At 59.3% G+C, this 68,956-nt stretch overlaps 1 protein-coding gene across 1 annotated transcript; it reads left to right on the top strand.

Moving 5' to 3' along the window:
• Positions 1-32,747: 32,747 nt before the first annotated feature.
• Shisal1 (shisa like 1) lies at positions 32,748-67,618 on the top strand. Its single transcript, XM_090358378.1, has 5 exons — positions 32,748-32,820; positions 51,644-51,739; positions 53,820-54,033; positions 57,221-57,535; positions 67,197-67,618. Coding segments are annotated over exons 2-5 (594 nt in total). The 5' UTR covers positions 32,748-32,820; positions 51,644-51,675; the 3' UTR covers positions 67,198-67,618.
• Positions 67,619-68,956: the final 1,338 nt, after the last annotated feature.

Genomic DNA, 68,956 nt, shown 5'->3' with positions numbered 1-68,956 from the left:
CCAGCCTCTGAACACCCCAGAAAGCCCATCCCAGATCCTCCGCCTCCCGCTGGCTCCAGGTGTCCTTGGCTTGTGGCTGCATCCTCCCTCTCCATGTCATTCCAGGGGCTTCTGCGCCTGTCTCCTCTGTGGGCCTCTGCAATGACACGCGTCATGGCATTTAGAGCCTACCCAGGTGATGCAGGGTGAGCTTAGCTTGCTGTGCTCAGTCCACCCACAAGGCTGCTCTCTAACCAAACTCCACAACACAGGTTCCATTTGGTCCGTGGCAAGCGTCCACTTGACAGCCTCCTTTGTGACCTCCGGTGTTGAATTTCTCTCTCCGTTCCCAAGGGAACTGACCAGTGAAGAGCGGGCCCATTCCCAGGCCCTTGCCTGTCCTGCTGGCTTTGGGAGGTCTTGGCCTTTCTGGGGCTGGATCCAGATTTGAATGAGAAGATTATTTTAGATTCTTGGAAAGGTGGGGTGCAGCCTGTGATCTGATGGCACTCCTTCAAGCTGAGAATTCTCAGCACTGACCCTGGCTCTGTCCCCGCAAGCCTGCACAGCCTGCAATGAGAGCAGGCCCGTGGCCTGTGCCCCACGCACCGGACCAGCTCCAGTGGAATTATAATCATCCCATTCTCCCATAATGAAAGCCACCAAGTGAGAAAAAGGGGGTTCTTCTCTGAAATTGCTTTTTGGTGTTCCTTGACAACCCGTGGCATCTGTGGGTAATTAATTCAGAGCTTGTGAATGCTAGGGCAGGCGCACGGGCTGGAGAGAATGCTCCGGAGAGAGACGGAGATGCAGCTCCGGCTGGAAATGCAATTGCTCGCTCTCAACCAGAATTAATGCATTCAAATCTGGGCCGAGGAAGGAGAGGCCCCTAGGACTGCCCCCACACCGAGCCCCAGGAAGCCAGGCCCAAGGAACCTGTTAAGTCTGCTGGCGATTTCTCACAAGGAGAGGGGGACTGGGAGTCTTTGCTAGTGGTGGCAGAGAAATGGCTGAGCTCGCTGGAAAATGGGGCACCGCCTCCTAAATGGGAAATCAGATATATAGATTAAAGATATGCTTTGAAAATCTGATTATCTCTTTCCGGAAATGGCCTTAGGGGACTTTATCTTGAAGAATCATTGGTGACAGAGCCATTAAAACACAGAATCTAGGAAGTTGCAAGCAAGCTGACGAGCCCACTAAGAGAGGCTTGTTTAAAAACAAAACAAATCACAGACGATGGCCCACCCAATAAGTCTTCTTGCACAAAAGATGATTGTTATGAGAAAAGTAATGGCCAAGCATTGGTGGCTCATACCTGTCATCCTATCTTCCTGGGGGGCTGAGATCTGGAGGGCTGCAACTTGAGGCTAGCCTGGGCAGAAAAGCCTGTGAGACTCTTACCTCCAATTAGCCAGCAAAAAGCCAGACTGGAGGCATGACTCAAGGGGTAGAGTGCCAGCTTAACAAGCTTAACAAGGGCCTGAGTTCTAATCCTTGCGTCAGCAAAACGAACAAACTAGACAGTGAACATACCGGTCAGGAGGTATCCCTGAGGGGTCTGCCCCTCCCCCCGAACCTGCAGCCCTTGGGCAATCCCACCCCATGCCAGTCTGAGAATGATGCCAAGGCTTCATCAGTGTCCAGACCACGGTAGATGAGGGCGAGGGGACAAAACAAGGTTTCCATTTTAGAATAGCTGCTGTGGGCTCCCCTCCAGGGCGGTGGGTGCCCATTCGTGAGCACTCCCCGGAGGCAGGGCAACGTCATCCCTCCTATAGAGGGGAAACTGAGGCACGGGACCCCCCATGGCTCAGGTGGCAGAGCTGGGCTGACCCAAGCCATCTGTCTCCTTGCTGTGCCTCAAAAGCCACCAGAGCTCATGGTGAAGAACCAAGGGATTGAGGAGGGTTAGCAGAGGCTGAGTGGTAGCGGTCAGCCCTGGAGAGAGGCCACCCTGCCGCCCGCCCTCCCCGTACTGCAGTGGCATGAGCCACTGCTGTCCAGCCAGATTCTCACGTCGTTTATGCAGATTCCGATTTTGACACCAGCGGGTCAGCGTGGGAAGGCAGCGGAGGCTCCTTTCAAAGAGTGCGAGGAGAGGAGAAGCACCCAGGGAGAAGATACCACCTTAGCCATGTGCTGGAGGCGTGCTGGACAGGAGGTGTCCTGGGGTCACACGTGCCCTGCCTGTGCTGGCACCCGGACCAACAGCCACAAAGTAGGAGAAAAATCCCTTTAAAATGCTGGATTGAAAGCTGGGTGCCGGTGGCTCATGCCTGTTAGCCGAACTACTTAGGAGGCTGAGGGCAGGAGGGCCAAACTTTGAGGCCAGCCAGAGTTCTCAAGAGCTTTTCTCAGTCCATAGCTGGGCACAGCATTGCAAGTCTTCAGGCCCAGCCACACCAGAAAGCCTAAAGTAGGAGGATGGCAGGTAGATCAGGCTGAGGCCTGAGTGGGAAGCACGACCCTCGCTGAAAAATAAGCAGTACCAACCAGGGCTGGGGGCGTGGTTCAAGTCCTAGAGTTCCTGGCTCGCAAGTGTGAGGCCCTGAGTTTACATTCCAGGGCCATCAGAAAACAATTCCAATTAAGGAGTGTTTTGCACAATACCTGAGCAGTCAAGCTTAAAACTGTCAAAGTATCCAAAACAAAGGAAGTCAAGAAAACTCACACGAACCAGAAAGGCCTCCAGAAAACATGACAGCTCATTACGTGGCGGTCTCCTGGAAAATCCTCTGATAGAAAAGCAAACCTTGTTCACTGCACCCACTGTACTTAACAGTAAAAAGGTGCTCATTAACCAGAATGGGGCCCTGCACTGACGCCCCAGGGGTACCAGAGGGTGTGGGCCAGGCGCACCTCTGCAGTCGTTGGACAAGCTGGAACCACAGGAAAAAATGAGACAAAGGTAGAGAGCTCAGGTACCATTGCCTATGCACGGAATCCCAGATATTTGAGAGTTAGAGATCATGAGGTCCATGATTTAAGGCCAGCAATGGCAAATAAATAAAATGATGATGATGATATAGTAGCAGTGATAATAATAATGATATCAGTGAGACCCTATTTCAACTAATGAAAGCTGGGCTGGGTGGTGCATCTCTGCCACCTCTGCCCTTAGGAAGTGTAAATGGGAAGATCAGATCCATCATGGCTTAGTGAAAAAGCAAAATGGCTGTGAGCCTGGCTCAAGTTGTAGAGCATCTGCTGTGCAAGCATGAAGTCCTGAGTTTCTAGCAAGCATGAGAGAGAGAGAGAGGGAGAGAGGGAGGGAGGGAGGGAGGGAGGGAGAGGGAGAGGGAGAGAGAGAGGGAGAGAGAGAGGGAGAGAGAGAGGGAGGGAGAGAGAGGGGGGAGAGGGAGAGAGAGAGGGAGGGAGAGAGAGAGGGGGAGAGAGAGAGAGAGAGAGAGAGAGAGAGAGAGAGAGAGAGAGAGAGAGAGAGAGAGAGAGAGAGAGACTGTGATAAATAGCCTGACAAATAGAAATCATCAAGACTTAGGTTGGAGAGAAGTCTTTCCAGGTTCCTTCGGGCATTGGTTAGGTGGAAGCTGGGGCAGGACTGTAAACGCGAGCGGATGAATGAAAGAAAGCCACAGCCAGCCATGCTGTCCACATTCAGGCGGATGGAAACCAAGATTAAGAGAAAATCTCAGCACACTGGAGGAAGCCCACCATGGAAAGAATGTGAACGAAGCCCACAGAAACCCCACAGCACTTGAAACTTTCCTTTTTGAGGAGCAGGAACAGTTCTGGGCCTTGAACTCAGGTTCTGGGGTCTGTTGACGAGTTTGTTTTGCTTTTACTCAAGGCTGGTCCTCTACACTTGAGCCATAGCTCCACTTCTGGCTTTTTGGTAGTTGATGAGAGGTAAGAGTCTCACAGACTTTCCTTTCCAGGATGGCTTTGAACCAGGAACCTCGGATCTCATTCTCCTGGGTAGCTAGGGCAGCAGACATGAGCCCCAGATTCCCATTCACCAGCCTGGAAGTCCACGATCCAGAGTTCATCCGTGGACCAATCAACAGGAGATGGAGTGCAGGCAGGAAGCAAACCATCATACGTGTGTGGCTGAAATACCACGACTGGCACAGTGAACACACAGAAGAAAGGCAGGCGAGAAGTAGCTCAGGCTCCCCTGCAGCCTGGGGGGTGTGGGGGGTAACAGAGGGCGGGGCATGGAGACCGATAGGGCGGAAGCCCGTGGTTTGCACGTATGAAAGGAGCATGTGGAGACCTGTTGGCACTGTGTTAAGGAAGCAGGAGGAGGCCAGGTGCTGGTGGCACATACCTGTAAGCCAAGATCAGAAGAATAGAGGTTTAATGCCAACGTGGGCAAAACGTTGGACCCAAGACCCCGTCTCAAGCAATATATCCCAGGGTGGTGGTTTGTGCCAGTCATCTAATCTATATTGGACTGTTGAAGTCTGAGGCTGGTCATAGGCTTAAATGCAAGATCCTATCCAAAAATTAACAACTGTGCAAATGACCTGGACCATGAAACCAACTTTGACAAATAACAAAGGTATGAAATTATCATGAATGTTCTCAGCACAAGAGAATTAAATTAGAAATAAAAATAACAGATAATGAGGTAATAGCAAGATAGTATCTGAACAAAATGTTATTTGAAAAGGAGATGACATATCTAGCTGAATGCTGAGAAAACATGAGCCATAAAACAAGAGAGTGGCATTCGTGACTTAATTGCCTGCATTTGCAGAGGACAGGAGGAAATCTTTACCTTTAGAGGCCCGGGGTTCCTTGCACTGGGGAGACAGCTGGTGCTGGTGTAAAACTGTCACTCATAACTGTCCTAAAGGCTGTTGGCAAAAGAAATGCAAAGTTTCTGCCCTTCGTTAAGTCATTTCTCAAAACCTTCACAATGACTTTTCTAAGTTTTTGTCATAACCTTCCGGATCCTTCGCTAAAGCATTTATGATCAAACTCATGGAATTTAGCAAGTGATTGTTTTTCAACCACTAGAATCGTGCCTCTGTGCTCACAGGAGAAAACATTAAATCAGATGCTAAAAATAGCCAGAGGAAAGAAAGAGCACTTGCTTGGTCCAGCTCAGTCTGAGGTTTCAGATCCTACACTGGCTCCAGCCCCCCACCCCTAAGGGGTAAAACTCACCCTGACAAGAGAGCTCAGGCCCTTAGCTTTATACAGAGGAGCAGTGCAGGATTGTCCTTCACTTCTGGTCGTCCGCAGAGTGCTGGGTCCCCATAACTTTGGATACCCAAAGTTATCTGAGCCACACTGGAGTCCATATTTTAATTGTTAACCCAGAAAAGGAAAGAGAGGGGGGAGGGAAAGCTTCTTAAGCTTAACTGGACCCCCAAAGAAAGAGCTGGAGAAACCTGCCTGGAACTGTCTGGGTTCAATAGGATGGGGGTAGACACAAAAAGCCCCATTTGTGCAGCACCCCAGGTCCTGACTTTAAACACCTGGAGCAGCTAGGAAGCAATAAAGAGCCCTCACACATGAGGGTTTTCTGGCAACCTCCATGGCCCTGGGAAGTCAGATTCTGTGCGCAGCTGCGCGGCGTGTGCAGAGCCTGGCCTGGGAACCCCTTGTGCAGGGGGCGCTTGTTTTCCCATTAGATGTCCTTGCCTCTGGATTTACAGTTCAAAAAGGAACTCTATTCCTCCTAACTTCTTACAACAGCAACGGAAATATTTCAACCCATCAAGGAGAGAAATATCTTATTCTTAGGATTCATAGAAAGATTTCAAGTCAGACCCTTTCCACGGAGGCACTCAGTATAACTAGCCATGTGGGAAACACCCTTTACCCTCCCTCCCTCCCTTCCTTCCTTCCTTCCTTCCTCCCTTCCTTTTTCTGTGCTGGTCTAAGGCTTCAACTCAGGCCTGGGGCTGTTCCTGAGGGGTATCTTTGTTTTGTTTTTGCTCAAGGCTGGCATCTTACCACAGTCACAGCTACACCTTCCTCCTCTTCTTCTATATCCTTTTCGTCTCCTCCTCCTCCTCCTGCTCCTCCTCCTCCTGCTCCTCCTCCTCCTCCTGCTCCTCCTCCTCCTCCTCTTTCCTTTTCTTTGTATAGTTTATTGGGGATAGCAATCTCCTGGATGTTCCTGCCCAGGCTGGCTTTGAACTGTGATCCTCAGCTCTCAGCCTCCTGACTGTCTAGGATTAGAGACAACACTGTTTCCTTGTAAAGAATGGTTTCTCCTAATGGATCTTTGATTTGTCTTTTACTTAAAAGGATCATTTGATGTCTTCTGATCTCCGCCTTCTTCCAGTCCTGACTGTGTGGGCTGTCAGGTCCTGCCGGCTGTACTTCCCAGATTGGCTCCGGAGTCAGGTCAGGAGAGGTCTCTGGAAGCCCCCAGAAGGGAGTGGGTGCCTCACACAGGGACCCCAAGAGGGCGGGCCACTGACCGTCCTCTCGAAGATGGAAAGGGACCCCAGTCATTCAGGGGGAAGCCAGGGAGGGGAGCTAGATAAGACAGAGGGATTACATTATTTTTTAACAAATGCCACACGGTCAGACTCAGAAGTTAAAGCCAGGAAACAAACTGAAGAAGCATAAAAGCTTCTCCCTTTTCATGTTCTCTTATAAGACCAGGCGCTACCAGGGGTCATCTAAATCTGTTTCCTTTGAGGTGGTCCAGTCTGGGTGATCTTCACAAAGAAGCCAGGTCTCAGTTCACCTAGGTTGGGTTTTACTCCACTCACCGCTTTTGCCCGCCCCAAACCATTGCCCAAGGATTGGTAATTGCTAAATCAGGTGGATTTGTGGGCGTTGGAAGTATAAAAGCTATAGACCCAAAGCCAGTATGGTGATGCAGGTGTCCTGGGGTGGACAGAGAGGTCACAGCGTCTGCCACTCAAGCTTCCCTCTGCTTCTGCCCTCCAGGCGGGCCCCAGGGGTCTGACCCCTCTTTGGACAGTTAAGGAAACTGAGTCTGGAGTGGGGGGAGGGAGCTGGCTGTGTCACCCAGCAGCTCATGGACCCTGCCAGGCCTGCCCTGATCCAGGGCTGGCTCCGTCTGCCATTCACCCTCCCTCTTTCCTCTTCCACGCAGCAAGCTGTGGCCTGCCTCCCCTATAGCCGGCCAGCTGCCCCTAGGGACTGTGCTTTTCTTGGCACTTCAAAGGGATCAAACCACATTGCTGGCAGCAGAGCCCAGCAGCCCCTGGCGTCCAGCAGCCTGTGCCTCTCGGGCCCCGGGGCCAGAATCCCCTGGGTTCTCAGGGGTTTCCCAGAACTCTTCTTTCCCCACCACCCCAGCCAGGCCTGGCCCCATGGGGCACGGTGTCCTCCACTGGTCGCGGGGTCTCAGGATGTGAGCTGAGCCTCCCGAGGGGAAGAGGTCACTGTGGTCACCCTGGTCACCATCCCTGTCCCATGGCAGACCCCATGCAGCAGAGGGGAGTGGGGTGGGGTGGGGGGCCGGGCACGGGCCACGAGAGGCGGCAGCAGATGCTTCCTTTACAAGTGTTCAGTCACGTTCTGAATTCTTTAACTTTTCCCCCCTGAACTAGTGGGATTTCTGCTTCCTGTGGTTCAGAATTAGGAACACACAGCCACAGGCACAGCCACAGGCGCGCGCACGCGCACACACACACACACACACACGCACGCATGCGCGCACCCCCCCCATACCATACATGTAACCACATACACAACACACACACACACCTCAGACTACACATATACACACATGCACACATGTATACACACACAGGAGGGTTCTGCCTGGCCCCAGGGCCTCAGCATGAGGCCCAGGCCTTTCAAGTGGCGCTGGAGCCACCAGAAGACACTGGCAGGGACTCTGGGAGGACCTGGGGAGGGGGATTTTAAGGGGCCGTGGGCAGCCAGAGGGGACTATGCAGGGGGAATGGCTGAGACCGGACTCCTCCCCTCCTGTCCCCTGGCACGTAGAAGAGCATCCATCACAGACAAGCCGAGTCTTGCTATATTTATCGTCTACAGTCTACTGTACTCACTCGGCATATTTTCCAGGAATCTTCATTTTTTTGAGAAAACACTTTGGAATAACTTCACAGTGGGACATCACTCTGTGGCCATGTTCCCCTGCCTCCTCTGGGAGATGAGGCCTTTGGCCACTCAATAGAGACCACAAGCCTGTGGAGTCCTGTGGTTCTGTTGGGGGGGGGGGCTTCCCCACACAGGAATGTATGTGTCCTGAAGAGTCAGAGGTGGGGGAGGGCTGGGGAGGGAGGGACCTTCTTGGGGACAGGGCCTCTGCTGTCCTGGGCTGTCTGAAATGGTCGTTGCCATGACACAGCCTCCTACACTCCAAGAGTGGAGCCCAGGATGGTGATACCCAGTCCCCAGTCTGCTCTGCCTGTCAGGGGCCAGCCAGCCTGGACCCAGAGCACAGACGAGGCTTCAGGGCCTCACCCCAGGCAGAGAAGGAGGCAGATGGTGTGTAGGCCTGGACCAGCCCCTGCCCAGCTGCGCAGTGGGCAGAGGAGCCCAGAATGCCCTTCATAGAATCAACCTGGGCCCCACACTTTCTGCATGGAAGCCAGCCCTGGGCCGGCTTCTTTCATTAAGGCTCATTAAGTTTACACTGCCAAGATTAACCGAACCAGAGACAAGCCGACACAGCCACACTTGGCCTGCACAGCCTCAGGATGGAACGTGGTTTTAGAGAAGGGGAGAGCAAAGTCCTGCAGGGTCCAGAGAGAGGGAAGTGGCCTGAGCCAGGGCAGAGCTGCCTCCTGCAGCAGCACCCATCCTTGGAGAAGGCCCAGGTCTCGGGCACCGAGGACCCGACCCCAGGGCCAGCGGGGGAACTGTGGGGCAGCTGTAACTGTGGTGTGGGGCTCCGGGAGCAGCCCCAAAGCAGAGGGGGAACGTGCCAGGGCCCCCTACCTACACAGGGGGGTGGGCAGAGAGATGCCAGCAGACCACCCTCCAGAGTCTGCTGCTGATGAGACTGGCAGGCCCTGGCATCCTCTCCTGCCTGCTGGCCATCAGGACCCCCATCAGGCGGTGGCCACTGTCTCCTGACCCCTAAGTAGCTATCCAGAATCTGCTGTGGAGAAGACAGGGGGCTGTGACAGGACCCCATGCCACCCTGCAGGGAGAGGCACGAAGTGGGCAGGGAAACTTTCTCTTCATTCCGGATCACTCTTTCTGGGCCACTCCGTCTGTCCTCCATCATCATCCTGAAGCTGAGGGCTGGGGGTGGGGGGCCCTGTCCTGCTGAGCCCTGGGAGGAGATCTGTCCAGGCGCAGGTGTGACCCTGGGGGCGGAGTCCTTTAAGGGTTTCTTTCTCAGTAAGTGACAAGTCCGCCCAGAATGGGCTGCTTTGAGCTTCTGGAAATCTCAGCTGGGATCCTGGCGTCTGGGGAAGGGCCGGACTCTAAAAATAAACCACTGGCTTCAGCCGGAGAGCCAGAGCGGCTGGCGCACAGCCTGCGCCCGCGCGCCTGCAGAGGACAGCGGCCGGCCGGCCAGCGGAGGCGCCGCCATCCCGGGCAGCTGGCCCTGGGCTGGGCCGGCCGAGGCAGGTGGCCGCAGAAATACTCCACCCAGCTCTCTGAGGCCAGCACTCACTCGGCTTCCAGGCTCCGACCTCCCGCAGGGTGTGCGGGGAGAGGGGGCGCTGCTTGGGGGACAAGGACGTGGCTTGGGACCCCAAGAACAGCTTCTGCTGGCCCGCCTCCCGTGGGACACAGAGTGGCCTCGGCATAGACACAGGTAGGGGACCCCAGCACGGCTCTCCTGGGGCCTGGGGTGGCAGGTGCACTTTCTTAATTTGTGTTCTTCATGGGACCCATGCTGGGGGGACACAGTGTCTCTGCAGTGACTCATAGTGTGATGTCTACCTCCCTCTCACAGCCTGGCCCGATGGACTCAGATGCCCAGTCCACTTTCTGGGCTCCTGGTCACCACCAAAATGCCAAAGTCCTGTCTGTTTGGTTTAATCGAATGCTGTGCTGCATGGCTGGCTTTTCAGAAAAGTTTTGGAAGTGGTGCTTTTGCTTGGTGCCTCTGGGCAAGAAGGGTGGCTCTGCCCTACTCTGAGGGCCAGGATGGGCAGTGAGGGGCTGGGGCGGGGTGTGTGGGGAACAGCGAGGGGACTGGGGGTCCAGGGTGGGTGTAGAGTCGGACCCACTGGGGCCCAGCTGGAGGGCGAGGACGAGTTGTGATATTGGGGCTGCTCAGAAGGGCTGTGTGTGGCTCCCTTGCTGCCCCTGACTCAGGTTGGCACAGCGGTGGGACCCAGTGGGGCCTGCTGACACAGCGGTGCAATCTCCTGGGACCTGTGGGACCACCCCCCCATGGGGCCTGCTGACATAGCAGGGGGACCCCGTGGGGCCTGGTGGCTGCCCCCCTCCACAGAGAGCAGGGGCTGTGGGCAGAGGGAAGAGCCACCAAGGGCACAGGGTGGACTGTCTCAAAGCCCAAAGCCCTGGCACTCCACCCAGGTCTTTCCTGGCTGAGATGGGCTTTGTGGACTGGGCCGACCTTGAACTCCTATCTTCCCAAGTTCTCTGTACCAACCGGGATTGCGCATGACCTGCCATGCCAATGTCACCTGAAAAGATTCTTACGCAGGCACTGACTCCTCGAAGCCAACCCCACCTTACCAGGGCAGAGGATGCCAGGCCCTGGTCAGGACCACGGAGGAGGGGTGGTGGCCCAGGACAGGGGAGCCACCTCTTCCTCCTTATTGGAGATGTCAGGAGCGGCCAGGCTTTTACTGGACTGGACTCCCATGGAGACCTGCGCCTCCTGCTCTCTCTTGGTGGCCGTAAAGCAAGTCAGGTGACTCCTCCGCTTGTCTCCCAGCTGTCATCTCATTGACAAAGCAGCCACAGGGCCACACCCCGGGGCCACAGAGAGGGCGTGGCGCACACTGGCTCCCCTTGTACCCCAGAGACCTCTGCAGCCATGACTCTGAGCCCCCCCTGCTCCCCAGAGCCGGGATGAGCCTCCCTGAGCCCCGACGGGCACCCCACCCCCCTCCCCAAGCCAGGGTGAGCTTCCACAGCAGATCTACTCACAGCTGCGTGGTGTCTTTGAACTTTGAACGGAGGACTGCTGTCTGGCTGTCGTGTTGTGTGCTCATGGGCTCCCGAGAGTCCCCCACGCAGCTGCCTCCACCGAGGCCCTGCGGCCACCTAAGGGTCACACAAACTCTTGGTTTGCATTAATTCACAGTTAAGTCTGCAGCAGTGCTCTTAAGCTGTGCACGAAACCCTGGAGGCAGCGCGATGACTTCCTGGCTGAATAGTCCCAGGTCTCCCCAGAATTGAGAGTGCTGAAGTGAATCCTGAGCAGGAGGTGGGGGACGTCCCTCTGGAGATGATGCCGCCGCCGCCGCCGCCGCCACCTCCTCCTCCTCCTCCTCCTCCTCCTCCTCCTCCTCCTCCTCCTCCTCCTCCTCCCATGGACAAGGAAGAAGCCGAGCTGGCCCAGCCGCCAGGTCTCGTAGCTCTAGGCCCTGACACGGCCCGCAGCCTCAATTTATCCATCTGGGAAATGGGCTGAGGTCCCCTGTGTGGGATTGGAGGGCTGGGAGAGGTGGGGAGAGGGGGCAGAGGGGGGGGGAGCCAGCAGAGCACATGGAGGAAGGGCGTGGGGAGGAGGTGAGGGAAGCCAGGAGGGTCTCTGGGTGCAGACGGCTGGAAGGAGTGGGCACGTGTGGTCAGTTTCTTGACAGGAGGTCATAACTCTAGAGACAGAGGGGACCCACCTGCAAAGAGGCTACCAATCCCTCCCGAAGGGTGGCTCTGTTTCCTGGAGTACCGTCGGGGGTTAAGTGCTCTCTGGGCAGTACCCCTGTCTCGCTGGGGACCTGGGGAGCCTCTGCCAGCACTGGGCACTAGTGCACACTCGGCAGCTTTTGGGGATGCCCCTGGCCTGGGAACCTGGAGTCTGTGGGGCCAGGCCCGGGGTGGTGTCTTGCTTTTGGAGCGTCCTCAAAGGGCTTCGGAGGGCTGGGCTCTGTGTAGGAGAATGGGCCGCTGGCTCCTGGGGGTAGGGGCACCTGGCTGGGTCCTAGGGGTGAGGGGGCACCTGGCTGGCTCCTGGGGGTAGGGGGGCACTGGCTGGCTTCTGGGGGTGAGGGGGGCACCTGGATGAGTCTCTTGCTACCACGAAGCCCACCTGGTCTGGGCAGATAGATTTGTCACCAGTTCTGGCCACGCCTGGAGGGCCCCAAATGTAGCTGTGGGGCAGTGTGGCCAGGACAGCGTTCGCCTGGATGGTGGGCACAGGTGGAGTCTCCTGGGGGTCTTCTTGGGGTCCCCTCAGCGTCCCTGGGGACCACAGGAGCCTTATCCCTCCCCCAGTGGAGGGCCTCCCCCCCTCTCCCTCCCCCTTTCAGGCATGAGTGGCCAGGACACCAGCTCCAGTGGCCTTGAGCGATTCTAATGCATTAGATGTGTTCGCTGAAAGCATGGCTGAGTGGAATCTCTCCCTCAAATGTACAATAAAAGCCAGCCGCCAGCTTGAGTTAATTGGCTCCTCTTTCCAGCTGCGCTCCCTTTCCTGAACAAACCTCCCCCCACCCCAGTCCTGGCCACCTTTCACCCCACTCTGCGGACTCCCACCAGGCAGGAGCCCCTGGGGTGTGCAGAGGGAGGGGGGATGCCCCTCAGAGTCAGGGAGACTGGAGTCCCTGGGAGGAGGAGGGCAGGGGCAGGAGGAGATGCGATAGGCTGAGAAAAGGGAATTTGGGGGTCCCGCAGGGAAGCAGGTATGCAGCGAGCGCCCCTCTTGGTCACTGCCCTGTGCTTCTGCAAACGTGGCTCTGCAGACTAGGCCACGCGTGGCTGGAGAGCGCCAGGGTTTCACTGTGTATGTGTAGGAGCCCGCGTGCGTGGGGCGCCCGTGGCTCACCCGTGTGGTCCTGGCTACTCAGGAGGCTGAGATCTGAGGGCCAGGGTCTGCAGGCAGCCTGGGCACAAAAGTCTCTAAGACTTTTTTCTCCACTAAACCCGCAAAACACTGGAGAAGTGGAGCCGTGGCTCAAGTGGTAGAGCTCTACACGTGAGCATAAAAGCTCGGGGACAGCGCTCAGGTCCTGAGTTCAAACCTTAGCACACACGGGCGCGCGCGCACACACACAGTCTGCATGGTCCCTCTCAGCCCACAGTGAGCACTGTGCAAATGAGTCCCATGCCAGGCTGGGAATCGTCCACTGGATTGCAGCCGGTGGTGAACAAGCCCCATCAGGTGGCCCACTCACCTCCTGAGCTCCGTGGATCGCCTGGACTCCATAAACGCCAGAAGCAGTTAGGGCCCTGTGTCCCCCGCCTCCCCCATGAGCCCATCCTGGGAGGGCTGTCCTCGGCCTCTCTGGAACTCTCTGCACTTTCAAGACTCTCGATGTTCCAGCCTTGGGTCCAGAGCCAAGGACTGGGGTGACCAGAGGGTGGCAGGCCGGAGGGCCGAAGGGCCCAGCATCAGAGGCTTTAGCCGAGTATGCGGCGCTGTGGGTGACGGATGTGAGCTCCACTCGGGACGCGAGACCGTGGCTGAGTGACTCTGGCTGCTCAAGCAGCCTGGAGGGGAGGGGAAGTGGCTCTTCCCAGGGCCCCCACTGGCTGCCACATTGGGGAGATCGTGAGAGCTGCCCCCTAGCTCCCTGTGCAGGCTGGCGCCTGGCGCCTCTGCGCTCTCAGCCCTCCAGGACAGTGTCTGGGGCTCCTCCCTGGGCCCTGAAAGCCAGACTGGATTTGAACAAAGTGGGGTGTGGGGAGGGAGAGAGGAGAGGACCCCAGGGAGAGGCTCCACAAGAAAGAAGAGCCGGAATGACAGTGAGGCTTGAGGGAGACAGGGATTGGAGGAACAGCATTTGGGGAGGGGAACAGCCAGCGTTTGGTGCCGTGGGACCTGAGGACAGCCTACTCCCCACCCCCGCCAAGGCCCAGCCGTGTCCTCCAGCTCCTCCACCTCCATTCCCTCTTCCTGTGTGCAAATCTTCCAGAAAACCTTAACGGGAAGAGTAAACGCCACCTCCGCCAGGGGTCACTGCCTTGAGCTTTACCCCTGGCTTCCAAAGTGCCATGTGGCCTTCAGGACCTCTCTGAGCCTCAGCTTTTGCTGTCCCCAAAATGCAAAAAGTGCTCCCCGCTTGCCACAAGCTGGCAATGTAGGCCCAGAGGTGACAAGGGGACCGTCCAGAGCAAAAGAGAGGGGCTGAGCTCACCCATTACCATAGGGCTCAGTGCTGGGGGCCTCCGGGCCCCCCTCAGGCCCCTCCATCCACCCGGCTTGGGTTCCGACCTGCAGCATTCCGATGTGGCCTCCAGCATTCCCAGGTGCTCCGTGGATTTGATTAATGCGAGCCTGCTCCCAATCTGCCCCACCAGAAGCCAGGCTGGAGAGTAATTATAATCAAGTTTGAAGATGGCGTTAATGAAAATCGTTAGGTGCTTGGCAGCTAATCCCGCAGAGGCAGAGCCCGCTGCCTCCATTTCTCCTTGGAAAGCTGTTTTCCATCAGGAACGTTCTCAGCCAGGGGAGGGGCTCTGCTCCCAAGGTGGCTTTGCCCTGTGGGCACAGAGATGGAGCAGGGAGTCCAGGAAGGCTGAGCACAGCCCGCTGGTAACACAGGCTGGCCCTCCAGCAGAGGCTCTCTATAGTTTCCCATTATCCGTGGATGGAAACCCTAGCCGAGGGGCCCTGGGACCTCTCAGCCCTGGCCAAATAGGACCGAGTCTCCGTAGGCCACCCCCATACACTCCCCCACCATGCGCTTTGACACTTATCTCCTGCCTCAGTTTCCACAAGAAGTCCCACGCTGGTGCCTTACCCTGCCACTGGTGTCCCCAGAGTCTCTCCTCTACCACTCATGATGAAATGGCCTCTTCAGGGTTTTGGCAGACACCAGGAAATGGGCCATCTATCAACACCAGGAATGAGGGCATGGGGGAGGGGAGGTTCCCTCCCCATCAATCCAAGTTGATTCCCCTGTGTGGTTCCCCTGGTGACTGGCAAACCCACCGCCACAGGGGCTGCGTGGGGAGGGGCCGAGGGAACTGGGTGGGGGTTGTTCCTGCAGAGCTGAGGACAGACCCTGGTCCTCTTTTCCACTGTGTGAGCCAGTGCCCAATACCAGGCAGCCTTGGGCGGGGAGTGGGGGTCTTGCCTGCCCTGTGCCCTGGGCCACTGGCGGTTTAGCACCTGTGCCTGGGGCTGGAGTGGGGTTCTCAAGGAACAAAGGAAGGGGAGCTGAACAGGAGCAGGGACTCAGGAGTTCCTGGGAGGGGTCTGGTGCTCAGGGGTGGGAGATGGGGATCCTGAGGAGGCAGAACTGGGGGTGTCTTCTGTGTGGGAGCTGTGTGGGGTACTGTGCCCCAGTTTTAGGCCCTGCCTACAGGAACACAGGAGAATGATACCAAGTGTCAGCCCCATGGGTGCCATTGTGTGCCGAGAAAACTGAGGCTGCTGTGGGTAATCTGGGAGGGCTTCCTGGAAGAGATGCCCACATGTACCGTGCTCGTTTTCATCCTCAGAGGCTACTCCGTCAGCGCTAGGCCAGTCCAGAGAGGCCAGGTCACTTCCAAGTTCCAGAAAGAGCAACGGGGAAGTCCTTCGAGCTACTGGGGTGCTGTGTGCCCCCCCACCTCCCCCAGGGTGCTACCTGGGGTCTGGCTGCCTCCATGCCCTGAGGCCTGGCCCACACCTGAGCTGGGCAGGCAGAGTGCCCCCCCACTCACAGCAGGGGCGCCCAACAATGAGGCGATTACATCCTGAGCTTTGCTTTAAAAACCTTAATGGATTTTTTCCACTCCATAAAGCTGCCCTGTGGTCCAGAAATGGTAATTGAGATCCGGATCCAGACTAAAGCAACCTCTCCCCCTCCCGCCCCTGCCCTGAGGGGCAGAGCTGCACTGAGTCCAGAGCAGGGAGGAGCCAGACACAGCCCCAGGGCCTGGCCCTGCCCACCAGACCCTCCCAATGTGTCCTGTCCATCTGCACTCTGCCCAGGCACAGCAAATGTGATCAACGGAGGCCCTGATGTCTGGGTGCTCACTGGGGGAGCGGAGCCCCTGGCTCAGGGTGGGAGGCCTGGCCAGTTGGTGTGTGGGGGGTGGTTGTCAGGCTTGAGCCGTGCACTGCTCTGTGGGGCCTTCCCTGTGTTCCACAGCGGCAGGTTTGTTCTTAATTTTAGCTCTTGCTCTGGTTGTGTGCCCACAGGGACAGGCAGCAGGGCCAGTCAGGATGGCCCAGGCCCCAACTAGCCTGAGGAGAGCTGAGCTGGCTGGGTGGGTGTGAAGGATGAGATCTCCTTTTCATGGTCAGCCTGGGCCCAGCTCAGCCCAGGAGCTACTGTGAGCCTTCTGCTGTGTGGGGCTGCCACAGGCCCCGCCCTCCCTGCAGGCCCCACCCTCCCCAGCAGGCCCCACCCTCCCCAGCAGGCCCCGCCCCGAGGAGGGGCGTCTGCCCTGAGGCCCCGCCCACCCATTCCTGGCCTGGGGTGAAGCCCTGGGTCCGTGTGACTTTCCATCCTGTGTGGCTCTGGACCATGGCGGACCCTCCCTGAGCCTGTGTCCTAGCCTGGGCTAGTCTCACACTCGAAGAGCACTGACACAGGAGCCCTTCCCAGCCCTGGAGCTTGGGTGAGGGGCTTGGAGCATCTTCTCCTCCTGTCCCCAGATGGACCCACCGGTTCCGGAGGGTAATTTGGGTAAACTGGGGAGAACCAAGCTCTAGGTCTCACCTGGACCTTCCTGCCCCCCCCCCCTCAGGGCCTTGCTGTGGCCCTGGGCGTTGGTTTACTCTGCTGCATGGAGGCCTTTGTGGTTTTGAAGCTATTTGGTTTTTGTTTTTGATTGTTTGTTTGCTTCCAGTCCTGGGCCTGAGCTCAGGGCCTGAGCACTGTCCTTGGACTTTCTCAAGGCTAGAGCTCTACCACTTGAGCCTCAGCACCACTTCCGGCTTTTTTCTATGTATCTGGTACCGAGGAATTGAACCCGGGTCTTTGTGCATGCTAGGCAAGCACTCTACCACTAGGCCACACTCCCGCCCCTGTTTGTTTTTTAAACTCTTATTTCCTAAGTACTTGTGAGCTGATTTGGGCATCTTGACACTATCTAGTGAACTTGCTACATTTATTTTGTCTAGTAGACTATAAACATGCATTTTTTTTCCTCTTGATGGTATCTGGGTCTTGCCCTTGCTAGGCAGGCACTATCCGAGAGCCTTGCCTTCAGCCCCTCTGTTTTAGGTTGTGTTTAAGGTCATATCTTCCTGTCTATGCCTCCACCAGCCTGGATGGTGATCGTCCTATTTCCATGTCCTCCATGGCTGGGGTAAAACCAGGCATGCTTCTGTGACCAGCTTGTTTGTTGAGCAGGGGTTTTGCTGACCTTTTCTGCCCAGGCTGGCCTCAAGTCATAATCCTCCTGTACTCTGCCTCATATGTAGCCGGGATCACAGGTATAAGCACTGCTCCTGGCTAGAATCATGCTTTTGAATCATGTGTGATAATGAATATTGTAATATACACACAGGTGCTCTTATTTCTTTCTCCCCTGGTCTCACACTTTCTCATTTTCTTGCCTTCTTAATATTGACTAACACATTTATGTGGAACACACATGAAGACTAGCTACCCCTGGCTTGTCAGCTCTCCAGTCTCTTACCATCACATATTCTGTTCACTACTGTTGGCTGAAGGCCATTTCTTCTATCCCTAGATTGCTAAACACCGACCAAGCCATAAATACATGTCCAGTCTTACTCAAGGCTATACTGCTTTCGTGGAGACAGACATTATCTCTCGTGTTTGCCTAGAGCACTGCCTTGCATTGATTGGCTGTCCGAGATGAAATCAGATCTATAGACTCCGTTGGTGATGGTGTCTATATAGCTATTGGCCAGTAGTTTATGGATGATTTTAAGTGCTTAGCTTGGATGTTTAGTTGGTTCTTAAATTCTCTTACCTATTAATGACTCGTTACTGTTGCTGAAAGCAGCCATGCGGCTTCCGTGCCCCGAGCAGCGGGGCTCCATGTGCCAATGAAAGTGGTGACTATGAAGGCAGGCCTTGGTGGGGTCTCTTCTCCCATTCACCCGCCTCCTCCAGCTGCTGCAGGGTTATTGATGTTGTTGTTGTTTTTTTTAATGGGGTTTAATTTCCCCATTTGCCCAATCCACTGGTGTGTGAGTTCCACAATTTTAAATCTCTGTGTGAGTGGTTAGTGTTTTTCATTTACTATCATCTAATTGAAATCAGTATGAGGGGAGTGAAGGGACCCCTTTCCTGACTTCCCCTAAAACCCATCCCCTATAGGCATTTTCCATCTTCATGACAAAGGAGTACTTGACCCAAGGCGGGGGCTAAATTCCCTCCCTTTGTCGTCAGAGCAGTGCGCCAGAAGCCCACGGAGATGATAGGTCCGTTCAGACAGCAAAGGTGTCAGTGGTTGCCCCAGCCATCAATCAACCATGCTGAGTCCCATTGGCCAGCTGTGTATGGCCAGCCCAACCCCGTGGCTGGCGGTCTTTTAAAAGTAGCCTGGGAGATCAAGCGGGGTCGCTCTCACTCCCATCCTAGAGGCGGCCCTGACCGGTCAGTATGATTCTCCATGCTAGGCGCGGAATAGAACTCTGTTTAACTTCCGCTTTTGTGTCAGACTCATTCCTTTGATCACGGACCCTAATATTGGGGGACTGGACCCTAACAGGGAGAGCAGGCCAGAGGTTGAGCTGATGTAAACACTGTGACTGCACGTGTGCCCTGCCCGTGTGAAACCGCTCTGAGCAGTTCGTACACACCCATAACAGGAGTGGCCAGGGTGGGAATCAGGCCCTGGCTGGGAGGGGGTGGAGGGAACATCCCGCACTGGTGGAAGTGGCACAGCAAAGCTGGTGGGGACAGGGAGAGGAGGGGGGTCGAGGTGTGGGGTCCATCAGGGCTCACTGTATGCACAGAGGGACAGGGAGCATGAAGACCCTTCACAGCACAGAATCAGGACTAAAAAGTCTGTGGGGATCATCACGAATGGCTGCTTTCACCCCTTTCTAGAAAGCACAAACATGGAGGAGTCCTGTAGCATTTTGACTCCATCCGTCCCTCCCTGCATGTGGACTCGGCCTACATGGCTACAGACGGCTTCCTTCTCCTCCTCTTCACCCCTGCAGGATGGACGGAGTTCTGACTGGGGGGCCTTTTCCTTCCTGGGTACACAGGATTGAGTTTTTCTTGTCTACAGATAGTCCTGTTTCTTCTTGAAGGATTTTCTTTCCTCCAATGGCATAGAATTCTAGGTTGGCAGCTATTTTACTTTCTGGCTTAAAGTGTTTTAAATGTTTAATTGACAAATAATTGTGCATGTGTGTGTGGGGGGGTGATGAGCAGTGACGAGCTCGAGCCAGTGGACGGACGCATGCACGTGTGTAAGGGTGCTTTCCATAGACCCTCAGCTCCCATCCTGCCCGAGGCAAAGTCATCTGCCCATCCTACTGCTGCAAATCCCAGGGCAAGTGTGCGTGTGTGTGTGTGTGTGTGTGTGTGTGTGTGTGTGTGTATGAGTGTGTGCATTTGTGTGTACCTGTGTGAGTGTGGGTGTGTGTGAAAACACATGTGCTGGCCTTTGTGGGTCTCGAGTGGTCTGTGGTTTGGATGGACGAGCCTGGCTGTGGAGTAGCTGTGGCCTGGTGTGGGCTCGCTGCCCCTTGTGCTTCTTCAGTGTTGATTTGATATTGTTCAAATGCTTGGAAATTTTCTTTTCTGATACTGTGTCTGCCCAAGTTGCGTTCCCGCCCCTCTGGGCTCCAATGGACGTGTGTCAGGTCTTCTAACTGGGCTTCCTGTGTCCACCTTTACCATCTGCTTCCCTTTCTTGTCTCTGTGACTCGAGGTAGAGATTTTCCTATTCACCTATTTTCTAGGGAAGAACTCTCCCTGGGGCCTGGCCATCTGCTTTCCCCCCACCCCAGCTCTGCGGCCCAGATGGAGACCTCCCTTCCCCGCTTCTCCATGCTGGCACCTCTTTTCACAGATGCGCTCTTTACTCTATCGCATAGCCTGCAGCAGTCGCTCTGGCGCTGCGTCAGGTATTTGTCTGAGGGTCTGATCCACTTTCCTGCGGGGCTCTTGCTCCTGCTCTGCCCGTCTGGTGGTCCGTTCCTGAGGAATGATGCAGCCTCTGTGCGAGGACCCAAACCTTGGGGAGGGCTTGGCTCTCCTCACCACAGGCTGCCGCTTGTTCCCCTGCACTTACATCTTCCTAGGCCCTGTGTCTGCTATTTCGGGGTTCAGTGGCCTCCAGGTCCATCTGAGGCTGTATGTGTTTGTGGTCATGCCCAGCTCCAATTTCTCCCCCATGACCATCATTCTGCCAAACGTTCTGAGACATCCAGGTGTGAGCAGCTAATGAACCAGCCTTTCCCCCGGAAGGGGGGAATGCATGAGGTCTGTGTCCTTCCGTGTGATTCTGGAGTGTTCCGTGTCCTTTGGCATGACTCTGGCAAGCTCTGTGTCCTTTGGTGTGTCTCTGGAGAGCTTAGTATCCTTCAGCGTGACCCTGGAGAGTTTAGTGTCCCTTGGTGTGGCTCTGGGGCCTGGACCCTCCCATCCCAGGCCTGAGAGCCCTGACCACTGGGCCTGCTTCACACCTGGGCCTGGGAGACTTCGGGAGCTGGGCCGTACCGCCCCGTGTTTCCCGGGTGGCTTCTGGGCATTTACAGCAGCTCCCTGGACACAGCAGATGTCCCAAGGGAAGGCGGTGAGGAACAGCTGCTTAATGGGTCCTGCATGGGTCTCCCCCAGACCCTGGCCCACGTCTGCGTCCTTGCACTCAGTGACAGCAAAGGGGAGGGGGAGGCGAGGCTGGCAGAAGTGAGAAGGAGAGCCAGGTAGCCCATGTGTCCTCAAGATGCTGGACACGCGCTACTTGTGACCTCGTGGTCCCCAGCTGTGTCTGTCCACCCCTGGGCTCACAGCCAGCATTGTGTAGTGTGGAGACAGCGCAGGTCACAACTGAGGAAACAAAGTCACTAAAGAAAGGAGACTTTCCCAGGAAGTGGACCAAGGGGCCACGCACCTCTCCTGGGCACAAGGATGCCTGGACTGCAGCTCTGCCCACCTCAGCGCAGGAGGTGCAGGGTACTGGGCAGCCCTGGGCCCCTGCCCATCTGTAGTCCCAGGGTCTCCAGGCTTCTCCTGGCTGCTCTCTGGGCTCCAGGTGCCTGTGAGCACTGGGGGTCCAGACAGCTGGAGAGCCTGGAGGGAAGAAGTCACAAACACCATCGGTGCAGAACTCACATCCGTCAGAGAAAAAAATGGAAAGGTGACACCCCCTCCCCTCTGCAGGACCTGGACCCTCAGCCCCCGATGCCACAGCCACTCCCAGCAGCTGCGCCCCAGGCTCTCCCACCATGCCCGGCCTGTGACATGAGCCCCGCACCTCTGTGGGGCAGGGCTGGGACGAGGGGCGTCCACGGGGGCTGGCAGGGCTGAGGCGAGAGGAGCGTCCAGGGGTCCTCTCCCTACATGCCCCCATCCCCAGCCACAGAGCTCCGCTCAATCTAGCCTCATCTGCAGTCCATGAACCTAGCATGGCCATTGCTGGCTCGCTGCCCTGGGCACGGTCTTTGGCCTTGAGGTGATAAGGAAAAGTGGGGCTGCAAGAGAAAAGGCACTGGGGTGATTAGCCACACTCTGGAGGCCACGGGGGAGCCTGGACTCCAACCCCAAGTCCCTGCCTGGCGTCACTGTCACAACCCCAGATTCAGGCTTTGGGAACAAGTCTGTTGCAAGCCTCGCCCTGCCCTCCCTGGAAGTGGAACCCAGGCCTAGCACCTAAGTGGGTCCTGATTCTGATTCTCATTTCTGTGAGATAGTCTTGCGTCCAGCCCCGCATGTGTCTGAGCATGAGGCCAGGCTTCCTGGGGTCGCCAGCATGGGTCAGCGTGTTTGGCTCTCTGCTGAGAAGGCTCTGTGGTCTCTTCTACCCAACTGGCCTCCAACCTCTATCCTCCCCATGGTGGCCTCCTAAGCAGCTAGGATCATAGATGAAAGCTTCTGGTCCCTGGCCACGTCGTCTCCCCTGCAGGGCCCAGGCCTCCAGAGCTAGCGCAGTGCTAGGTGGGGTGTCAGGACCCAGATTCAGTCTTGAGGGTGGCACCACACAGCCTCAAGGCTGCAGATTCACTGCAATTATAAGAGGTATGAAGCTCCAGCACCCTCTTCCAGTGAATCCCCCACAAACTCACTAGCCTGTGGTCCCACAGGAAGCCCGGGCAAGACACCCAGGGTCTCAGAGCCAGCCAGGGCTGGAGGCCTCTGACAGGTGGCAAGGTCTCCCTTCAATGCCCACGATGCCACCTGCAAGGCTGCATAGCTGCCTCGCTTTGCCAGGGGCTGCAGGCTGGGCTCCAGAGGCCTCTCCTGCCCTCATGTCACAGCAAAGACCGCTGGATTCAGGGATGGGGTGTGCCTGTCTGTCTGTCTGGCAAGTATGAGGCCTTTTCTTTCCCTGGTTCATGTTTACAAGAGATTCGAAAGCTGCCAACAGCACCTGTGTGCCCCAAGATGCCAAGTCCCAGGTGGAGGGGTGGAGGCCCAGTGCCCCCGTGAGCTCTCCTTCCCGCGCCCATGACTGCCTGAGCCTCAGGACAGGCTCGGGTGATGGGCTGGCCAGGCGCAGGCAGCTCAGGGGTTTGTTTGTCCCTGCTGGGCAGCTGGTCAGGAAATGTTCTTCTCACCTGTCTGCCGGTCTGTCTGTCTACCTGTCCATCCAGCTGCCCAGAGCTACTTTTTTTTTAAATTTTTTTTTCATCCTTACACCCAAAGCCCAGGGAGCTGGCTGGGCAGTTGGTTCCTAGCTGGGATATCTGTCCTCAGTAGCTGGCTCACGGGAGGGGACACCAAGGCTTTCCTGCATGCAAAGGAGACTTGCTGAACACAGGCGTCTGCTGCCCCTGTTGCCAGTCTGTGACTTGGTTTCCCTAGAGGCTTCCCCTCCCCTAACCCGAGGCTGAGCACTGTGGGTAGAAGGGTAGGGTAGAAGGGCTGGTCCTAAGCCCCAGGGGTCACCGCAATGAGCCAGCACACTCCCGAAGTCCCTGAGTGGCCCTTGAACAGTCCACTGAGGACCCAGGGTGGAGGCCACCTACAGCTGGTGTTCTAGACACGGCCTGCCAGGGGTCCTCCTGTTGCCGTTCCCCCCACCCCGGCCCCCATCCTGAAATGTGGTACCCACGCAGCACGACCTGCCCGGGAGAAGCCTTTGCTCCTGTCTCTCTGGGAATGTTGTAAGTGGAAGCTTTAGTGCAGAAACTGACTTCTTCTGCCCATTCTGATCACAGTTCAGGCATGGCAGGCCCCCAGGGCTCTGGGGCCGGCGTAGGGTATGACGGGAGGCCTGGGGGAGTCCATGGCTGGCTACCATCTGGGCCTCACTTCTCGCTCCTCTGTGTGGAGGAGAAAAATGATTGAGTTGTTTGCCAACATCTCAGGCTGTGTGTGGCCTCTGGTAAGAGATCCATGAGCCGGAGCGCAGTGTGGGAGGCTGTGGGTCCAAGGCTCAGCTTGGCAGTGGTGGCTGCCTCACTCAGGACTGCAGCGTCCAGGACCTGGTGGGCAGGACCTGACCAGGCGGGAGCCCAGCTGGGCACCAGAGGCCAGCAGTTGGACTGCACAGGAAGACATGGCCTTCAGGGTTGAAGTCAGGCGAGGGTACAGCAGGGGAACTAGGGTGATCTCAGTGGGGTCCCATAGCTTCTCGGAGCCATGGACTCCCCAAAATGAGGTCATTAGGGTATGTCTCCATGACAAAAGACTTGCCTCGTATGCATGAGGCTCAGGGGTTCCATTCCCAGCACCTAAAAAGAGGAAAAGAGGGCATTCAAATGAAGCCATCAAAATACACCCTGGGATGGTACAGAGATTGCTGGATGGCCGGTGCTCTGGTCTGCAAGAAGAGTTGCCTTTGTGTGTCTGGACCCCTGCCTGTAATCCCGGCCTCCCCTGCTCTGTCAAGCTGGCTGGGAACGTGGAAAGCCTGTCCTGGCGTGGTTACTCTCTGAAGTAGGAGCTTTCCACACGGCCAGCCCTGGCTGGGTCATCATGAGCAGGGCCATTTCCTGTGCCCAGGCCCAGCCCTCTGAGGTCATCGACCGTGTACAGTAGAGACAGGACAGCTCCTACTGTGTGCTTCCCAAGCTCCTACTATGTGGGACTGGGTGGGAACAGGCAAGGGTGCGTCTCACCTGGGAGGCAGACTGGAGGGCCCCTGCAGGGAGGCAGGCCTGGCCTGGCATGGAGTAGACTCAGCACTTTTGTTATGGCAGTTTCCTGTTCCAGTTTCAGGGCTTGGTCGGTGCCAGGAGATGCCAGAGCATCTGGACACGCCCCCGGCTGCAGGCTCTGAGCTCTTTGCACACAGCAGAGCAGGTGACAGAACCTTCTGAGGTCCAGGCTGTGGAAAGCAAGGTGACCCTCCGTATCCATCCCTGAGTGTCGTTGATTTGAGACACTGTGCAGACTGTGTGATGGTTAAGGCCTCCACTCTGCCCCGCCCATGAATAGGAGCAGGCTGGGCTGTGAGGTGACACTCAGCCTGGGGCCCTGTGGTTGTGCTGTCATTTACACTGATAGGAGAGTCTGCCATTGGGTCCCCACTCTCTGGGAGGCAAGCGACAAGGGCCTGGGGCCTGTCCTGGAGATGGCTCTGCTCTGCAGAGCCCCAACACACAGGCCACTGCCTGGCAGGCAGGAAGGGCCTCAGCAGCCCCCAGGGCCCGCTCCCCCAGGCTGACTGCCCAGGGACACTCTGCTCTACTTTGTGACAATGACAAACAGACATCCTGTTGATCCTCCAGCCAACTGTGGGCCCAGGGAGGGAGGGAGCTGGGGAGGGGCAGGGGCAGAAGAGAGGGCCCCAATTACACAGCCAAAAGGGCTTCACAGTCATTAACTGGTGCGAAAGGCAGCCTCGCTTGGGGTGTGCGGAAAATTAATTAGAGTTGGGGACACAGGAATGAGACAAGTGTGGATGGTGTTTATTAATAAAACATCGGCACCCAATGGCAGAGGCAGCCGGGGGGCCTGGCGGTATCCTTGGAAGCTTCCTGACTCCCTGCACGCCCAGCGGCTCACTGAACCCCAACCCACCAGGACCCCCTCAGGCTGTGGCGGGTGACTCAGGAGGAGATCCGGTCTGGCCCTTAGGGATCGCAGGCATTTCCACAGCACAGAGCACATGTCTGGAAGCTTAGGGAAGCAGAGATCCTGCTGGGGCCCAGAGAAGCTTCTAGAAGGAGCAGAGGGCTGAGCTGTATGAAATGCCACTGACTGGGCAAGAATGGCACCAGCAAGGTAGAACCCTACCCGGCCTCCATCGGTAACTTCAGGGGGTCCCCAGAGCAGGAACGGGACCCCATTTCAACAGAGAGAAAGTGGAGGCTCAGAAAGGAGAGCTGCTTGTCTAGAGGAACACTCCTGGCCAGTGGTCATCTGGGGGTCTTTAGGATGAGACAGGAAGAAGTCAGGAAGGTGTGCTGGGCAGCCTTTGGGCAGCACCTGCCTTCTCTGGTCTCTCAGAGCACCCCAGGCAGGCATGGCTCTGGCTTGCATCTTCCCAGGTAATGACCAGGATATTCCCATGATGCTCTGGGGCAGAGCTCCTTGGCCTGGGCTCTGGTGCCAGGGAGAGACTTCAGAGCAAGCTGAGGGTGGGATTCCCTGCATGGCTGCCAGCCAGGTGGGGAGGGCTGGGCAAAAGCGCCTCTGGGGCTCTAAGATGGGCATTCTCTTTCTATGTCTGCTACAAAGTGCAAATGGTTCTGAACTTGGACGCTTTGCATAACTCAGCAGCCCCCCTGACCCTCAGCAGAGTCTTGACCTCTGATCCGCTATCCTCTGCCCAAATGGTGCAGCGATAATAATGCTTTGTTTGTGCCAGGCTGACCAGGCCCTGGCGCACATTCATAAATCCAGGCTCTGAAATTGGTTTCCTTTCCTTTTCCTTCTTCCAAAGGAACTGGGGCTTGGCTGGCCTTGTTGGCTAAGAGAACCCTCAGACACAGCCTGTGGGTGTCCCTGGCCTTTGTCCCCCGCCCCCACCCCAGCCTCCTGACCCCATTGCACCCTGTCAGAAGGGCTGACTCCTCATAGATGTTGACCTGTGAGTGGGCTGTGGCTGGCAGGCAGCCACCTGGCCAGTGCCATGGCTCTGCCTGCTGCCAGGAGCCTCACCAGAACGGAATCCGGCTGCTGGAATCTGCCACTCAAGCCTTCACTCCTGGGCTTGGGGGAGACACAAGGTTTTGCAATCCTGAAGGTTGCTCAATGAAGCCAAGCCAAACAGTGTAGATTAAGAGAAATCAAAGAGGCCTGGAACCCAGCCTGGGCCTGGGGCCTGCACAGCAGGGCTTGGGTAACCAGCTCCAGGCAGCGGGCTAAGCCAACTCGAAGCTCACACTTAGGCACTAGGGCTCACACAGAGCCAGGGGAGAGTGAGGGCTTGGGATGCAGGCCCTCTGCTCCTCATGGAGAAGAGGCCTGGGGCAAGGGGAAAGACTCAGGTTCAATCCCAGCTCTGCCACTTCACAGCTGTGGCCCTCTGGGCAAATCACATAACCTCTCTGGGCCTAGCTTGTTATGTGTAAATAGAAATGCAAGGCAGGGGCCCGGTGATTACTCCTGGAATCCTTGCTGCTCAGGAGGCTGAGATCTGAGGATCACAGTTTGAGGCCCATTTAACGACCCAAAAGCCAGGGGGCATCTATGACTCAAGTGGTAGAGCACTAACCTCCAATAAAAATGCTGAGGGACAGCACCCAAGCCCTGAGTTCAAGCTCCAGGACGGGTACATACAAAGCTGGAGAATGCACCAAGGAGTCTTGTAGGAGAGCTGAGAGAATTCTGGGGTGCATCTGAATGAGAACCGGGGGCAGAGAACCCGCTAAGCAGGAACCCTGACTCTGCTTCCTTTAGGTCCCGACTGAGTCAGTGCCCTGGGCTGAGCCAGGGAAGAGCACCGGGGCTAGGAGAAGGTGGAAGGAGGTGTTTTTCTTGCTCCTAAGGCCCGCCATAGTTTGGAGCTTTTCTAGGCCCATTGAGCAAGCTGAAGTGCCAGTTCTGGCCCGAGCAGCTTTGCTCTGCCCGTGGGGCACTGAGATGAAGATGCCGCCCAGGCCAGGCCCCTCTCCAGTTCTCTAGGACGGAGCCCCCTGGGAAGCACTGCAGAGGAGAGCGCAGCTCAGCAGCTAATTCCTGCTCCAGCCTGGCCCATTGAGTGCTGTGTGGCTTCTGCCCTCATGGAACCTCTCTGACCACCTTTCTGCAGCTCTGTGAGAAAGTGGCCGGCTCCAGCCCCTGTGCTTTGGTCAGGAGGGGGTTGGGACAACTGGTTGACCCAAAGAGGCTTAGTGCCAGGGCCCCCAACAACCGGCATTATAACCCCAGCCCTCAGCAGGGGCTCAGCTCTGCCTGCTCACTGGCATTACTTTAATTCTCAGTAATTCCCTTGTCCTGCTCTGGGGCTCCGATGACAAGAGGAGCTGTGAAAGCCGCACCTCCTGGGGGCATGGCACCATGCACTGGCCACCAGGAATGGCTTTGCAGCCCTCCACCCAAGGCCACTTAGGCCACAGAGGCCTGGAGTGGGGTAGGTGGCGCTCACTCCCCCTGGACAGAGCCTGTCTCCCCACTGCAGCTTACAGGTGAGAAAACAGGGAACAGGAGGTGAGCCAACCTATCCAGGGCACCAGCTGGCACAGGGCAAAAGCCAGGTTTAGGTGCCACTGAAGCAGTGTTGTTGTCTCAGTTTGTCCCCTGTGATGCTGTTTCTGCCATGTGGCAATCCCATGGGCTTGCCATGACCGCCTGGTGAGAGCAGAGCCTGATGCTTTCTCCTCAAGGGTCCTTCTCAGTGACAGTGCACAGATGGGGAAACTGAGGCTGGGGAAAGCAGCACAATCCTCAGGCCTGGTCTCCTTTTGTAGCACTGAGAAGCCACTTAAGTTCCCCAGCCCTCCTGGCTCCCTTTCGCCCCCTGGTGGCACCCCCTTCCGTGAACCTGGCACCGCCTGAGGGATGCACTTGGGGTGGCACCTCTGCAGGTCTGAGGGCCACAGGACCAGCAGGCCCCGGGGCTGCGCTGAGTTTGGCCTTATGCCCAGGGCTCTGCCCATTGTTGGAGCCGGCATCCCCACGCAGGGGCTGTGGGGGGCCACACCAGAGTCCGTGGGCTGAGGATGTGGCAGTGGGGTTTGTTTGACGTCCATGGAAGCCAGTCCTGATGTGGGATGGGGTTTCCTGGCTGGCTGGTACCAGTGGGAGCCAGCCACAGCTCCTCCGTGGCAGCTGCCCCTCCGTGGAGCCCCAGTGCTTCTGGGCCTATCGGACACCCTCCTACTTCACAGAGCCACTAACACAGGAACTCCAGGCACCTGCCTGGCCTCCCGGAAGGCCTTGGAGACACCGCCACTGCTGTGGCCAAGGAAGTGGGGAGCAGGCACCAGGCCTGGGGGCCTTAGAGAGCACAGTCTGGCTCGGGTAGCCCGCGCTGTGGGGCAGGTGGCCGGGGCGCATTCCTGGACCCTGGTGTCTGGATGTCCACATTTGGGTCCACAATCTCAGGGGCAGCAGAGTTTGGTGTGCTGGCTTGTGGTCAGCTCGCCATCAGTTATGCCATGTGGTAACAGTCCTGACCACCACCAGCCTCGCTGACCACTTGACAGTCCTGCTTCCAGCTGACCACACTGGGGGCCTGGGCAGGGCGAAGATGCATGGCCACAGGGGAACAGACACACCTAGCTGTGGGCAGCTGGCCTGCAGATAGCCGCACAGGCTGGCTACAGCCCAGAGCCTCATCTCGTGCCGGACAGGGCTGAGGGCAGGGGTCCAGCCACTGGCCAGCACAGCTCCCCTCTGCAGCCTGCCGGCCTCCTGGCTGTCCCCCTCCCCTGTCCACTCGGGGTCTGGGTCTTGGAGCCCCTGCCTCTTGGAGGAGGCTCGGTGAGACTGCAGACCGTCTCCCCCACTGCTGATTAAATGGCAGCGATTTGACATGGCAGGTGATCTTTGCGAGGAGCCTGGCTTTAAATTTAGCTTCCTCCCCAGCCAGCCCTTTGAAAAGGCTGAGCTCCACCGGGAGAGCATGAGTCACCGCGCTGGGCCAGCGCCCGCCCCGGTGAGCCGAGGCCGGGCTTTGCGTTTGCGGGGGAGCAGGCCTCCAAAGGCAGGGAAAGTAGTAAATAAGAGCGGAAGATGAGAGCTGGAGAGGAGCGCCCGCTGTTGTCTGCACAGCAGCAGGTGCTGGCTTCAAAACGGGGTGGGGGCAGCTCCAGGGTGGCTACTTCCCTGTTCCCACCCTAGCCCTGGGCGGAAGAGGACAGGAAGGGACACTCAGACAGACAGAGGGGACCAGGATGGGTCCTCACCCCAACTGCAGCCCAGCCCAGAGGCTGAGAAACACTCCTCATTCTAGAGACATCCAACCAGATCCCATCAGACCAGATGCTGCCCAGCTCGCCCAAAGACTGTGGCTGACCCCTTAGGTGACAAGAAAGGACAAAGCTGGGCAGGTGGGACTTAGTTAAGGATGCCATCAGCCATCTGGTGGCTCTTAGTGCCACCGTGTGGCCCCCACGAGGAGGCTGAGGGCTTCACAAAAGCCAGTTTAAAGCCACTGGCTGTGAAGATGGACCAAAGCTATCTGGCTACCACCCCAGATGCCACTGTCCCTGAGCTGGACAGGACAGGAAAGACCCTGGGCCTGGAGCCGCTGAGGGTCCCAAACTCTGCACATGCCTAGATTATGGTCCAGAGAAGCTGAGTATTGATTTCTGGTCTCGATGTGTGTTGTGTTGCCAAGCTGGTTTGTTGTCACTGATGGCAGCCTCGGGACACAAAGCGACACTGCTAGCCAGGAGGGGCTGGGGGTGGGGATTCTAGCCTAAGTCCGCCAGTCCCACAGCCCTCTTCTCCTGTCCTGCTCCTCTTCTGAGTGGCAGCTGGGACACAGGTGGGACCAGGGGCCTACTAAGTGTCAGCCAGCTTGTCTGGGATTGCCCAGCGGGCCGCGGCCGGCCACCAGGTCTCTCTGGGCCACGGAGACTGTGCCAGGGTCCCCATGCTGAGGAAATGGGCAGTTTTGTCCCAGATGGGGTCACCTGCGTGGAGAGAGGGACAGAGCAGGGCCCAACACAGGAGGGGCCCACAGAGGGGTGAGGGGCCAAGTGTGGCTGGGGCAGTTGGGGGCAGCTGAGGGCAGCTGAGGAGTGGGCCACGGCAGGGACAGCCATGGCATGTAGAGGTGGACATGGCGCTGTTACCACAGCACCTGGCAGCGGTAACTCTAACCCCCAGCGGTGGCGCCACAGTGAGCCCGTGAGTGGTGGGGGCAGAGCAGATGGAGGGGTGCGGGCATGGAGATCTGGGGCTAACCCAGCTTCTGGCACACCCACACTCGGCTACCACATGTGGAGAACAGGCAGACCCGCCACACCCGGGGCTCTGCACCCACACACTGGCAGAGGGAGAGGCCACTCCCCACCCACTCCCCACACCAAACACCACACACCCCACCCACACCAGCCAATCACACACACAGCCACACATACACACTCACGGGTTCCACATACCTGTGGCACACACAACACACGCACAGACAACACACAGTCTACACCCCCCCAGCTCCCACGCCCCACCCCTCCTGTGCTCCGCCCTATGGCTCCCACCCCCACCAGGGCCTCCTGCTACAGCTTCCCCCAAACACAGCCTGAGAATTCCAGCCCCAGCCTGGCTGCGTCACTTTCTCTGGTCCCTGGCGATGGAACAGGGGTGTTCCCTGAGCATCATGTCACCCCCATAGGAAAGAAACAAATGCTCAGCCAAGGTCTTGAGGCCAGTGGCCGACAACGAGCAGCCAGGCCCTGCACCCCAGCAAAGCCGCTCTGGGCTCCCTCTGCCCCTGAGTGGGAGGAGGAGGACTCCCGGCACTACAAGTCCCCTCTCCAAACATGAAGGACACCCGAGGACACATAAAGGTGGGAGCCTGGCTCCCTCCCAGCTTCTGCCCCTGGCCAGCTGTGTGACTCAAAGGTGCCGGACCCCAGAGCACATCTGTACAAGGAGCCCACACCAGGCCCGCCTGCCCACCTGCCCTCTGCCCTGGTGAGAAGAGGTAAAGGCCCAGCCCAGCATTGCTGGTTCAGCCACATCAGACCCAGAAGGGAGGGATGAGGGCTCAAGCCCCTTCCCCACCCCCAGTCACCTGGTGGCCACATCTTTCCCATGCCCTCTTCCTCTTCCTAGGAGGGCAGCCACGTCTCCCCAAGACCCGGGTGCACCAGGCAGGGACCCAGGAAATGGGGAAACTGAGGCTCAGAGATCTCAAGCACCCTTGTCCTGAGGGTGAAGGGTGAACTGTGATTCAGACAGAAAGTGGGGAGTCTCTGCACCGCGGGGGTGCAGAGCAAAGCCAGCTGCCCAGAGTCGAAGAAAAGTGCCTCCCTGCCCACCTTCTAGCTCAGGGGAGCTCTGGGGAGTGTGACAGCCAGGGGAGGGGCGCTGCCAGGGCCACACCAGACCCAAAGAGAAGGTGAGAGAGGGAGAAGAGGAGGAACAAGGAAGGGAAGGAGGGAGGAAGGGAGAGAGAAGAGTGGAGGGAGGGAAAGAGGGGGAGGGCAGGGGAGGAGAGATGGGGAGGAAAAGGAGGGAGGGGGAGCCGGTGGACAAAAGAAAGTGAAGAGAAAGAAGGAAGAATGGACAGAGGGTGCCCGGAGAGCCTGGGGACGCCTTGGAAGGGGAGATCTGGAGGAAGAAGAGGGGAGATGGGAGTGGGGACAGCAACCCCGGCCACTCAGATTGGGATGGGGGGCGGTGATGGGGGATGGAGCTGTGACCCCGGGATAGAGCCGTGACCCCGGGATGGGGCCGTGACCCCGGGGATGGGACAGTGACCCCAGGGATGGGGCGGTGACCCTGGGGATGGAGTTGTGACCCCGGGATGGGGCCATGATCCTGGGGATGGGACGGTGACTTTGTGGATGGGGTGGTGACCCCGGGGATGGAGTTGTGACCCCAGAGATGGAGTCATGACCACGGGGATGGGGCAGTGACCCCGAGGATGGGGCTGTGACCCCGGGGATGGAGTCGTGACCGTGGGGATGGGGCTGTGACCCCGGGGATGGGGCAGTGACCCAGGGAGGGGCGGCGATCCCGGGGATGGGGCCGCGACCCCGGGGATGGAGTCGTGACCGTGGGGATGGGGCGGTGACCCCGGGGATGGGGCGGTGACCCGGGGATGGGGCGGTGACCCCGGGGATGGAGTCGTGACCGTGGGGATGGGGCGGTGACCCCGGGGATGGGGCGGTGACCCGGGGATGGGGCGGTGACCCCGGGGATGGGGCCGCGACCCCAGGGATGGGGGGCCATGGGGGGGCGGCGCGGGGCGGCGGCTCGGGCGGGCGCAGAGCGCGGCGGCGGCGGCTCGGGCAGGACGCGCGGCGCTCGGCGAGGGGGCAGCAGAGGGCGCGGGGCGCGCGGGCGGGCGCGAAGTGAGGCGGCGGCGGCGGCGGCGGCTCGGGCGGGCGCGGGGCCGGCGGCAGCGGCGGCAGCGGCGGCAGCGCGGCGGCGGCGGCGGCGGCTCGGGCGGGCGCGGGGCTCGGAGCGGGCGGCGGGGCGGCGGAGCCTCGGCGCGGGGCGCGCGGCGGGACCCCCAGCCCGAGCGCCCCGCGCGTCCGGACGCCGCGCCCCGCGCCCCGGCCCCGATCGCCGGAGCCCCTCGGCCCCGGAGCCGGGACAACTGTTGCGGCGGCGGCGGGGGCTCCGCGGCGTGGGCGCCCCGCCCCCCGGCAGGCGTCTCCCGCGGGCGCCGGCTCCGGGCCGCCGAGCGAGGAGCGGCCGGCGCGGGCACGAGGTGAGCGGCGCCGGGGACCCCGGGGAGGCCGGGGGCGGCGGGGGGGGGGGTCGGGCGCCGGCGGGGGCGGGGTCCCGCGCCCGGGCTGGGGGCGGGGGGGGACGCGCGTTAGGGGCCGCGGGGCGCGGCGCTCGGGAAGGGGTCGGGGTCGCCGGGGAGCCGGGCGCGCGGAAGCCGGCAGCTGGGCCCCGGAGGGGAAGGGCCGCGTCCGGGAGGGGCGGCCGGGGCGCTGGGCGCCGGGTCCGCGGTCGGCGTCCGAGGCGGAGCCCGGCGCCGGCGGACCGAGTCCGGGAGCGCGGCGAGCCGGGCCGGCGCGCGCGGGGCCGGGGCTGAGGAGCCTCGCGGGCCGGGCGGTCGCGGGGTCCCGGCGGGGGCGAGGCGGGTGGGCAGCGCCCGCTCGCGCCCCCCGGCCGGGCCGCGCGGACCCCGACCCGGCGCCCGGGACTGGTGGCCCCGCCGCGGCCCCGGAAGCTCGGGCACGCCCGCGGTTGCCATAGCAACGAGACCCCAAGCGTCTCCGGGCTATAGTTATTCTAATTATTATCGTCATTATTAGAATTAGGGTTCGTTACTCCGCAGAGGGGAAAAACAAGAAAGGAAAAATAAAAAGCCAGCGCGTCGTGGCGCGTCCGGGGCTCTCTCCGGGGAGTGGACACGGGCCGGGCGCGCCAGGCCTGGCCCGTGCCCGGGTCGCCGGGGCCGGGGTCTCCGGCTGACGGCCCGGCCCGACCCCGGCCCGGCCCACCGGCTTACATAACCTGCCGAGAGTTCGTGCGCGTCGGCGTGGCCGCCCCTCCCCGGGGCTCCGGCCCGGGTCTGATGGGCAGTGCAGAAAGTGCCCTGCCTGGACACCGCTCTTCTCCCTGCTGTGTGACCTTGAGCAGGGCGAGCGCCCCCTCTGAGCCCTGCGTCCCCGCTGCCCAGGTGGAATGGAAGCCGTCCCCAGGGCTGAGAAGGTGCCTGGCGCTGCCCGGGGCGCGTGTCCGGTGAGGGGTGGGGAGGAAGGCTGGGTGACCCCCAGCCCTCCGCTCAGCCTTCCACCAGCCTCTCCTGCACCTCTCTCAGCTTGTCTGTAAAGTGAGGGCCGGGTCCTGGTGTTGTTCAGTTAGGTTGTCCTGTGAGTTACATTGTCCTGACATTGTCCTGGGAGTCCCCCTCCCGGCTGATGGAGACCTGGTGAGTGGCTCCCGTGCAGGGCGCAAACCCAGCATTTCCACCCTCTATGCCCACCCCTGTTCCCTCCAGGCTGGGGTGATGGGCCGGGTGCAGTGGGACTTTTGAGCTGGCCCTCACTGGGCAGGGGCCGGCCGGGCTGGCTGGGAGCGGTGTGGCATCAAGTCTACATGGGCAGCCCAGGGCTCAGGGCTCAGAGCCTCAGGGCTCTGGTGCCAGCCCAGGGTACTCCCATCTCTGCTGGTCCTAACTGGCCAGAGCCCGGGCCCCTCCTTGCTTGCCCGGATGACAGCCCTCTCTTCAGGACCCTTCCTCCACAGAGGGCTGCTGAAGGTGGGATGTGGGACAAGAGGCTCCAGAAAGTTCTGCAGCCAGGTAGCTCCCCCCCCCACCCCCATTTTCTCTAGTGTCTTGGTCTCACTGAGCTCGCTTGGCCAGGTAAGGATAGTGGGGTGTGTGAGTGTGTGTGAGTGTGAGTGTGTGTGTGTGTGTGTGTCTGTATGTGTGTGTGTCCTCATATCTGGAGCTTATGGAGGCAGCAATACTGACCAGCAGGGAAGGGGAGGGGGCAGTGCCGCTGGAACATTCCAGAGAGGGGGAAGGATGCCTGGAGGGAGGGACAGCAGCAGGGCCCCTCCTGGTCACCTGTCACTCATCCATCCAGATCCTGAGCTGCTCTTTTCCCAAACTCTGGGCCCCTGAGCTGTTCAAGGGCCCAGCTCTGCTCCCGGCAGTTTCTGGGTGGTTGAGTCTGAGGCAGGTGGGGGAAGCAGCAGGCCCCTGTGAGGAGGGATGGGGGTTGGGGTTGGGAAGGACTGGGGAGCCATTCAGAAAGGAAAAGGAGAAGATGGCCAGGCAGAAACCTTCGGGGAGCAGAGCTGGGGTGTGGAGGGCTTTGGGCGCGCGCGGAGGCAGGGCTCCAGGTAGGACTGGCTCTGGGCAGAACCCATGCCTGAGGTGTCTGGAAGTGGTGGGTGATCTGGTGTCTGCCATCCCAGGACAGTTAGCCCTGCTGGGGTCAGGAATGGCACCCATGCCATGGCCCTGGGTTCTGAGGTGGAGGTGGAGATGGGCCCAGGCCTGCCTGCGTCTGCTGTCTACCTGCAGCAAATAACTTTGCTGACTGGGGCTCCCGGCTGCGCCCCCACTGCAGCCTCAGCAGTAAAGGCCCCAGGTGGGACCCAGCTGTGCAGACTCCCCCAGAGCCCAGCCTCCGCCCTGCTGTTACCCCTGCTTCTGCCAGACAGATGAAAGCAGACTTACAGAGGCAGATAAGACAAACCCCAGCTAGGACCCTCAGTCTAAGCACTGCACCACAGGGCCTAGAGGTGGCCTGGGCCCATGCCTTGGGGAGGGGCGGCCTTGTTCTCTTCTGTCGACTCAGGGCCATTTCCTGGGGCTCCTTACCTCCGTTAAGTCTGCCGAGGGGGTTCCAGTCCCACCTGCCCCCAACTCATGCAGAGTCAGACACAGTCAGTGCCTTCCCAGGTCACTCAGTCCCCCTCCAAACTGCAACGCCTTGTTTCCCAGCCATTTGGAAAGGGGTGTCTGTAGGTGAGGAGGGAAACCTGCCTGCCTGCCTGGCCTTCTGGGGACATGCAGTTGTCACCCGCCCTCCCCGGTCAGGAGGGAGCCATCCTTCTCCTCCTTCCTCTTCCTTGCCCTTCTCTCCTTCTGGAGCCTCCTCATGTGGCCTCCTCTGTGGAACGGATCCCTAGAAGGACCCAAGCCCCTGGGGCTTTCCTGAGGCAGCAGATGAGCCGGCTCAGCCATGTTTGATGTTAGACAGGACAGATGGGGATCTTGAGTGTCCCAGCTCCTCTTCCCCGCCCTGTGCGCCCCTTGCCCCCCCCCCCCCCTGCTTCTGGAAGTCTCTTCTTTTTTCTGCCCATTGTAAGGCTTGAATTCAGGGTCTGGGCTGCCTGAGCTCTTCAGCTCAAGCCTGGTGCTCTACCACTTTGAGCCACAGTTCCACTCGCGTTTTCTGGTGGTTAACTGGAAATAAGCGTCTCATGGACTTTTCTGCCTGAGCTGGCTTCGAACAGCAATCCTCAGATCTCAGCCCCTGAGTAGCTAGGATAATAGGTGTGAGCCGCCACGCCTGGCTCTTCTTTCTTTATTTACACTTGAGCTAATGGAGTTCTTCAAGGCTGGGTTCCCCTTACTCAGGGCTGTCCCCGGTCCTGAACGCGAGTGACACAGAGCCTGTAGCAGGGACAGAGAGGCACAGCAGTGTCCTCAGAGTGGGGCCTCCTCTCCCCAGCTTGTGTTTCAGGGTGAGCAGTCAGAGTGGGGTCACCGAGGCCCAGAGTGGGCTGGGAAAGTGTCAAGGTCACAGAGTGAATCGGATGCCCTTGAGGGCTAAGGTTGTTCAACCAGATGTGGTAGGCTTGGCCCAGAAGCTGGGAACGGGGTGGGCAGGGGATGGGCATGCTTCCTGGGTGAGGGAGACCCCAGTTCTCCAAGAGTTCCTTTCAAAAGGAGCTGAGTGTGTGCGGAATCCCTCACACCACCCGGCATCCCCCGGGGAAAAGCCATGAAATGCAAATATCTCGCCCCATATTTGCAGACCAGAATGAATGGAGCTCCTCCTTGGCGGTCCTCCCAGCCTGCTCTCCCTCCTCCCCTCTATCCTCCCAGCTCACTGTCCCCATGCCCATCCTGCCAGCCTGCTCTCCCTCCTCCCCTCCATCCTCCCAGCCTGCTCTCCCCCTCCTCACGGGACCCCCCTCCACTGCCACCCATCTGTGCTCCACAGACGCGTGCATACTGTCTTTAAGAAATTAAAAAAAATAACGTATGAGCTACCCAAACGACACCCAGTTAACACTGAATTAAGTTCGGCAAGTCTTTATCAGAGCCTTGGGAGGGAAAAAATATATTTATTTACTTTTGTTCACACTTCCTTGGAAATGAGACAAATCATGATCTTTGAAAACCTAGCTACATAATCTGATTATGCCTGCCTGGGAGATTCAGAGAAAAGCCCAGGGAGGGGGCTGGGGAGGGGGAGGAAGGGGAGGGTGGGGGAGGGAGGGCGCTGGCTCCGTTCAGCTGAGATTTGCGTTGGGAAATCTCAGAGCTGGGAAAGTTTTGTCTCCTGTGCCAGATTCTGGATCTCCTCATTGCAGGAGGAGCTCAAAATAAAGTGCCATTTTCTTAGATATTGGTGCATATTAAAAATAAAGGCAAACGCCTGCCTTAACCCTGCAGGAAAGCTTCCTGCTTTGTGTTCCTGAGCTGACCTGGCCAGGGAAGGGAGGGTCAGGGGCTTTATTTCCTCTTCTGTTCCTTTCCTTTGTTGGAGAGAAATTGAATTGGCAGCTAGATTTAGAACCATGGAAGTGCTGTTAGCTTCCACAGTCCCCGGTTCCCTGGATCAGAGCTGTCTAGGGCTGACCTGGTCAGCTTCTTTGTGGGTGGAGCATGGGGGAGAACAAAGAAAAGATGGATCTGGGAGGGGCTCCTGCAGAGGGCACTTTAGCTTGGGTATTGCAGGGTGTGGAGGAGTGCATGCTAGCAGGAAGAGGAAAAGGACCTTCTTGAGCAGGGTTTGCAGTCTTGGTGTGGCCTCTTGTGAGCCAGCTCCTTAGTTACCACCGGGCCTGACTCAGCAGTTGCCAAGTCTGGCCTCTGTGTGGGTAGCAAGGCAAAGGTCATGAGTGGGTCATTCTACAGACAGACCCTGGTGCTGGCTTGAAAGCCCTCCCTCTGTGAGCCTCATTCCTGGGCTGGACCTGGACCCGGGAGGTCACGCCCCACTCTCACCAGTGTCTGGCTCTAGCCCTCCATCGCTGCATCCAGAGCATAGAGTCATGGATCTCTGTGTGTGTGCGGAAGGCCTGGCATCCTCCAGGAGCCCGGCCGTCAGTCCTGCGAGCCAGGCTCGGAGCGGGCCTTCTCGGCTTGGCAGCCACCTGGCACGTGGCGTAGCTTGTTGGTTTCTAGGAGTGGGTCGGGAATAACTGCCCGGAATCGCATCCCAGGGATCGCAGGCCCTCTGGGGAAGAAGCAGGCCGCTGAGCTGGGGCCCATTGCCAGGGCAACGGGCCCAAGGCCCAGGGAGGCGTGAGGAAGAGCTGCTGCCCTGGGCGCAGACGGGAAGCTGGGTGGCCAGGCTCTGCCGGCCACGCCCCTCTTCTGGCTGCTCTTTGGGCCTTGGACCCAGCTTCCTCACCTATTCTGTAAGAGCCAGGTGTATTGGCAGAGTGCTCTTGGGCACGGGTGTCCGTGGTCCTGTGTGCTGTGTAGACAGCCGCCTTCCACAGACAGCCAGGCCAGAAGCAGCTCCCACCACCACGACAGAGGGACCATCTCAACCTGCTCATTGGGTGAACACGAGCAAAACCTGGCGGGGGTCCCGGTGCCTTGCTGGCACCCAGGCAACTCGGAGTCGGCTCGGTCGGGGGGGGGGGGGGGAGAGGGGGGAGCCCAGAGCCCGGGCGTCAGTCCAGCTCCACGTCTTACGCACAGCCAGCATGGGACTGTGTTTAACTCCAGCAATCACCGGTGTCTTCCTTTGCAAAATGGGGTGGGTGAGGAGGAACAAATAAGACAATAACTTGCACGGAGGGCAAGAGGGTTGTGTGGTGGGGAAGTGGCTGCTGAGTCCAGGGAGGACCAGATATGGCTCTAGCCTGGTGGGGGACGGCCTGACCCCTCAGCATTGGCATCCCAACAGGCTGGGAGACACCTCCACATCAGGGGGCTGGTGAACGCATCAGATGAAGAGCACAGGTTTGGAGAGTCTGGCACACAGTAGGTGCTCAGCAAATGCTTCAGCCATTGGAACACTGCAGGAGACCAGCACAGAGCAGGACTGGTACTCCTCAATCCTCTGCCGAGTGGAAAAAAAACCTTGATTCTGTCCAATACTGCTCTCATCCCCAGCCCAGGCTGGCCTTTGATGAAGGGAAGGAGGGAGGGAGGGAGGGAAGGAGGGAGGGAAGGAGGCCATGAGGCCGTGAATGAGTGAATGACTGAGGGACTGGATCACACACCACTCGGGACAGGGCAGAAGATTGCTAGGCTGTGGGGATTGAGGCGCCCCACATCACAGCTGCACGTCCAGTGGAGGGACCGTGGCTGAGCCCAGGGCCCAGGCTCCTTGCTGTCCTGATAGTTCCTCTTGGGAGCTGAACTGGGGCTCTGTCCTGTCCCTCTGGGCTCAGGGAGGCCCAGGACAGCACCAGCCTTCCTCTGCCCTCTGAGGAGGAGGCTGCCGGCGGCCTGGTCAGTTCTGCCCACGGCTGGGCATCTTGCCATGTGTAAAGGTACTGGGCGCTGGGAAGTGCATTTGGATGCAGCGCTGCAGGGTAGTGATGTGGAGAGGTGCTGGCATTCCAGCCAAACACTTGAGCCTGCGCTGTGCCCTGACCCCCGTCTGCTCAGGACACCCGTGTCTGAAGCCGGAGTGCACAGGGGGCAGCGAGGCTCGGGCCGGGAAGCAGGCCTTAGGATGGGGAGCTCTGTTGCAGCCCCTGAGAGACCCTGAGAGCCCTCGCCCCCACCACAGCCTGTCCTGGCCGCTTTGTAGCCCCGCCCTCCCAGGCAGGGCCAGGGCCCATCCAGCCTGTATAGGGCCCATGGCAGCCTGGGGCACCGTGAGCAGAGGCACCGTGAGGGCTCGGTGGCTCCTGTCCCCCCGGGGGGCCTAGGCATCAGGGTGTCCTGTGCTGCTGCTCCTGTGTCTGGCCCCTGTGGCTCTGCGTGGCAGCCTTTCCTCCCTGCCTGGAGGCAGGGGGCCCTGTTCCTTCCTCTGGCTGGGGAGTGGATCTACAGGTCCTTGTGGGTTGCTTCTAGTGGGGTTATGGGAGGACTTCGCCCAGGTGGGTACCCTCCCCATTTCTTCTTACCTGAATACCTGGGGAATCAGGGGGGGCAGGCTATTGGAGCTGGTTAGGAACTGTGCGCTGGTGGTTCCCCAGTTTGTCTGGGGGGCATGGGCCAAGGGTAGGGGTCCTCTTCCACCTGTGGGCTCCTCCGGGGACAGGCAGCACAGCCAGGGCCTTGTCTGGCCTCTGTCACAGTCCCATTGGCACAGGGCCAGCTTGCTCAGGACGGGCTCAGGGTCTCTGGGCAGGCATGGACAGTCACTTGCTCAGTCCATCCTGAGACTGGTTCCAAGGCAATGCATGGATGCTTGGGCCACTGAGCCCAGGGAGGCATTCCTGGAGGAGGCACAGCCTGCATTAAACATGTGAATGAGGAGGAGGGGCTAGAGGGGTGAAGCAGAAAAGGAACCTAGGCTGCCCAGGCCCACCATGGCCCTCAGGGCAGCGACCCCATAGCAATATGTGGCCAGAAGGCCACCATTCCTGGGGCAGACCTTGCTAATCAATCCAGCTGACTGGGAGTTGGTGCCCAGTCCTCAGACAGACATTGTTAATCAACCCATCCTAGTGGGAGGTGGTACCTGCAGTCAGGTTCCCCTGCTGGCTCCTGACGAGTCCCCTGCCTGGGGGACGAGGATGGCCCTGCTCCTTTTTCACAGTCGTTCATGTTGTTGAGGAAGCTGCTCAGAATGGAAATGGGCAGACTAGTCCAGTTCCACAGAGCCCAGAGCGCGGTGCCTCCTGGGAAAGCACAGTCAACCCCCACTGGACAGGAGGGCAGGGAGGCCCCTGGACCTGCAGCGCCCACCCAGGACCAGTCCCGCACCTGTCGCCTGCAGGCCCCACATGGGAACACGCCCCGAAGAGCTGTGGGCATCCCGGTGGGCCTGACCAAGGGCAGGGCCTGGCAGGACGGGGCGGGACCGGGGGAAAGTAGGAAACTCTTTCCTGAATTCAAACAATTGGACAATCTGTTCTGGATCGATTTAGAAGCAGTGGACTGAAAAAAAAAATCAGCAAATACAGTGTGAAAGCTATTTTCTCTCCCTCCCGGCACGGTGGGGGAGAGGGCTGAGCTAGAGTTTATTTGCAGATTGTCCAAGGCCTCGCTGGGCCTCTGCCTTCCTCTGGAGCCCTTAGTACCAGGGCCCCCCAAGGGTGGGCAGGGCGGCAGCCCAGGCTCCAGCCTCAGGAGGCCAGCAGCTGAAAGGGCCTCCAATGAACGCAGCCATGAAATGCCATCTGCCCTCTGACGTGCGTCTGGAGGGTTCCCTCCTCTTCTTACCTGGCACCCCACAACAAGGAGGAGCTGTGTCTGCAAATAGTCCCGGGGTTGAGGAATGGGGCAGGCGCACAGTAAATACTTAGTCCAAGTTTCTTTCCCGAATGGAGGATGATGGGAGGAGAGAAACTGGCTTTAAAATGAGTGTGTGGCACCTGGAACCTGACCTGTCTCCCTTGACACCAGCCTTGTCCCTGGGGTCAGGAGACACTGGCACACGCAGGCCCTGAAGCTCCTGGGTCTGTCCAGGCTGGTGCCACTGCCCCGCTCCTGACTTCTCATCTGGTTGTTTGAAAAAGACATGCGCATCTGGGGAAAGGGGACAGGGCTCCCCGAAGCCAGCTCTTCACCATGGCAGCTCCTGCGGCCATGGAGCTGGGCCTGAGGGAACTGCCATGGCACCCCTGGAGGGCTGTGTCCCGGAAAGGCGGGGGCCTCCCAGCCAGGGGGCTGGCAGCCTCCTCCTCCTCCTGCTGCCTCCCCTAGGCCAGGGCAGGGTCCAGAAAGGACCCCAGCCTGGAAGGTGGAGGACAGGCCTGGCCAGGAGCCTGGCTGCACGTGGGTCTCACCTGGCCATGGGTGTCTCTGTACTGTTGTGTCACCGGAACTGGACGTGTGCATGCCACCCAGCCTGGGCGGCGCACAGTAGGTGTTCTGAGAACTGTGTTGTCCACTTTTTGTGTGGAGGTGGTGACCACACCCCATGGTCAGCTCAGGCTCTGCATCTGCTTCCAGTGTCAGCCCAAGACAGGGCGTCAGAGCCCAGAGGTCCCCCAGTCCATGGCAGGGGCCAGTGTCAGAGAGCCCTCCAGGGGTCCGTGCTCAGGGGCCCTCCAGCCCACAATAGTGGGGGGGTCAGTGCCCAGGAGATCCCAGCCCTTGGCTGGGCATCCAGCCCCTGCAACAGAGCCAGGTGGCTGGGCATCACGAGGAGGGGGCCCCATGGAGACTGGTTCTGTACGTCAGAGCTGTGACCCCAGAAGGTCCAGCGTCTCTTGGGCGTCGTGGCTGCCTCTGCTCCCACTCAGGGCACTGCCGCCTGGCCAGAGAGCAGGGAACCGAGGCCTTGGTCCGAGGGTGGTGGAGCTGTGGGCTGGCCAGCTTCCAGCTGATGGTGCTGCACTGTGGTTTCCAGGAATGAGGTCACTCGGGGGCTAGGTTAGCACCCTACTGCAGAGCTGGGTCCAGAAGGACTCAGCTGCATGTCCAGGGACACGGGGCCAGGACAGGCTGCCCTGTCTGTCCTCTGGGGCGGGGGCTCCGGCCTCCTTCGGGGACGCCACCCTGGCTGTCCCATTTCTCCTTGGTTTCTGCCGACCCAGCTCTTTCATAAATGCTTTTTGATGTTACCTCCCCAGTTCCCAGAAAGTTTGGAGTCTCCGCTCCTCCTAAGCAGGCTAATTAGACCTCTGGAATTCTGTTTACTCAGACATCAACCCAGGCTACAAGATTTTGCCATTTTCTCTCCATTAAAAGAGACCTTCCTTTTGTAAATGCAGGCTAGGTTGGAAGGGAGGCTTGTGCCTGTGGCTTTTCCCCCGGGGGACATGTGATAAGGCAGCCTTGACCAAGGTGGGCTGTGCCTGGCTGGGTGGGTGGTCTGCCACGTGGGGGGCTAATCCCCCCTGCCTCCTGATGAGCTGGGCCGCCTAGGGAGGGACTGGGCCACCTGGGGAGGGATCGGGCCAGCTGTATTTATCAGTGAGGCTGTGCTTCACTCTCGCTGGCGAGGCACCTCGCAGGAAAGGCCCCCAGGACCCTTAGTCTCTCCCCTTCCCAAGCTTGGATAGGGGCAGGTCAGACAAAGCCCCCTGCCACTCTGAGACAGGCCCCCCTTTCAGCATATGCTGTCCCTCGGGTCCTTCTCTTTTGCCCCACCCCAAACCTCTTCCCTCCCCTCCCCTCCCAAGGTCAGTGCCACTCACAACCTGGGGGAGGGAGGTGGACACTGGTGTGGGGTCCAGAGTGGGGGCCGTCCCGGAGTCCAGACCTGCAGATGGGAAGGGAAGGGAGAGGGTGCTGCCTGCACCCTGTCTGGCCCCCCTGAGAGCTAAGGGGGGCAGGCCAGAGCCCAGGAAGGTAAACAGCCATCTCAGAAGCCCCTGGCGAGCCTGTCCAGCCATGCCTCTGGATGGGAAGCCCAGTGAGTGCAGACGCTGCCTGGGTCAGCAGTAGACAGCTGGACCTCGTGAGAGGAGCCAGGATCGAGCCGCCCCTACCCAGCTCCAGCTGGGCCCCTCCTCCAGCAGCTTCTGTGCTCATTACCCGGCCAGAGCCAGGAGCGCAGGTGCCAGGGGAGCTGCGTGGAATGGAAGTGGGGTCCCCCCAGGCTGGCGGTGGGAGCAGGATGGGGGGGCAGGCCAGGGCTCCATCTCCAAGGTCTCCACTGCTGCCCAATTTGCATCATTTTGAAGTTGATTGGCCTAAAGGCAACTTGACTTAATCACAGCTGACAAGTCTGCTGGGAAGAGCAACTGCTCCCAATTAGCGGGTGGTGACTTGGTTTGTTCTAACCCAGCCCTCCCATCCCACCCAGCCGCTGCTCCCTGCTGCAGGGAGCACTGCTCCAGCCCCACCCCAGTCGGAGGAGGGCCCAGAGACCACCCCCACCCCCGCCTCATCCTGGCCACCTGCTCTCCGCTGTCCCCCAGGTGATGGGCTTGGGGAGAGGAGGAAAGGATTCTCTGTGCTGGTGGATCTCCAGGTTTCAGGATGGTCCATTGTCCCAGTGCTTTGGACGGGTGGAGGAGGGCTGGGGTCTTGTGTCCCCTTAAGGGAATTCCCCCCCAAACAGTGCCACCTGGGGACCAGCCCTTCTTCACGAGGCCTCAGAATGTTCTAGAGCCAGGCTCTGGCATCTGGTTCCCGCCTCTCCTAGATGGGAAATGGAGGCTCGGCCCAAGCTGCTGGCCCCGAGCTGGTGGGCTCTGCCTCCTCCCCACCACGTGCCCCACCTTGAACCCAGAGCCCTCACAGGGAGGCCGCTCCCTGCATGGCTGGCAAGGCTAGCTGGTCAGGATTCCGTGGTGAGGAACAGCGCCCCCTCGGGCAGGTCTCAGCAGGACATCTCCCCCCAGACGGGATCCAGGGGTGATGTGGGTTCACGGCCCATGCCCCCGACCACAAGGTCTCCAGAGCAGGTGATCAGCTACCAACACCGTCCAGGCATCATCTCCCCGTCTCTTCCCCCCACCCCACCCCCTTTGCCCCAGGCCAGGAGTCACCTGAAACCAGGGCGTCTTGTGTCCAACTCCAAGCCACAGAACCATGGCTTGGTTCAGCTGCAGGCCTTCTTTGTTGTTGCATTGTCTGTGGTAGACCAGATATCTCTGCCATCACAGGCTGGGCATGGCTCCTGCTTCCTGCCCAGCCTTCTCGACTGGGTGCATTCTTTTAAGTACATAATATGTTTACAGCTCAGCTTTATGTTAAAAGGGAAAAAGGACCATCAGGCTGCATCTGTTGAGTCTCTGGGGCCCTACCCCTGGCCCTGGCCTCGTATGGCTGTGGCCGTCCACCACCGTCACAGCTTTGGACAGCTCTGGTGCTTGGCCACACTGTGCCACATCTCCAGATCGTCCTGTGTCCTCTGAGTGTGTTCTAGGACTGGACTCCATGCTCCATCAGGGTCTCTGCTCAGGGGGAGGGGGCCTGGGGTGAGGACCCACTGTGTGTAGGGAGCTGCACCCCCCCCAGGTAAGCCCCTCACTCCCCCTGCCTGCTAGTAGGGCGGGTTGCTCTCCACAGCCCAGGTGGAGGGGAGGGAGGGACTCGCCTGGGTCCCGTGGCTGAGAAGTGCAGAGGGGATGGAGCCCTGTGGAGACCCCAGGCTCAGTGCCCTCTGGTCCTCTGAGCCTGTGGGGAGGGGAGGGGGGCGAGGCCCACACCCTGCCTGGCTCTGCTTCGTGGTAGATCCATGCTTATTTCCTGAGGTGAACCTGTCTTCACCCTGCCTCCTGGCCTCCCTCCAGAGTCCCTACCAGCCATCCTGGTTTGGGGTTCAGCTGTGCATTCACCTGAAATCCTAACCGCAGAGATTAAATCAAGTCCCCTCCCTCCCCACCAGGCACTCTGGGGCCGCCATGTCCAAGTGCAGATTACCAGCTCCACTGGGCACTGAGGCAGGGCTCCCTACGGCCTGGTGCAGGAGGCCAGAGGCCAGGAGTGGTGGTGGGGGGAGCCAGTTGGCTCCTCTGGACCCTTTGAACCCGGCTTTGATGGCACCAAAGCTGCAGGCCAGGCTGCAGGGGGTGCAGCAGGGAGCGTGCTGGAGGTGGCAGCGCCTTGGGGCTTCCAGGTCCTGAGTCTGAGGGTGCAGCTTCTTCTGGGGACCCCATGCTCATTAGAAAGGGGGATGGGGGTGGCCAGTGTGGCAGGCGCTGTCCTGTTAGCATGGCTCATGCTCACTCCCTCTGGCTTATTTCCTATCCCAAGGCCACTGTAGGGGCCCAAAGCCCACTGGTGGGGAGGCCTTGTGGCCGTGGTCCTGGTCACCACTGGACCACAGAGACTGACTCGAGGCGAGATTTGCACACGGGCCCAGTGTTAGCCGAGGGTGGTGCCTGGAGTCCACAGCAGGGTCTGAACCTCAGGCCCAGCTCTGGGGTGCCCCCACTGTCCTGTCCCCCTCTCCACACGGCTGGGAGGAGCTGAAGGGGAGGGAGGCCTGGGAGGAGGGACGGGTCGCTGCCCTCCGTTGGGCTGCTCTCTGCCGCCTTGCTGGGATGGCTCCTTTGCTATACAAGGCTAGCCACTCTCCTTGCCTATGGCTGGGGGGTAATGGTGACCAACCCCCAGGAGAGGAGAGGGGTTCATGTCCAATGTCTCTAGGGGATTGGGTCTCCAAGCCCCAGAGCACAACAGGTAAGCATGGCCTGAGGAGTTTCCCAGCCCTGCAGGGGCAGGGCCGAAAGAGTTCTAAAGTGACCCCTGTCACAGAAGGGAGGCACAGGGAAGGTGGGAGAGGCCCTGCAGGGAGGCAAGAGGCCTGTGGGGTGCAGCATGCACAGACACTAGTCCTGGGAATCCTGGCTTCCCCTTGCTCCTCTACCTGCCTGCTTGTGACCTTGGGCAAATTGCCCACTGTCTCTGTGCTCCAATGAGCTTGTGGCAAGCGCCTGACACAGAGGGCAGGCAGGAATGAGGCCCAGATGTTCAGGGCAGGCTGTGTCCTGTCTGGGGTGGGGTGAGGAGGCAGGAAGAGTGGGAGAGGGCATTGGGGTCCAGCACAGCCTGTCCCTCTCGGCCTCCCTTCCCTTCGGCTCCTGCCACCTAGTATGTGGGTGGAGTCTGTGAGTGTGGGCACTGCCCCCTCAGGAGCCCTCACCTGCCCCTGCTCCACCTCACTCACCCCGGGGCCTTTGCACAGTCAGCACATGCTCATGCTGACCAGCAGTCTCCTCCAGTCTGTCCAGGACTGCTTACCTGGCACCCCAGGGGTTCAGCCTTGGCCTGCAGCCACAGCCGGCCAGAGGACTGAGAGGACAGCGGGTGGACGGATGAACCAGTCAGTGGATGTGTGGCCCTTTCCACCCCTGCAGGAGGCTGCACCGCTGGTTTACATGAGGGAAACTGAGGCCAGGCCTTGGTCTTCTCCCTGGAGAAGGTATTGGGGATCGGGGCAGCCCCTCCTCTCTGCCTGTGGATAAGCCACCTGAGGTGCTTCGTTCCTCACAGGGTACAGTTGTGTGTCCAGGGGCCGAGAACCACAGGGGTCTCTAGACAGGTTCATCTCCTTCTGGCAGGGTGGCCCCACCTCCAGGGGACTCAGTCGTGTAGATGGGATCACAGAGGGTACAACAGAGGATGGACAGACAGACAGGCTGGGAGTGGAGGCGCAGGGAGGGAGCGGGGGAAGCAGCCAGTTTAGGACTCACTGGAGCTTGGTTGGCTGGAGTCTCAGGGCGACTGCAGGAAGAGAGCCTTAAAAGGTGATGCTCTGGAATGTTCTCTGCAGGCTCACGCTCGAGGTGCCGTGCCCTCCTGGTTGGTGGTGAGGTACAGGGCCCAGGCTCGGGGGGACCTCCGTGCAGGGGCCCTGTCCTGCCAGGTTGGCTGCTGGCCTTCTTGGCTGATGGAAGTCTCACAGTCCACAGGCCTCTGGGGGCTGCGGTGAAGCCAGGACCCCCGCCCCCCTCAGCTCAAGGGCAGGGCTCTCTGTGGGCCTCCCCTGACCTCTGCAGCTCCCACCCCAGTAGGAGTGAACCCGAGCATCCGGGCTGAGTGTGGATAGAGGTCCCACTCTACCAGCCAGCGCACATTTATCCAGCATCTGCTGTACGCCTGCAGCACCTACTGTGTGCCTGCGGCACCTACTGTGTGCTGTACAGTGGGACAACATAGAGGCCAGGAGGCGCTCCACAGCAGGCAAAGGGGGGAAATTAGTGTGGGTCTAAGCCAGCAGAGGGGAGAGGAAAGGCTGGAGAAGGTGGGCACTGGTTGGGGGGGGCGCTGGTGGGGGGCACTGGTGGGGGGGCATGCTCTAGGGGACCCTTGGGGCCTTCCAGACACCCAAACCATAAGCCACGAAGGGCCAGGATGGACAGCGCTGACCTGAGTGGTTCCCAGAGTGCTCGCTTCAAGTGCTCCATGCCTGGAACTCAGCGCCCTGTCTGTCTGTCTGTCTGTCTGTCTCTCTCTCTCTCTATGTCTCTCAACCCCTGCATGATGGCCTTCACAAGCCCTGCCCTCCCAGCTCCAGCTCTGAGGAGAGCACAGCCTCTCTTTTTTTCTTTCTCTCCTCATCCTCCTTCTCTTTTTTTCCCCCTCTCTTTTTCTTCTTATATTCCGCTCTCCCTCCCTCCCTCTCTCCCTCCTACACTCCTATTTGGAGTGCCCCCTCCCCATGTGGCCTCATGCCCCTGTGGCGGGCCTCTGTCTCCTCCGGTTGGTTGGTGGGTTGGAGAGGCAGGCTTTGATCTTGGCAGGCCCGAGTGCCTGGCTTATTCCTGTTTGTCACAATGGGATTTTGTAACCTGTACCAGCTCAGCGTCTTGAGAACGAGGTGGTGCACGCACGCTTCAGGCCCGGGGGCCTGGGGACCCCCGGGGGGGGGAGAGGATGAAGTCCTCGTCACCTGTGCTATTATATGCATGCGGGCCCACCCGGTTCTCCCGTGAGGGGATTTCCCATCTTGTAGGACTGTGACCTGAAACCCTGCCTGTCCTCAGTTGTGGAGCCTGGGCTCTCCGCCCTTCTGCAGGCCTCAAGTTCCAGGTGGGGGTCCCGTCCGCCCTGGGGCCGGTCTCTGAGCGAGCCCCCCCACGCCACAGCTGGAGAGGGTGTCTTGGAGCAGGGATGAGGAAGAGGAATCAGGTCTGAGTGCAGGGGTGGGGAGGGCCGCTCCGGGACCAGGCTGCAGAGCAGGACTGGACGCCCAGCACAGTGCCCAGTGGAAGGGCTAACCTTCGCCAAGGCCCACACGTGGGACTCTGCTGCCAGCCTCCAGGCATCCAGGCAGGGCTGTCTGGGCTCTGCTTCCCTCCTGCCTTCAGCGCAGCTGGGACACAGACACTGAATGGACACTGTCCTCTGTCCTCAGAGGACAGATGGAGGTTCAGGGCTGGTGTGGGTAACTTCTGAGGAGGCCTCAGCCTGGTGCAGCCATGCTCCTACCCACCCTGGGAGCTGAGCTCTTTCCTGAGGTCCACACCCAGTGGGTGGCTCGCCTGGGTCCTCACACTGAGGGTGGGGGGAGGACAGCTCCTGCAAAGGCCCTGAGGTCACAGGCGCAGAGGGCAGGTGGGCCCTTGACGGGACGTGCTGTGCTGGGCATGGGGGCTGAGGAGGGCCAGAAGCGAGGCCCCCTGCAGCCGCTAAAGTGCCAGGCTGACCCAGCATTCACCCCTCGCTCCCAGGCAAGGCACCCTACGGTGTGGAGTCCCTTCTGAGCCCACACATGGGTGGATTGGGGGGGCTGGGGGTCCATGCTCCCCACCCCACCTCTGGTTCTCTCCACACATGCTCTCCTTCCTCTCCTTCCTGGCCTCGCCAGATTCCATGTTTAAAAAGAATCCTCAAATCTCAGAGCCGCTGTCCCCAGCTGACCCGAGGGTGGACGGCAGCCATGCATGCCCAGCTCGGGCTCTGGACCTGGTCAGACCGCAGGCAGGGAAGCCCCAGAATGTTCTCCAGTGATTCCCGTCTATTGCTGGCCATGAGCTGCCATCTTAGGCAGCCAACCAGCGTTCAGAGCATGGAGCCAGAAGTTCAAACCTCCTGTGCTGACACTGGGCTTGACCCGAAGGCCTCACACTCTCACCTGGCTTTTTCCCTCACGCCTGGTGCTCTACCCCTTGAGCCACAGCTCTGCTTCCAGCTAGGAGTCACGTGGGCTTCCCTGCCTGGGCTGGCTTTGACCCATGATCCTCACATCTCAGCCCCCTCAGTAGCCGGGATGACAGCGTGAGCCGCAGATGCTGGGCCTGGGAGGCAGGTCAGGGTTTAGAGCCGTGTCTGAGCGTCACCTCCCTGAGCCTCAGTTTCCTCCTTTCTGAGGCCGAGGCCAGGCAGTGCCCACAAAGTTCCCTACCCAGAGGCTGGCGGGGCACCCACGGGGCCTCCTCAGCTCAGCTGGCAGCCTCCGTGCCCAGGCCCTGGCAGACCCCGGGGACTGCTGTCGCTGTGTCTGGCTGGCCCTAAGGAGAACTCCCACAACCCCTGCCTCTCCAGGCCTCAAGGCAGTGGATTTGATCGAGTTGTCCCAGGCTGGAGCTGGGCAGGGACAGAGCTCAGAGACCATGGGGGCCCAGGCCAACAGTGGCAGACCCGGCCGATGGGCTGCAGGCTTCATTTGCTATGGTAGGCCCCGCTCAGCCAGCAGCAGAGGGGTGACAGAATCCATGGCCACCAGGGTTTGGTTGGGTGTGGGAAGAGCTGAGGGGTCAGCCTGCATCTGAGGGGACTCCCTCCCCCGCCACCAGCCACCCTTGAACTTGGGCTCTGACTCCGGAAGTGGAGAGGGCAGGCTGCCACGGGGGGGGGGGGCCTGCGCCTCTGAAGGTACAACCTGCTGCCCACAGCACAGTTCCAGGGCAGCCTGGCCGCCGGGCGCCGTCTTCTAAGCACACTCAAATACTTTAATCTCCCGCGTCCCCGCAGGGCCCGATGCAGCAATTAAGCAGCTTACAGCAGGCAGGGGACGGGGAGCCGGGAGGGCTCCCAGCATCGCCAGGGGAGACCTGGCCGTTCATAGCTTCACGAGGCCCTCACGCTCTGCCGGGCGCTGGCCGAGCAGGGGGTCTAACCCCTAGGGAAAGTTTCCAGACTGTGAGTTCCCCAGCCCTGAGTGGCTGCCCTGCAGCCAGGGCTCACGTGGTCGGCTTCCCAGCCTGAAGCTGTGGGCCTGGCACATTCCTATCCGAGGGCCTGGCGGCCGCGTGCTAACCACACAGCCACGGCCAGCTTTGAGCTGTGCCTCGCCCGTGCCTGGGTCCCCCCGAGCACCCCCAGTGGGGTTTATCCTGGACTGTCCTTAGGGGCAGTCTTTTGAGGAGACTCCAGGACCGGCCAGGCAGAGGGCCAAGAATGCACAGTGCACAGGGGCCCAGCCAGGCCAGGCCCCTGTGTGCCCCACTGGGCAGGGCGCCAGCTCTGACCACTGCCAGTCACTTCGCTGAGTGCCCCGCCGCGTCGTCCACCCTCTAGCAAACACAGACTGCCTTCTTGGTGGTGGTCATGGGGCTTGAACTCAGGGCCTGGGTGCTCTCCCTGAGGGGTTTTTTGCTACCACTTTGAGCCACAGCGCCAGTTCTGGTTTCTGGTGGTTCGTTGAAGAGTCTCACAGGGACTCTTTGAACTAGGCTGGCTTTGAACTGTGATCCTCAGATTTCAGCCTCCCAAGTAGCTAGGATTACAGGCCGAGCCACCAGGAAAGGCTTTCCTTTCCTTCTTCATGTGTGAATAGTACTCTGTGTGCAGATGAAGTTTTGTGTGCTTGTGTGCAGGCATGGGCGTCTTTCCCTCGGACCTGCAAGGGCCCGGCCTCTGATTCTTCCACGCGCACATGCATGCGTGTGTTTTGTGTGTGTGTGTGTGTGTGTGTGTGTGTGTGTGCGCGTGTGCTGGCGTGTGTGCATGTGGATGCACACATGTGCTCAGATACCTCCCAGCACTAAAACATCCCCACTTGTTTGTAGGCACCACTGGGTTTGTTTGGGGAGCAGGGGGCAAGCTGGGGACAGCGGCTTCTTGGTTGTCTCCTGTCTTTGTTCTACTGCGGTGTCGCACATGCTGGAAGGGCTCTAGGCAAGTCCGGTCCAGCCTAGGGCAGCTGGGCCATTGGCCTCCGGGGCCCCAGGCCGCCCGCGTCAGCCTGTGCCCGCAGACACCACCTGAGCGCCGCCTCCTCTGATTAAGTCTCCTTGGCGAGGGAAGGGAGGGTGACAGGTGACTGCCCGCTCATTCTCCAGAAGCAATTGGATGGCCGCGTTTCCATCCTCCTTCCCGGCCCCCTCCCAACAAACTCCTTCCTCATCCTCCCCTGCCCGCCCGCCCATCACGGCCCATCACACCCATCTCCTGTCTCGGCACACAGGCCGCACCGGACGGGCCAATGCCAGCCAGACGATGACCAGTTGTGGCCAACGGGTCTGGAATGCGCTGGTGGTCATCTCTCTGCTGGTCCCTGCAGGTAATGGCCTCTTCTGTGGGCCCTGGGGGTGCGGGGAGCTGGATCTCGGGAAGGGGCCTGGGGAAGGGTCTGGGGTCTCCTCTGTGGGCCCCTGGGGGTCCAGGAACAAGGGTCTTGGAGAAGGGTCCGGGAAGGGGGCTGGGGACTCCTCTGCAGGGGGAGCAAGGGTCCTGGGAAGAGCCTGGGCAGCAGGGGTGGCCCTCGCTGTGGGTAAGCAGCCTCCTTGCTGGCCATGGAGCCCCATGGGGGTGGAGGGCACTGGACAGCCCCCCCCAAGCTCTGCAGTCATGTCAGGCCCTGCCAGGTGGCACTTTTGGAGATGAGAATCTGAGGCTGAGCTGCCCGAGGCGGACCCTGGCACCTGCTCCGCCTGGACCACAGATGGGCTCGGCTGGGCTCCTAGAAACCATATCCTCTGTTTTCCCTTGCACCCTGTACCCTGTACCCTGTACCCTGCACCCCCACCCCGCACCCTACCACACTAAGAGCAAAGGCAGCCAGGCCCTCTTGGGCAGGGCCTCCACCAGCCTTCTTTGTTGTGACTCCTCCAGTGGTGTCTCCCCTTTATTCCTCTGCTTTTGTCTCTGGTTTTAAGTCTTTCTGCCCCTCTGTCTCTCTGCCTCTATCTCTGGCTCTGGCTCTCTGTACCCCCTCACTCGCTCACACACTGGGCTGAGGGTTTGCTGCTTTGAGTGGGGAGCAGGAGGGGGGCTTGTGCCACCACCCGGGGTGGGGCAGAACAGTGGAGAGGGCCCAGGGAGCCAGGCCAGCGCTTGGGCAGCTGCAGGGATCATCAGGACCCACCCAGGCCCCCAGACCCCAGGCCCAGCTCCAAGGTCCAGGCCCCATCCACTCCATCCCCTCCTCCCTCCCTCTCCAGACCTAGGGCCCCACTGGTCCCTCTGAGTAGCGTCTACCACCTACCCTGCCCACCCTGCAGGCGCTCACCCCGTGTCCTGGTCCCCAGCCTCCAGGCCTGAGGTCCCACGGAAGCAGGTGCCCCTGAAGGTGCCAGTGGCCTGTGGGTCTAGCCCAAAACGGTGGTCCCCACAGAACCCGTGGGGCACAGCACAAACCCCCTGCCCAATCCTGTTGTTAGCTTTGAGCCTCAACCAATGCCATTATCCATCAGGAGCAATGAAGGGTGACCCCATCACCTCGCCCCCCAAAGGGGCTTCCGTCTACCATGTCCTGCCCCCCCAGAAGAGAGTGCTGGCTTTGGGGGCAGGACTGGAGAATGTCACAGGGTCCCCCAAGCCAGCCCGGTGCCCGCCAGCCGCCCACCTGCCAGCCGTCCCAGCCGGGGCTCCCGCAGCTATGCAGGCGGCGCTGGGCCGGCGCTGTGTGGGCTGCGGTCTGCTGGCGGTGGCAGACAGGGCCTCCAGCCAGCCATGGACCCGTGCACAGCCAAGCTCCATGCTGTGGGGGGCACACAGCCGGCGAAGCCCCTGCTCAGAGACACACATTAGATACCACCATTTTTCTCTTACGTAGACACTAATTAAGCCTCGGACGGCAGTTCCAGGCTTCTCCATTGTTGGTGGCCTGCTCATCACCCAGTGCTCATCACCCAGTGCTCCAGTCGTGGGCTGGGAGGAAGGTAGAGACTGGTACAGCTCTGACGCTGCCGGGGAAGCTGAGGGTGACCTGGCCTGGGGCTGCTGCCCCGTGCAGGAGGGGGCCCCGAGCAGGAGGGGGCCCCGAGCAGGAGGGGGCCCCGAGCAGGAGGGGGCCCCGAGCAGGAGGGGGCCCCGAGCAGGAGGGGGCCCCGAGCAGGAGGGGGCCCCGAGCAGGAGGGGGCCCCGAGCTGGCTGCCCTGCACATGGGAGGAGACAGCAGGAGAGCACTCAGGTCCGGGTCCATTCCACCTCCCCTGAAGCTCAGCCGAGTCATTTTAGGCCCTTGGTTTTGCCATCTGCAAAGTGGCTTCTCAAACCATCCTGCTGGGTGGCCACGGGATTCAGTGAGCTGAGCCTGAGAGGTGCAGAATGGCCGCCAAGGTCAGGGACCACGGGACCCGGGGCAGAGCTGCTGCCCCCGGCGCTGGAGGCCCCCCTGAGCCCGGCCACCTGTCTTGCAGTCTTGTCCGCACACTTCCGAGTCTGTGAGCCGTACACTGACCACAAAGGCCGCTACCACTTCGGCTTCCACTGCCCCCGGCTCTCCGACAACAAGAGCTTCTCCCTGTGCTGCTACCGGAATAACACCGTGTTCAAGTACTGCTGCAGCGAGGCTGAGTTCCAGGCGGTGATGCAGGCTAACCTCACGGCTGGCCCCGAGGGCTACATGCACAAGTGAGTGCCCCCCACACCACAGCGGGGCCCCCAGACCGGTCCTGGGGAGCCTCCACCACCAGAGCAGTCAGACCCAGATGAAAGGCCACCAGGGTCCAGGCCCCGTCCGCCCCTGTGGACTTGAGGCTTCTCCTCTGAGAGATGGGGATGCAGCATACACCTGGCAGGTTGTGGCTGAAGCCACGGGGGTGGGGTGGTCAGGTTTCGGGGTGCTTTCACACCTCAGGGGTAGAAGGTGCTGGAATCCTCTCCTTCCTTCATTCAGAAGGATGGCCCCAGCTAAGCCGGCTGGGTTCTGTCCCCTAGGAGGGACACTCCTCAAGGCCAGGTCACCACTGGAGGGGATCGTAGTTCAGGGAACAGGAGACACGACAAGAAGGTGGCAGGTGGCGGCAGGTGTCAAAGGAAGGGGAGGACCAAGCTGCATGCCAGGCTCTTGGTAGGCACGTCTTCCCTGCGTGCGGAGCCTTCTGGGTTTCAGCTCAGCTGCGGGTCACCTTTTCTCGTTACTGCTGTGTTTGGAGAGGGAGAGGGTTGGGGGGGTCTTTAAAAAATCTTACTTGTTCACAGGAACTCTTGGAATATGAAGGAATTAAGATGTTGTGAGGATTTTCTCAGTCTGCCTTGAGCTTCCTGATGCCTTTTCTTCATGCCTTTTTGTATCTATGGAACCCTGCTGTGCCCTGTTTTACTTTTTCTGTTTGTGGTGTATGGGTGTGGCTGAGATTTCTAAAAGTTCTCCAGCCATTGTGAGGTTTTTTTGTTTTTTGTTTTTAATTTCCAAATCCCTGATCTAGTGTTTAGATAAGCTTTAACTCAAATATAAATTCTGAGATAGGAATCTACTTTTTTTTACTTTTTCCCCTAAATAAGGAGTTGTCTCAACTTCATTCCTTGTCTAGCTTGTCTCCCCTGACCAGAAGTACAAACGTAACCACAGGCTGTATCCTAAGCCTGTGTGCCAGGCAGACTGTGGTACCTCCGTGGCTTCCGCGGGCCTGTCTAGACTGTCACCTGCTGTGACCTCCAATACTCACTATATGTTTACAAGTGATGTTATCTCCTCCTTCCCTCTCTCCCTCCCCCCCTCCCTCCTTCCTGTCCTTCTTTGACAGGGTCTTTCTGTGTAGCCCAGACTGGCCTCTAACTTGTTACCCCCCAGTCTCCTCAATGCTGGTTTATAGGCACACACCACCACACCGGGCCTACTTTCAGATTGTTGTGCCACATCTTTCTTTCTTGTCTGATTATGTTGGCAAGTATCCCTAAAGTAGTCAGACATTCTTGTCTTGCTCCGACTCCAGTGAGATGCTTCGTATCGTTCCCTAATGTTTTTGAGACTAAGTCTTGGGCAGGTTTCACTTTTTCTTGGTAGGAGAGCTGCGATGTCTGATGAGTAGCTAGGGGGATGGAGCCCAGGGCTGAGAGGGGCAGGCCAGGCCAAGGAACCGCAGTCTCTAGTGTTGGGGCTTCAGCTGTGCCATCGCATTTTTGCTTTGGAAAAGGAACGAGGGGAGGAAGGAAGGAAGGAAGGAAGGAAGGAAGGAAGGAAGAAGGAAGGAAGGAAGGAAGGAAGGAAGGAAGGAAGGAAGGAAGGAAGACAGGCAGGCATTCTTCCCTGCTTGGAGGAGATGAGGCTCCTTGGCTATGGTCTTCCCCCCCCTGCCAGCCGCAACCATCCTTCCCCAAATACTCCCCTGAATCTCTCTCACCATCTGCTTGGGCCTGAGAATAATTCTGTGTGAAATCGCCCCACAGGCCCACTGGCTCTGCTGGCTGGCACGGGGCCTGGAGTGTGACCCCGGCTCTTTATAAGGCCAATGACCAGCTTCCCTGAGGAGGGCGGGGCAGTGCCAGGTCCACTTGGCCCCCAGATAGCTGTGAGTGCCGGTGAGAGCCGGCCAGGGGGCTTGGCATGGCACATACACTTGCTTGACGCCTAGGGTCTGGAACCTGGCTCCGAAGCCCCTTGTCTCACTGGGGTCCCACCCCTGGGGTCATGGGCCCACCTGTGGCGTGAGGAGAGGTCTGCAGGTTTGTGCCACAGCGTTGGTGGGGGGCAGAGGCTCCTTTGGTCCTAGGACATCCCCGGAAGTGGCACGGCAGGACTTGCACCTCACAGATGGGGGGACTTTGGGGAGGGACTTGAGCCCAGGGAGCCTCCATGAATGGCCAGTTGCCAGGAGGGGACTGGAGGCCAGGTCTTGCAGAGGGACTGGCAGAGCTGGATGGCCAGGGCTAGGCCTCTGCATGAGCAGCCTGTGGGTGGACCCGCTCCATTAGAAGCCATGCTTAGCCTTCCTGGCGCTGGCGTGCCTGGTGTCCGCATGGCCCCGCTGCGAGGCGGAACGACTGTCACAGTCCACGCGGCCTGACAGCAGTGCAGGCCGAGGCCCTGTCCTCCTGCAGCTTCCCGGCTGCGTCCACCGATGGGGGACGTTGTCAGGTCTGGATGAGTGACCGGGTTTCCATGGTCAATGCAGGCCAGCGTTGGCCGTCTGCCGGGTGGGTGCCCGGGGGTGCAGGGAGGCCCCCGCGGGAGCCAGGCTGATGGGGTCGCTGCTGTGCGTTTCTCTGGTCTGTCCTTCAGTAAGGAGACGGCCTCCCCACCGCGCCTGCACCACTTCCCACCACGCAGGCGCTGGGCCTGCAGGCCACCCCCCCGTGCCAGGCTTGCCCCAGCTCTGGCCTCCATCCGGGCTGGAGTGCGGGGGGTGGGTGCTCAGTTCTTGGGGGACAGGGACAGTCCCCAAAAAGTGCCTCCTGAAGCCTCCCACCACAAAGTGGAGTCCTGATACCCCCACACCCCTGCTCGCCCCAGGGCTGAGGTTTGAGGTCTGCAGAGTGGTGGGCCACGCCACGCTGGCCAGGGGTGACCCGTGGGGGCCGGCCTCGTCACCCGCGCCACACCCACTGTGGGCAGCAGTGGTCACCGGCCATTGGCCAGCCTTCCGGAGCAGCCAAGCGCTCTGCAGCCGGTGTTTTCCTGACCTGCTGCCCTTGAAGGCGACTGTGGGAGGGGAATGGGGTTCCCTCTGGGGCCAGGAGTGGGCAGGGCAGGGGACCGGCCCCGTGACGGGGGCCCTCAACCCCAGCAGAGAATGGTCGGCACAGGTGCCCTTTCCAGCCAGCGGGCTGCAGAGGCCCTACTGTGCCCATGACTGAGTTTCTCCACCCATCTCCCCAGCAACTACCCCGCCCTGCTGGGCGTGTGGATCTACGGCTTCCTCGTGCTCACGCTGCTGGCTCTGGACCTCCTGTATTACTCGGCGATGAACTACGACTTCTGCAAAGGCTACCTGGCTCGGTGGGGCGTCCATGGACGGTGGATGAAGCAGGACCCCCGGCGGTGGGGGACCCCCGCCCAGGCCCCGCGGCCCGGCCAGTCAGCACTGCAGCCCCAGCCTCCCCCCGGCTCCCGGCCACAGCCCCCCCAGGCCATGCACACACCAGGGGACAGCCACAGCCCCCCGCTGATGACCTTCCAGAGCTCGTCTGCCTGGTGAGTGACGCTGCCCGAGCCCTGGCGGGCAGACGCGGGGTTGCGTGTCTGGGTCACCAGGATCGTTGATGTTCCTTTGTTTTGTTTTGTTTGATTGGCCAAGAAAGACTTGAACTGACTGATGGGCCTAGGCAGGAAAGTCAAAATAAGAGTTGGAAACAACTTAGGCGCAAAGCTTGCCAGCTTGTTGTACAGAGAGCCTCGGCCTTGTGTGAGTTATCAGAGCACTGAACAGGAAGTAGAGTTTGGAGTTTCCTAGCAGCCAAGGTGAAAGGAGAACCGGATGGTGCTTCACGTTTTACGGTCTGGCTGAAGGAAAGAAATCAGCGAGTCAGGAGTGTGGGAAGACGGCTTCATGAGGGTAGGAGTCGACATCCTTTGTGTTCTGCTTGGCTGCCTGAGTCCTGAGGTGAGGTGGTGATGCTGACCGGCTCTTCAGTGGTGGCTAAAGGGAGGAGGACGGGGAGGAGGTGATATTGGGGACTGCCTTGTAGGGTGGCTGTGATCACAGAGCCCAGTGCCCTCTGGGGACATCAGGACACAGAGCCAGGCTGTAGGTGGCCCCTGAGCCAGGTTCTGCCCCCACCCCAGCGCTGCCCCTTCTCAGCTCTGGACTCCCCTGGAATCCTTGCAGAGAATCAGGGGTGTGGATTCCCCAGCTGGGCGCGTGCAGTGGGTGCAGTTAAGCTCTGCCTCCTCCAGGGACCCCACTAATGGTGCTTCAGCCCTCACCCAAGCGGCCCCTTCCATAACGAGTGACTCATAATGAGTCAGACCCACTCAGCCAGCCGCACTTCGCTCATCCATCGCCTAATGCCCGCCGTCCGTCCGTCTGTCTGGGGACAGTGGCCGGCTTGGCTGGAGTGCAGCTGGGAGGGAGCGGGCCTGCCTTCCTTCAGAGTGCGGGCGGGGGGGAGTGGCGCCAGCCAGGAGGTGATGCCAACTCCCAGGAAAGCCAGACTGGCTTGGGGGCGTCAGGCAAGGGGGCTCCCTGGGCTTGGACCCTGCAGTGTGCCCGGCTGAGGGCCCCAGTGCACCCACCAGAAATGCCTGAGTCGGGTGCCTGGGCCACCACAGGTTGAGAACCCCATGGAAGGCAGACTGAGTGGCCAGGCCCTGGCTGCTGCTGTCCTGGGTCTGGGAACCAGCAGCCATGTTCCAGACACACACATGCATGTGCACACATGCGCATAGACACACATGCTTAGCTCTGAACCCCAGCCGTGGCCTGCACCCGCCCCTGCGGGGACACGCTCTAGGTGGCCGTCCCTAGGGGCTTCTAGGGTGGGTCCAAAGGACTCGGGTGGAGGGGCTGAGCCAGCTCCACCCTTGTGTCTTCGATGGCCCCCAGGGAAGGCATTCCTGGAGGGGGAGGGTGCCCCAGGCCTGCCCACTCCTCAGCCATCCTGGCTCATCTCCTTTCCTCTCCAGTGAGTTCCCTGGTTAGTTTACTGCACCTCCAAAACAATTCATAATCACAGTCATTGTTTAAAAAGGCAGCATTTCTCTCTCTCATCTCCTTTCTTTGGTGTTTATCTTCTATAATTTACTTAATACATTTTTAATTGACTTGGAATCAAGTGACTTCTTGAGAAAACTCAGATGTGCCGAAGCCCTCTCCTCTGGGTTTGGAAGTGAGGGGTTTTCCCCGAGTGGTGTGGGATCTCTGTCCTGCCTCACGAGCCCAGCCAGGATTCGAACCGGGGAGGCTGCTGTTCAAAGCAGCCATGACCAAAGATCAAACCCAACGGCCAGACAAATAAATAGTAATAGACCCAAAGTGATGACGATTCAGGACTGGGAGGGTGGCCTAGCAGTACAGTGCTTGACTGGCATGCATGAAGCCCTGGGTTCGATTCCTCAGCACCACATACACAGAAAAAGCCAGACGCGGTGCTGTGGCTCCAGTGGTAGAGCTCTAGCCTTGAGCAAAAGCAGCTCGGGGACAGTGCCCAGGCCCTGAGTTTAAGCCCAGGACGGGCACTAAATGGTTGAATGAGTAGGTGAGCGAGGGCGTGGCCGGCCCTGGCTCCTGCTCCCTCCCGGCATTTGCTTCTGCAAATAGCACTCAGCTCCCACCGCAGGCCTCCGCCAGCCTCTGGGAGCTGCTGTGGGGCCAGGGCACCCACTCCCCCCCCCCCACGGAGTCCCCTGGAGGCCTGAGCACCGGGCAGGATGACCGTGGCACGTGGAGGCAAGGAGGTAGAGGGGAGGTGCAGGGGAGGCCAAGTCAGGGGTGCCCAGAGCAACGTGAGAGCAGATGGATGTGTACGGAGGGGTGCACACGGGCATGTCTGCTCTGGTCCTGGGTCATCTCCCCGTCCACTCTGCTCCGCCAACCGTGAGAGGTGAGGGCAGGTTGGGGGCCGTGGACGGTCCAGGACGAGGAGTCAAGGCAAGGTGTGGACGCCCTGAGACAGACCACATTCAGTCCATAAAACGTGGATCCCAGCTGCTCCGGGCCTCAGACGCTCCCCGCTGCTCCACCAACTCCCCGAGTCCCCGACTGCCCTCTCAGGGAGCTCCTGCTCCCCCTACAGAACCTTGCAGAGGCCATCACTTCCTCTGGGGCCTGTCTGCCAACCCACAGCCATCACAGCCCCTCTGGGCTTCCCCTGGACAGGGCGACTGAGCCTGGCTCCATGTTTGTCTGCCTCAGCCCTCATTCTGTTTAACCGTAGCAGAGTAGGCCCTTCCTTGCCTCAGTTTCCCCTGGGTGGGATGGAAGAAGGGCCCGAGGCTTTTTCCCACACCGAGGCCCTGACCTTGTATCTGCCCATGTAGATAAGAAAGAGCTTTGAAATATTCATTGCAGGAGAACAAGACGTTCTATTCCCTCGGAGGAGCGGGAGGCGGAAGGTGGGAGGCGGCCCTGGCCCTGGCGAGGCCTCCTGCATCCTGACATTTAACTGACACTGTCTCCTATTAAAGCAATGGCATCAAATATTTACCAGAGTGACATTAAAAATTAACCCTCAGGGTGGGTGTTCAGAGGCCCTGAGCCTTTCCAAGAGTCAAGAAGTTGAGGCTATAGCAGGCAGGTGACAGAGTGACAGAAGCCCCTGCTTCCCCCAGCTTCTACATGGCCCCAGAGCCACCCCCAGTCCCTGGCTGGCACTTCCGGCTATCAGCCCCTCCTACTCTCAGTGGTCTAGAGGACCAGAACTGTCCTTGGCTCCATGCCTCAGTGTCTCGGAGCAGGTGAGGCTCCTAGGGCAGAAAAGGGCAAGCCTGTCCTGCCTGGAGGAGGCCCGGGTAGACCAGCTGTACCAGGAGCAGCATGTGCCAAGGCACTGGGGGTAGAGTGGGTGTATTCACGCCTCTAAAGAGAAGCCCCCGCCGCCCGGTGCAGGGAGAGGGGAGAGGGCAGGAGACCCAGGCAGGACACAGGGAAGATTGGCAATCTCTCCTCCCCTATTTTTGGTGTTGGCATTGGGGCTTGAACTTGGGGTTTCTTGTTCTCACTTAGCATTTTTGCTCAAGGCAAGCACCCTAATGCTAGGCTTACAGCGCCATTTCTGGCATTTTGGTGGTTAATTGGAGATAACAGTCTCATACTTTGTCTGCCCAGGCTGGCTTCACACTGCGGTCCTCCCATCTCAACCTCCTGCCTGAGTGGCCAGGGTTATAGACTCCAGCCACACCTCCCGAGGGGCCCGTGACCCAGCCTGCTTTTTGGAAAAGCTCCACGCAGCAGGATGAGGGCACCAGAAGCCCACGAGAGGGGCGGCTGCTCACTGTTGCCTGGATGAGACTGGTGAACCAGGCAGACATGAGAAATGGCCTGAGGACCGGCTGGTGACCCGAGGGGGGAGGGGAGATGGTGGGGACGGGGCCTGGACCAAGCCGCTGGAGGGTGTCCCAGTCCTGTCTCCTGAGGTTCCTGTCCTACTGAAGATGGAGGGGGCAGGGCAGGGGGAGGGCACAGGGCAGGGTCTTCACAGCAGGAGGAGGGCACTGCCTCATCCCACACAGAATCGTGGACATCAGCCACAGTGGGCACCGGCCTGTCGGGTGCAGCTGGCACCAACCAGATGGCCTGTCCTTCACCACCACCCACTGGGAAATCAGCCGGCCGCCTCTGAGACAGGCCAAGGCCTCCTGCTGGTCTGGCAGCCCCCTGGTGGTGGTACTGCAGGCGGTGGAGTGGCTGGGGGGCGGGGGGAGCACTGGCAGAGCGCCAGGGCCCCACACCCACATCTCAGCCATTCGGAGCCAGTGCTCCTTGCTGCACGATCCCTCAGGAACTGGGGCCATGAATGGTCAGGTGATGCATTCAAGGTCAGCTGCAGTGAGGCCACGCCATCCTGACACACGTGGGCAACTCCCCACCCGCCCTTGCCCAATCCCTGGCTCCAGTGCCAACACCCACCTGTCAGGGCAGAAGGAATCTTCCCCGGGCTTCTCCACAGTCCTCTTGGAGATTCTCCTTCCCCTGCTCACTAGAGCACTACCACGGCGTTCCACCTGGGCCTCCCGGTGCCATGGCCCTCCATCTCACTGAGTGACCCCACACCAACACTCGTGGAGAAAGGGAAGCAGGCCACGGTGGAGAGGCCTGGCACCCAGGGCTGCCTGTGTGCCAGCCTGTGGGGAGGCCCCCCATGTCACTACCTGTGCACTTTTCTCAGTAGACAGTGGACACCCAGATCTGGGGTCTTCCTTGCCCCCAGACTCTGGTTCTGCCCTATTCTTGTGTGAATGAGCTACTGCTATGGAACAAATATCCCAAGACTGAGCAGCTTCAAACCCTCGTTCCTCTGTCTATTGTCCACTGTCCCAGCAACTGTGCTGGAACATAGAATGGACTTGTCCAGTCAGAGCCACCGAAGAGCTGGGGGAGAGGTCCAGCCAAGACTTCAAGTCTAGTTAAGAAAGAGAGCAGTGACTGGATGCAGGCAGTTGCAGGTGCAGGTGGAGGTGCAGGTGGAGGTGCAGGTGCAGGTGGAGGTGCAGGTGGAAGGCAGGTGCAGGTAGAGGTTCAGGTGGAGGTGCAGATGCAGGTGGAGGGCAGGTACAGGTGGAGGGCAGTTACAGGTGGAGGAAAGGTGCAGGTGGAGGACAGGTGCAGGCGGAGGACAGGTGCAGGTGGAGGTTCAGGTGAATGACAGGTGCAGGTGGTGGGCAGGTAGAGGTGGAGGGCAGGTGCAGGTGGAGGTGCAGTTGGAAGGCAAGTGAAGGTAGAGGTGGAAGTGGAGGACAGGTGCAGGTGGAGGGCAGGTAAAGGTGGAGGTGCAGGTGGAGGACAGGTGCAGGTGAAGGTGGAGGACAGGTGGAGGTGCAGGTGGAGGACAGGTGCAGGTGGAGGACAGGTGCAGGTGAAGGTGGAGGGCAGGTGCAGGTGGAGGACAGGTGCAGGCAGAGGACAGGTGCAGGTGGAGGACAGATGCAGGTGGAGGTGGAGGGCAAGTGCAGGTGGAGGACAGGTGCAGGTGGAGGACAGGTGCAGGTGGAGGGCAGGTGCAGGTGGAGGGCAGGTGCAGGTGACTGCAGATACAGGTGGAGGACAGGTGGAGGACAGGTTCAGGTGACTGTAGGTGCAGGTGGAGGTAGAGGGCAGGTGGAGGACAGGTGGAGGTTCAGGTACAGGTGACTGCAGGTGCAGGTGGAGGTGGAGGACAGGTGGAGGTCCAGGTGGAGGGCAGGTGCAGGTGACTGCAGGTGGAGGTGGAGGGCAGGTTCAGGTGGAGGACAGGTTCAGGTGACTGTAGGTGCAGGTGGAGGACAGGTGGAGGTTCAGGTGACTGCAGGTGCAGGTGGAGGTGGAGGGCAGGTACAGGTGGAGGTTCAGGTGGTGGACAGGTTCAGGTGACTGTAGGTGCAGGTGGAGGTGGAGGGCAGGTGCAGGTGGAGGACAGGTAGAAGACAGGTTCAGGTGATTGTAGGTGCAGGTGGAGGTGGAGGGCAGGTGCAGGTGGAGGACAGGTGGTGGACAAGTTCAGGTGACTGTAGGTGCAGGTGGAGGTGGAGGGCAGGTGCAGGTGGAGGACAGGTAGTGGACAGGTTCAGGTGACTGTAGGTGCAGGTGGAGGACAGGTGGAGGTTCAGGTGACTGTAGGTGCAGGTGGAGGTGGAGGGCAGGTGCAGGTGGAGGACAGGTGGTGGACAGGTTCAGGTGACTGTAGGTGCAGGTGGAGGTGGAGGGCAGGTGCAGGTGGAGGACAGGTGCCTTCTTACCTTTCTTGCTCATCATGTCCTCTCCTCCCCTCCTTTGCCTGATGCCAGGCTCCGAGCTCCAGGGCACATACAGCCAGCGCCACGTGTATTTTGGCTGTTTTCCTTGCCGGGAACACTGTGTGCAGCTCACCTACAATTTGCCACATTGAGTGGCTGACTTTCTTGGCAGGAGTGACATTGCCTGCCACAGCAGCGTCTGGAAGAGCTCATTATCATTCACATTATTATTCAAATTGCCAAGTGCTCCCACTTAATCTTCTCAATGAGGCTGCAGACAGCCCACTGGCTGCCAGCTGCACCCCCTCCTCACCCTGCGCCTGGGCCAGGCTCAGCACCGCTCCCACTGGGCCCAGAGGTGGCCTGGTCCCCAGCCTGCTGGTCACAGACCAGAACCAGATGGTTGCAAGAGTGCATCCCAGTGGTTAGCTCACAGGCTGGACTTCCAGCTCCAACAATGACTGTGGATAAAGTCCTGGGTAGTCAAGGAAGAAGAGTGCAGTATGCAGAAAGCACCTGGCCACCCATCTGGGACTGTGGTCCTGAGGATCAGAGCTGCCTCTGGCTGCAGTGGTTAGGAGAGACACAGGATGCAAGCACAGGGCTGGATTACAGCTCTGGGGCCAACATAGAACCCCTCCCCCACCTCCTAGGGCTGTGTGAACTGGGTGGGGGCCCTGAGCCCCACCCCTCTTTCTCTCTCTCTTCTACCTGTTGCTCTCCCATGCTTTTCTTGGGTTCATTTCTGTCTTCTCTTTCTAATGTGCTGAGTCGGATGGCAGGCCATGAGCTTTTCCTCTATAAGCTCAAAGATGTACCTTTTTAACTTTTTTTTGCCGGTCCTGGGGGGGCCTGAGCACTGTCTTTGGACTTTCAAGGCTAGAGCTCTACCACTTGAGCCTCAGCACCACTTCTAGCTTTTTCTGTTTATGTGGTGCCAAGGAATCAAACCCTGGTCTTCGTGCTTGCTAGGCGAGCACTCTACCACTAGGACAAACTCCAGGCCCTAACTTTGTTTTTTGCTCTGAAATTTAAATGTTCTATTGTCTAGGCTTTGAATTCTTTTCAGCAGCGGTTGGGGGGGGGGGGACACTGGATCCAAAGCCCATGCCCACAGCCACACCCCCACTCCTTGTCCAGAGCACAGAGCTTCTGTGTTTTCCACTCTGTTTGACTTGTTTGTTGTTTGTTTGTTTGTTTTTAAGAGTTTATGATATCCTTGATGGGCAAATCCAAACAATTTCATAGCTTTGATTTTAGTGGTTTCAGATCCGCTATGTCGCAATCAGAGAGAGAATGGTCTGTAACTTCTATTTGCGATGACAACTTCGGGTATTCTCAAGAGTGCTCTGGTAAAAGACTCTGCTGCACACAAGATTTTATTTATAAGTTTACTAACTTACTAATGGTGGCATTCTCCTAATTCTAGGCCAGTCCTACTGGGTAAACCCTGGGGCGTGGCCCAGAGTCCTGCTGGACCCTGCTTCAGCCATCCACGCCCACTGTTTAAAACATGACGCCCCCCTGCCCCATTTCTCTTGCTTTGCATTTGTTTGTTCTATTTCTGTCTGCTCTTTCTTCCTTCCTAAATAGGCTAAAATGCACAAAATGGGCCATTTAGCTAGCTTAGTAGCTCAGTTTCAGTGGCATTGGCACAAACCTTTCTGAGAAGCTCTGCCTGTGGTTTTGTTTGGGATCTAGTCAATTCTGGTTTTGTTTTCTGTGTTTTCGAATGTTTGTTTGTTTGTTTGTTTATATGAAGCTGAGGGCAGAACTGGGGGGAGGGTCTTGTACTTACTGGCCAGGCAAGTACTCTTCCACTGAGCTCAGACCCTGACCCCCTGTCTGTCTGACTTTTCTGTCTGTCTGTCTGAGGGAGTAAGTGTGCATTGCTCACTCACATTTATTGATCCACAGCTGCACATTTGCTCCTATTTCTGTCCTGGGGGTTTGTGGTTGGCTTTCTTGCTTTCCTAGCTGGTGTGGGGGTGGCAGATTTTGCCATATGGCCTCAGTTTTCTTTGTTTTATTTTTTGTCTGCCTTCTGATAATTTGCGAAGTCGTGTTTAAATTCCCATGATCACCATCATAATTAAAATGGGATGCAATACACTTAATCCTGTCTCCTGATAAAGATTCCCCTCCAGCCCCCAACCATCTCCGCTGCCCTGTCTCTTCCTACCCAAGTATTCCAGCGGATTACGGGTCTTCTTCTGTGTCTCTCATTGGAGTTCCACCCCGAATTCCTCAGACCCCTCCCCCGCCCCACCCTGTTCCAAATGAAATGAATAAGTCGTGTTTATTTATACCTCCTCCCTCCTTGGGCTAGGTATTTATAGCCAGTCTCGCTTGCCTTTGTCATCTTTTCTGGAATAGTCTCAGTTCTTAGGTCTGTTTCAAACATGGCCCTGGCATTAAATACTTCTCTGCTCACTGCTGGCAAGGGCTGTCGCCATTACTCCACTCCATTAAGTTGTGTTATCCAGTTGTTTAGTTAAGAATGGTTTATGGGAACAAGAATTCAAAATTTTGGTCAGAGCCAGGTGCCAGCAGCTCACACCGGCAACTCAGAAAGTTGAGATCTGATCTTTTTGTGCCAGCCTGGGCACAAAAGTCTGTGAGACTCTTATTTCCAGTTAACTACTAGAAAACCAGAAGTGGGGCTATGGCTCAAGTGGTAGAGCATTTATCTTGAGATGAAGAGCTCAGGGACAACGCCCAGGCCCTGAGTTCAAGTCCCATGACTGATAAAAAAAATTACATTCAGCAAGGTTTTCTGCTGACTTGGTGCTTGGAAGCTGGCTTGTCCTGGCTTTAACCTGGTTTAGTAAATATCTGTGACTGCTAAGTACCCATGTAATGACAGGGGCAGGGAGGGAACGGCCACCCAGCATCCCTACAGCAGCCCAGGGACTTAACCGTGAAACCCACTGGAGGCACTGGGCCACAGGGCCATCCTGGTGCAGAGGGCTCTGGAAGGTGAATGCCCATCACTCACCTGCCCCTGCAGCAGCTCCTGGAATGGGAACAGAACAACGGGACGGTTCGTGTCTAGGCCCCCTGTCCTCCCTGCCTCCTCCGAAACTGTGAGGGTCCCCCTGGTGTATTCCTGTCCCTGTGCACTGCACGGCCTCTCCTCCCCAGAACTCCCTGGGTGAGAAGTTGTCCAATGGCGCCCTCACATTAACAGGGATTCTCCAAGCCAGGCACACAGTGGAGCTGGGGCGCTGAGCGGTGTGGAGTCTGTCCACTGATGGGCGTCTGGGAGCAGCAGGTCAGCTTTAGGGGTGCTCCTGGCCTGTGGCCACCGTGGGTTCCATTGGATTTTCCAGCAGGCCCTCCAGGTCTGTGCTTGGGTCTGAGGCCACCTTGTCTCCTGGCACGGATCTGGAGCTCTCGTGCGGGACACAGCGGTCATGTGTCCCCTCCTGTCCCCTGGAGCCCTGGAGGAGACATTGCTGACGCTCTTGCCCTCTGCTTTTTCCAGAAAACCCTTGTGCTGTGCCTTGAGACGCAGGACGCGGGGCGCCGTGGCCAGCTCAGCCTCCGAGGACATCTGTGCAGGCAGCGGGCAGAGCCAGGGCGGTGGCAGTGGTGGCACGGGAGGGCACGCTGGTGGTGTCCCCCCCACGGACTTCTGAAACCAGGATCGAACTCAGGGGTGAGGCCGGGGCGGGGTGGGGGTGGGTTGAGCCAAGCCGGTCAGCAGCAATAGTTCTCCCTCCAGCTGGAGGCTCGCGAGGCATGCGTGGACTCCAGGGCCCACACAGAGCTGCCTGGCTCATGCCAGCCCCAGGGGGCCCAGCGGTCCTGCTGGGGTCCCACACAGGCGCCCTTTGCCTCTACCCCATCCAGTGGCCCCTAGGCCTCGCCGTGTCAGAGTGCTGAGAGTGTGTGTATGCGTGTGTGAGCGTGCGTGTGTGTGTGTGTCTGTGTGTGTGTGTCTGTGTGTGTGCACATGTGTGTATGCGCGTGATTCAGGGTGTCCTTCTTGGTTGATTGGTATGTTTTTATCGGGGATCCCTGACTGCAGGGTCTATGAAGACACAGAGTCCCGCGTGGCGGGGGGCGGCAAAGCTGGCCCATGTCCTTGGCTGGCCGCGAGCTTCTTGCTGTCACCAGCAGGAGTGGCAGGGATTTGCCAGGCAGGGCTAGCTCCTCTGGATTTTGTTTCTGTAACCATGTTGTGGGACCTGGCAGCTGCCCAGCTACTGTCTCCACAAGGGCCTGCCAGGCCCCTGCAAGAGCAGCCCAGGGAGGGGACCAGCCGGATCCCGGGCCACAGGGCCAGGGTGGACAGCCTGGGCAGGCGACCAGGGCAGCTGCCGTTCCTCAGGTGTGGCAGGCTGCACAGCCGTGGCCCTGGGTCACAGGCGTGGCCCTGGGTGCGGTGGGAGCCTCTGAGCGGCTCCTGTGTCCCTCAGGCTCCCACTGCTGCCCAGAGCCTCGTCCACTCACAGTCTGGTCAGTTAAGCACCCGTATGTGCCAGGCCCTGTGACAAGGCAGTGACAGGCAGCCGGTGAGTGGCCTCCACTCCACCTGCAGTGCACCCGCAGATCTGCCCAACACGGTGATAAGGCCAATCAAACCCAGAGCAGAGCTTCTAGAAGTCCATCCATTGAAGGGAGGCCCTCCACCGTCCCCAGTGCTCAGAGCGTCACCGGAAGGCTGTCCAGTGCAGCCCCCGAGGCCCCGCTGCCCATCACCGGGGCCGCTCGCCGTGCTCTCTGCAGAGCTGCACAACCATGGCATCCTGCCGTGGAAAGCAGAGAGAACTTTCTGGAAGGTAGAACATTGTCCACCCTCCTCTCACCAGTCCCCCACGCAGGAGGGACCTCTCTCTCTCTCTCTCTCTCTCTCTCTCTCTCTCTCTCTCTCTCTCTCTCTCTCTCTGCAGAGTTGAAGGTGGTGGCTGGCGGGGACACAGCTGAGAGGGCCTACTGCCTTTCCCCAGCTCGTCTCCCCCTCCCTCCCGTCACCCTCCAGCCCCGCTTTAAAGCTTTGGCTGGAGGTCCTGGTTCAGGGCAGGCACCAAGTCCCTTGCCACCAGTGCAGAGTCACAGAGCTGTGTCCCCAAGAACCAGCACCAGCCCTGGAGGGTTCAGCCGGCTGGGTCACACCGCCACCCCAGTGTGAGCCTCGGGAGCCTGGAGTGGGCGGAGAGCCAGGATAAGGAGCAAGGGTCGCGTTCACGTGGACCCCACAGGCATGTGGGGGTGGGCGCGGCTGCCCTGCCCCAGGGAGTT

Source organism: Megascapheus bottae, chromosome 2, assembly GCF_031878675.1.
Source record: "Megascapheus bottae isolate mThoBot1 chromosome 2, mThoBot2.hap1, whole genome shotgun sequence".
In the NCBI taxonomy this organism is placed as follows: domain Eukaryota; kingdom Metazoa; phylum Chordata; class Mammalia; order Rodentia; family Geomyidae; genus Megascapheus; species Megascapheus bottae.
This window is presented reverse-complemented; position numbering and strand designations above follow the sequence as displayed.

What these genes read in the sequence shown, in the direction of transcription:
- Shisal1 (XM_090358378.1), top strand. Translation starts at nt 51,676, where the DNA reads ATGACCAGTTGTGGCCAACGGGTCTGGAATGCGCTGGTGGTCATCTCT. An exon ending in CTCTCTGCTGGTCCCTGCAG is followed by an intron (nt 51,740 to 53,819) that starts GTAATGGCCTCT and finishes CCTGTCTTGCAG; the next exon opens with TCTTGTCCGCACACTTCCGA. An exon ending in CCCGAGGGCTACATGCACAA is followed by an intron (nt 54,034 to 57,220) that starts GTGAGTGCCCCC and finishes CCATCTCCCCAG; the next exon opens with CAACTACCCCGCCCTGCTGG.